We start from the raw sequence: 59,802 nt of genomic DNA, 5'->3' as shown, positions 1-59,802 counted from the left end.
CCAAACTAGCCACAGGGATCAACTTGGCAGAAAAAAATAATTTAATAAATAACATGGGAATCGTTCTATCATACAGCTTCCTGGTAATGTCTCGTAACTTATCCAAATGGTATTTTAGAGACAAAAGAGAGAAAAGGTAACAACTTACCACCCTTTACGATCGCTATTCTTTGTCCAGTTCCTATGGAAACTAGTCTCACCTGGTTTGTAAAGTCAGTTTCACTGTATGGCCAATTTGTTGGTTTTTTTTAATATTTATTTTTGGTGAAGTGAAAGCAGGGGAGGGGCAGAGAGAGGGGGACAGAGGATCTGAAGAAGGCTCTTCTCTGACAGGCTAACAGCAGTGAGCCCAAAGTGGGGCTTGAACTCATGAAACTGAGAGATCATGACCCGAGCCGAAGTCGGACGCTCAGCCGACTGAGCCACCCAGGCAGCCCTGAATGTCCAATTTGAATAAGAGTTATCCAGGGGCGCCTGGGTGGCTTAGTCGGTTAAGTGTCCGACTTTCGCTTAGGTCATGATCTCGCGGTTCGTGGGTTCGAGCCCCGCATCGGGCCCTGTGCTGACTGCCAGCTCGGAGCCTGGAGCCTGTTTCAGTCTGTGACTCCCTCTCTCTCTGACCCTCCCCTGCTTATGCTGTCTCTCTCTCTCTCTCTCCTAGAAATAAATAAAACATTTAAAAAAAATTTGAATAAGAGTTATCCAGATTGAAGAACCACAGTACTGAGTATTCAAGTCAGGCCTTGCTTTCGTGTCCAAGCTAGTGTGGGTCTGCTGGATGGAGACCAGCCCTGAGAACTTTCCATCACCCTGCCATCCATGAAGGGGCCTTTCAAATCAAGTGTGCTGGTTAATCTTAGGTGTCAGCTTGGCTAAGCCAGAGTGCCCAGTGGTTTAGTCAAGCACCTATCTAGGTGCTGCTGTGAGAGTGTTCTTTGGATGTCCTTCAGTAAAGATTGCCTGTCAACATGGGTGGGCCTTGTGCAATCAATTGAAGGCCTTAAGAGCAAAAAGCAACGTTTCCCAGAGAAGAATCCTGCCTCAAGACTTGAACATCCATCCTTGCCTGAGTTTCCAGCCTGCCAGCCCGTCTGAATTTTGGACCTACCAGCCCCCATAATGACATGAGCCAGTTCCATAACATAAACGTACTCATATATATATCCGATTGCGTTTGTTCTCTGGAGAACACTGATACATCAATCTAGCCCAATTCCCTCTGTTGGAAGTTGGGGAACGAGCAAATCTGAACGTAATTCTCATCGTTGGCTCATTCTTTTCAAGGATGGAGCTTATAAGGAGAATTTTTTTTTGAAGATGTCATTCCATAGGTTGACAATGTTGAAAGCTGATGTTTTTGAGATTAAAGCTTATTTTCAGTGTTGAGGATTTTGAAACCAAGGTGCTCTGTTTGCCCACATACTGCCCCGTATCCTCTTCGGAGGTGGTCTCCGGAGCGCGAGCAGGGCGCAGGTGTACAAGAAGGGGACTGGTGTGCCGAGACTGGCAGAGAGAGGACCTTAGGGTCAGGTGACACATCCAGTCCTTTTACCTGGGGGCGTGGGAGGGGCTGCACTGAGGGGTCCCTAACACTAACACGGCAGAGATAAGAAGCCGTCTTTGCCCAGCACCGCGCGACGGAGGGACGGTGGCGCTCACAGGGCTGCACCTGCCTGCACCCCTGGGTGTCCCTTGCCTCGTGCGCGGCAGGGTGGGAGGAGAGGGGCGCCTCGGCCCCTCGCCCCGGAAGCCAGCCTGAGCGGAAGAGAAGTGAAATAAGAGGTTCCTTCTCCAGGCCATCTCAGGCTTTCTCGGCTTCCTCGATTGTTTTTTGGGGGAATTTTCCCCTCCCCAGTCACAGTGCTACTCCTCCAGTCCTACGGCCATCTGGGGCCACGTGGCTGTGGCGCTCCGGCCCCGCGCGCCTCGCTGCGCCCTGGTGGCCCCTCAGTCCCCTCCAGACATAGCGCTTCCCCCCTGCTCAAAACCTTACTCAGGGCTGCCCATCACGCCGCCCCCGTCATTTCCAGCCATCCGCCCTCCCATTAAGTCGTTAACAAATGCTATTAAGCACCTCATCCACTTGGTGGAAGGCAGAAGGGTGCTCCTTCCTGCCAGGAAAGCACCTCCGAACGAAGGAGAGTGGAAGGGGGTCCCCTGCATCCGCTTCGGGAAGCCCTGCGTCCTGCAACACGCCACTAGCGGTCGGAGGGCGAGCGCAGGGAGCGAGAGGTGGAGCCAGCTCTGCGGGAACTGCCGCGGCCTCCAACTCCCCTGGACGACCGAGTAACAGTAATGTCATCCCTCCTTTCCCCACTAGAGGGAGCTGGAGATGGCCGTGCTGATCGCGGAAGCAGAAGCAGGTGCATTTGTGGGAAACTGATTATCAGTGAGAGGATAGGGCGGGTCATCTCCCAGGAATAGAGCCCTGCTGCTTATAACTACACTCTGCCCAACGACGAGGTTTAAATCGATTTTGAAACAATACGCGTATTTCTTTATCAGACAAAAAGCAAATGTTTCCCCTGAGCAGATCACGTTGAGCCATACCCCCTGGAATCTTTCCCCCTCGCTTTAAAATGGAAACTGTTTCCGCCAAGTTGAGTGGTGGATGCAACAAAAAGAAGAGATGGAAATGAAGAGTAAAATCAAAAGACAAGTTTTCAGGGGGCTCCGTTGGTTAAGCCTCCAACTCTTGGTTTCCACTCAGGTCATGGTTCCACAGTTGGTGGGTTCGAGCCCCGCATCAAGTTCTGTGCTGACAGTGCAGAGTCTGCTTGGGATTCTCTCTCCTCCTCTCTCTGTCCCTCCCCACTCAAAATAAATAAGTAAACTTTTTAAAAGGCAAGTTTTCAGCTCGTTTTCCAAAGGGCACCCAATGAGTTCTGGGGCAAGAGCAGGGGAGGAAGTTCAAGCCATCTACCCTCGCCCAGCAGTGGGGAGGGCACCCCACACGTGCACCCACATATGGGTGCAGCAGTGGATGTGTGTGTATGTGAAAACACTTTTGCAAAAACACAGGAAATAAGCTTGCTAGTATCACCAAAGGGCTTCTTATTGCTCTGAGCTCATTCTGTCCAAAATTTTAGATTCTGAAAAAATGTAGTATCAGTAATATTTTCAGGTTGCTCTTACTGGGGGCTTTAGGGTATATATTCCTTGACCCTAATTGTTTAAGAATAAAAATAAGTCTTAGAAAGATCAAATGTCCAGATGGACACAGATGTTACCAGTAGACCTGGAACAGGAGGGACAGAGATAGACAGATACAAAGGACAGAGATAGAGGGAGATGGAGAGAGATAGAGAGAGAGAGAGAGAGAGAGAACCCTGTTATCTGGTGGGCCTGGGGATATTTTGCACGTTCTACAAAGAGTGTCTGAGCAATCTTCCCTTCCCTCCTCTCCTGTGCACCCTCTCTCATTGGCTTCTGGTCTCTTTAAACACACACACACACACACACACACACACACACACAAGCAGTGAGGGATGAAAAAACTAGCCACCACAAATTCTCCCTGGTGGGGGGAGGTGTTAGACCATGTCCTTGGCAACAGGAAAAGAACAACAGGTGTGTTTCCTCAAAAAAACCATCTTCCGAGTGACCCAGAAGCCCTCGGAGACTTCAGAGGAGAAGAGTTTTTTGTTTTGTTTTGCTTTTAGTAACAGCTCCGTTTCTCTCTCCCCACCACAGCTTCACGATGCTTCTGTGCAAAACAAGTTCTCTACCCAAGCTAGTCAGGAGAATGGAGACCCAGAGAAGCCAATGAATCTCTGAGGCCTCCCAAACCAAGCCAGCCACTGCCTTTCACTGGACCCCAAATTTGGTGGTTCTGGAAGAAATAAAAGTTTCAAATGGACATGCACCTCCCTATCCCTGCCATGTACCTCTCTGGCATAAAGATAGTCTCTTACACATAATTCAAGATGGCAGTGAAGGCTAAGCTCAAGGCAGGCACCTCGGTGAGATGGTCTCTGGCTCTGCTCTCTCTCTGTCTCTCTCTCCTATGTCTCTGCTTACTGCTTAACTGCCCTGCCCCTGGGTTAGCGGTGCTCTGACTTAAGGGGCAAACAAGGGTTAGTAGGTTTCTTCCCCAGGTGGATTCGCTCTTGCACAAAACCAGGGAGACATCCGTCCCCACCCCACGGTGTGATTGAGTCAAAGTGACAAGCACTGAAGGGGTCAGGGGTGCTCTGGGCCCCTTGCACTGCCCTAGGCAATGCTCCACCTCTACCTGTGCCCACTGGCCATGTCATGGAGCCCCTGCATCCTGGGTGGTCGAAACTCCTTTCTGGAGACATTCTTAGGTTGAGTGTGGCAGAGTTCCACTGGCGGCTTGCACACTTGAGTTCCAGCTGCTTCTTGAAAAGCACCTTTAAGCAGAAAAATGAGATACAGGGAACTCTTAGTTCTTGGCTTAGAGAGAAGGGCAATCATGATGCAGAGAAACACAATTCACATTTTGCAGTGAAAGCCATGCTTGACTTACAAAATAGTCTCCCATATTAATATTGTAATTTTCGCTTCTCAAATGATAATGGCTAGTACACTGAATGGGGTGGAAATCTGCCCTCTTGCTATGGAAGACAGAAAGGCATGTGTCTAATACATAGAGAACATCATTTTCTTTCACCAGCTAGAAATTCCTCTGATACCTCATTTTTGCCAGGATTAAAAAAAAAAAAAAAAAAAAAAAGAGGGCCAAAGAGAAACTCCTCCAAAACAAAGAATTATTTTTAAGTGTTTATTTTTTTAGAGAGAGAGAGAGCAGGGGAAGGGAGGAGCAGAGAGAGAAGGAGACAGAGGATCCAAAGTGGTCTCCACGCTGTCAGCACAGAGCCTCATGTGGGGCTCGAACTCACAAACTGTGAGATCATGACCTGAGCCAAAGTCGGATGCTTAACCGACTGAGGCACTTAGGCTCCCCAATAATTATTTTTAATAGACCTTTATCAGCTCGAAACTGCTTTATCATGAATTTTATTTTATTTTTATGCCTGAAGCCAACTCATTTAATTGTCTCAGCATATATTTTGTAAATAGTTGATATGCAAGAAAGGGACATTGCTCAGAGGTCTCAAATGCATGATTTTCATGATTGAAGTGAACATGTAGTTTTACAAGTTGCTGTAAGCTACCCAGGCTAATACTCCTGTGTCCCCACCACAGACACCATCTCCATCAGCTGCTTTCTGTGCAGCAGAGAAAATACAAATTAATCACTGAAAAAAAATCTTGATTCTATATTTAGGCATTTCCTCAGCTACTCTGTAGACTGAAGAGGGATGGTCTTCTATTTGGGACAGTTTCCTTTTCCTCTACGCTGCCTCTTCACAGACTTGGTTGATTTTTTTTTTTCTGTTAAATTGTATGTATTTTTCTAGTTGATTCGAGAAAGGCCTTTATTTCTGATTCAAGAAAGCAAAATATCACCTGCTTTCTGTTATACTTGCTAACAATCCTTTTCTTCCCATTTCTTCTCTTTTTTTTTTTAATTTTTTTTTAAATGTTTTATTTATTTCTAGGAAAGAGAATCAGCGTGAGCAGGGGAGGGTCAGAGAGAGAGGGAGTCACAGACTGAAACAGGCTCCAGGCTCTGAGCTGGCAGTCAGCACAGAGCCCGACGCGGGGCTCGAACCCACGAACCGCGAGATCATGACCTAAGCGAAAGTCGGACGCTTAACCGACTAAGCCACCCAGGCGCCCCTGCCCATTTCTTTTCTGAACTCAGAGTTTATAGCCATTAAGTCTCCCCTTTTCTTTCAGCATTAATTCATGGAATTCCAGTGACAGCACTTTTTTTTTTTATTTATTTCTAGGAGAGAGAGAGAGAGAGACAGCGTGAGCAGGGGAGGGTCAGAGAGAGAGGGAGATACAGACTCTGAAATAGGCAATAAATAAATAAATGTCAGCAATAAAGATGGGGGAAATTGTTCCTTTTCTCCTACAGTTACAGAGAAAAACAGCAAATGTTTGGTCCTACAAAGAAGTCTGTGAGTTAGTCAGTGTTTGAAAATTGTAGCTCTGTCCTGGGTGTCATCTCCAAAAGTCTGGGGAATTATGGTTGTCCTTCTTAATAATGAGTTTCTCTATTAGTGAGATGTATACTTAAATCTAGTGATTCCTGACAGATCCAAATACTTACAAAATTTCTTGGACAGATCCAAAAGAGATCACTGATATTTCCCTCTTCTACCACAGGCACACAGGTAGTAAAATAAAACAAAATATAATAACCAAAGAGTTTGGAAATCTTCATGTGGTTTAAATCCACTGTATGCCGGGTAAAACAGAGCTGTCTTGCAAATACCACCCCCTGCTGTTTGTCATATGTTAGTTATGGTACATTTTTAACCAAGTCTGGAAATCTCAACAACTGTTTTCTTTATGGTTTCTGTAACTCTTAGAAGGCCATTCCCCACTTTCTCATGAATTTAAAAATATATTACTGGGTACCTGGGTAGCTCAGCCGGCTAAGCATCTGACTCTTGATTTTGGCTCAGGTCATGATCTCACGGTTCCTGAGATTGAGCCCCCCATTAGGCTCCTCGCTGTCAGCTTGGGATTCTCTCTCTCTCCCTTTCTCGGTGCCCTTCCTCACTCACTCATGCATTCTTTCTCTCTCTCTCAAAATAAATAAACTTTAAAAATATATATATTACTTATGTCCACATAAAAATCTACACACAAATATTTATAGCAGCTTTATTCATAAGCGCCAAAATATGGAAACAACCAAGAGATATTTCAATAAGTGAATGGATAAATAAACTACATTACATCAGATAATGGAATATTATTCTGTTTTAAATTTTTTTATTATTATTATTTCTAAGAGAGAGAGAGAGAGAGAGAGACAGCGTGAGCAGGGGAGGGTCAGAGAGAGAGAGGGAGTCACAGACTGAAACAGGCTCCAGGCTCTGAGCTGGCAGTCAGCACAGAGCCCGACACGGGGCTCAAACCCAAGAACCGCGAGATCATGACCTAAGGGAAAGTCGGATGCTTAACCGACTAAGCCACCCAGGCGCCCCAATATTATTCTGTTTTAAAAAGAAATGAGCTATCAAGCTATGAAAAGACATGGAAGAAACTTAAAACACAGATTACTAAATGAAAGAAGCCAATATGTAAAGACTACACACTGTGTGCTTCCAACTCTATGGCATTCTGGAAAAGTCAAAACTGTGGAGACAGTAAAAGATAATTTGGTTGCCATAGTTTGGGGGATTGGATTAATAAGTGGAGATAGAGGATTTTTAAGGCAGTGAAACTCCTCTGTGGGATACAGTGATGGTGGATACATGTCATCATGCATTTGTCAAAACCTGTAGAATGTACAACACTAAGAGGGAACCCTCGTGTAAACTGTGGACTCTCATTAATAATAATGTATCAATACTTGCTCATCTGTTACAACAAATGTACCACACTAGTGATAAGCATATGAATATGTGGGAACATCAGCATTCAGACCATAGCAAGCATAAATTTCCTCTATCAGAAAAGAAGAAATTTCTCAGAAAAGTAATTTTGTATGCACCTTAAGAAACTAGAGGAATAAGAACAAAGCAAACCCAAAGCAAGCAAAAAGGTCAAAAAAAAAAAAAGATAAGGATGAGAGCAGAAATCATGAAATTAAAAACAGAAGAAACAATAGAGAAAAATCAAGGAACCCAAAAGCTGATTCTTGGAAATGAGCAATAAATTAATAAAGCTCTAAAAAATATTTACCAAGGGAATAGAGGGAGAAGAAACGAACCACCAATATTTCCAGTAAAAGATGAGACATCACTACTGATCTCACCAAAATTAAACAGTCATTAGGGATATACTATAAACAACCTTATACCCATAGATATGACAGGTTAGGTGAAATAGATTTTCAACAATCTTTCACTTCTTTGAAAGACACAAGCCACCAAAACTCACTCAAGAAAAAATAGCCTAAGTAGTCCTATAGCCCTCAAGGAAATTAAATCCATACTTTGAAACAACCCAAAATAATAAACAAACAAGCAAACAAACAAATAAATAAATAGAAACTCCAGGCTCAGATTATTTCACTATGTAATTCTATCAAATATTTAAGGAAAAAATAACATCAACTCTACACAACCCTTTCTGGAAGTGGAAAAGGAAGGAGCACTCCCCAACTCGTTTAGGAGGTCAGCATTATCTTAATACCAAAATCAAAGAAAGACACTACAAGAAAAGAAAATCCTCATATATATCTCTCATAGCATAGATGCAAAAATCCTAAACAAAATGACAGCAGATGAAACCCAGCAATATTTAGAAAGGATGAAAATGCTTTTCATCACAGAAACGCCAGGCTGAATTAGCATTCAAAAATCAATCAATGCAATTCCCCATGTGTGTAGACTGATGAAGGAAAGCCATGTAATCATCTCATTGATGCAGAAAAGAATCTGACAAAATGCAAGAAACATATTAAACTCTGTTACACTAAGAAAAGAACTCTATATTCTGATAAAGAGCATCTACAAAAAATATTATATTATAGTGCCAATGTTAATATATTAATGTATTATAATGTATGTATTATGTTACATTACATTATATATAATGGTGAAACACTGAATGATTTTGTCCTGAAATGGGAAACTTAGCAATCTTGAAACTGTAGAATACTATGGTCCAACCAATAACAAATATACTGTAGCTGACAAGAGACAAGTTTCTCAGTGTCAAAGAAAGAAATTACAAATGAACAAAGGAAGAATGCTAACATAAACCCTCATGCTGGACTGGAGTCAGAAATACCAATATGAATTTATGACTGTTATTTTTTAATAGCGACATAAGTGTGTGTGTGTGTGTGTATCAGTAATACATACATCCCAGCAGCAACAAGAACAGTCAGCACACAGATCTTGGTTTTCAAAACCATTCTCCAATAAAAAGGAACCAGGATTTCTTAGAGAGGAAACTGATTTTAGGGTTGGGACAGGGAAAATACAAGATGGGCCTGGAGTGTCTTATAGTGTCAAAAAATTAAGGAAGTGCACTATTTTCAGAAAGAGTTGTGCTGTGTAGAGTTGATATTTTCTCCTTAAATATTTGACAGAATTGAACAGTGAAATAAACTGGGCCTGAAGTTTCCTTTTTTGGGAATGTTTAAAGTATGCATTTAATTTCCTTGAGAGTATATCTGGGACTCTATGAGAGCATATCAAAAGGACACAAGAGGCAACCTGAAAGGGTTCCCAGGGGCCAAGGCCTTCTTTTTATAGAAATATGATAGCGAATAAACACAGGGGAATGATAGAGTATTATTATTTTGCATCACCTATAAATAAATTAATGGATCTAGACAGCGATCATCAATGATTACAAGGTACTGTAAAAGAGATACAGATGGACATCATATGTCTCCAGAAGGAAGTATACAATCACTCATAAGTTGCAATGTATGGACCTTTTGTGGATCTATATTCAAATAAAATGCAAAAAAAAAATCATGACAATGGGGAAGACTAAACACTGCCTAGATATTTAATATTACATATTCATTTCTTAGATGTGATATTAATAAAAGGGAGAGTTCTTCTGCTTTAGAGTTATGTGCTGAAATGTTCACAGATGAAATGATAATACCTAGGATTGGTTTTCAAGTTATCAGGAGAGGAAGGGATAGGGTTTAGATGAACCAGGCCTGCCACGTATGGTTGCGGTGGACATCTAATGACGGATACTTTGAGGTCAGTACACTATTTTTTTAACTTCTCTTTACATAGAATTTTCCACTCAGAATATATTGACAAAGCTTTGTCAAAGCTCACAATATTTCCATTTACCTAAACATTTTAGATATATTGGGTTAAACAAGATACCTTCCAGCCTCTCAGCGAGAAAGTAAGAGATAGTACAGTCATTTGATAGGTCGTGGTAAAACCTTTTTGATACACTTTCCAGAGACTGCAAAATCTCATGTCTCCAATGACTGGCTGATAAATGCTTTTGCAAGTCAAGCAGTTAACACTACTTTGTGTTCAACAAAAAGGAAGACAGATGTATCCATTAACAGACAATTAAAAATTAATGGCAGATCGCTATTGTAGTTTTGGCATTTATCTTGGCAGGAGTACTAAGAATTGAGTGGCATTGCCGTAACAAAAGTGCTTCCGCTCCTATTTATTTATTTATTTATGTGAGTGAGGCTTCTCAATGCCTGCATTGGTTAAAACAAAATACTGGAATAGGATTAATCTGAACATTGCCCCATTCTAGCAAGGAATAATAGTCATGCACATATATGGAAGAAATGGGGAAAAAATCTCATTCATCCCATTGAGAAATGCATTTCCAAAATAAAATTCTGGGTTTTTTCTATAAATATACATGTGTATTGCTTTGATCAGTTGGATACCAGTAACAGCTAAGTAATAACCAAATACAGAAGAGCTACTTCTGTATTTGTTGCTACCTAAGCGATTCAAACTTAAAGCTTTATAGTCACATAATTTTCTTCATTTTTCATATATTTTTATAGCAGAAATGTAGGTGACTAGAGTGATCAGAATTTCCCAGCATAAAAATCTATTATAATAAAACACAATTCAGTGGGGCAGGTAAGTGGACAGCGAAGGAGAAAAAGGAACAGTGCAAAGTTTCCAACTATTAAAAGACTTTGCACATGTATTTTTAATTTTTTATTTATTTTTTAAATGCTTCTTTATTTTGAGAGACAATGTGTCTATGTGTGTGTGCACGCATGTGCATGCACACACGCGAGCATGAGCCGGGGAGGGGCAGAGAGAAGGGGGAGAGAGAATCCCAAGCAGGCTCTGTAGTGTCAGCACAGAACCTGATGCAGGGCTTGAACTCACAAGCCATGAGATCATGACCTGAACCAAAATCAAGAGCTGGTCACTTAACCAACTGAGCCACCCAGGTGCTCTTCATATATTTTTAAATAGCTTTTAGATATTCAATTTCTATGTTTTTACATTATTTTTTTAAAGAAGTAGCAATATTATTTTAAAATGTTGGTATCTACAATGTGCTAGAAATTGCATTCTTGGGAAGCATTCAGGATGAAAAAGTTTTAGAAGTTCAGTTTAAAATGCTCAAGAGAACACTTAGAGTTTTAAAATCCTTTCAGTGAAGGGGCATCTGGGTGACTCAGTGGATTAAGCATCTGATTCTTGATTTTGGCTCAGGTCATGATCTTGCAGTCTGTGAGACCCAACCCCACATCAAGCTCTGTGCTGACTGTGTGGACCCTGCTTGGAATTCTCTCTCTCTCCCTCTCTCTGTGTCCCTTCGCAATTTATCCTGTCTCAGTCTCTCTCAGAAACTTAAATAAATAAATAAATAAATAAATAAATTCCTTCAGTGACTAGAAAAGCAAAAATGTTGGAAGACTATTGCCCTAGATAAACTCTTACATAAACACGTGATGGTATATTTTTATAAGAAAGCTCATTAAGGTTAAAACCCAAGTAACAACCCAAGTAGCCATCAACAGTAGACTGGATGAACAAACTGCAGAATACTCATATGATGGAAAAATATACAGCAGTAAAAAGGAACAAAGTACAGGTATCAGCATCAACCTGAGAAAATCTCATAGACATTACGTTGAACAGAAGAAGCACTTCCCAGGAGAATATGGAGCGTGATTCCATTTTTGTCAAGGTTAAAAACGGACAACCCTAAAACTATGTATTAGTTAAAGCAACAGACATAAATTTTACAGTAAAACTCTAAAGAAAATCAAGGAATGATCGTCACAAAAGACAGGGTAGTGATTACACTGGGTGAGAGGAAGAGCAATGTGACCAAGAAGGAAGAAATAGGGATAGAGAACCTCAAGGTCAAGACTCTGTTTCTTAAACAGGACATTGGCTTGATTGATATTCCGTACATTGTACATACACTCATATACATGACATACTTAACTATAAAAAAAAATTCATCCACATTAAAAAGCATGAAACAAGATCTAAACTAATAGAAAAACTTGCTATCTTCTTGAATTAAAATACTATATTATGAAAGTATGCATTCTTCCAAAATTGATAGGTGTTTAATTCCAATTGAAATTCCAACTTCTCATGTGCAGAATTACATAATACTTTAAGGGCCCCATGGGATGAAAAAATGCCTGAGTGTAAAGAAATCAGTCTGATATTGACATAAGACCAAATAAATCAGTATAATAACATACACAGTACATAGTGAACCCCAGTTAATAATGGAATTTCATATATGACAAAGGCAGGGAAATAACAGTTTATGTAGTCAGGGTTGCTGACCTAAATGGTTTTCTAACTGGAAGACAACGAAACTGAGCTCCTACCTCACACTATATACAAATCTAAGAAGGATTAAATTCTTATGTGTAAAAAATAAAACAAAAATATTAAAATAAAGTACAGGAAACTATACAATCCAAGTTGGGCATACTTTCTTAACCAAGACATGTAGACAGAAGTTATCAAAAAAAAACTAAAAGATAGCTTTAAATATTTTAATATGAATAGATGCCATAAATACAGTTAAAGGAAGAAAAAAACCATCAAATTTGAAAAAAGATGAAAATTCGGCCTCTGTGCTGACAGCGCAGAGCCTGGAGCCTGTTTTGGATTCTGTGTCCCCTCTCTGCCCTTCCCCTGCTTGCACTCTGTCTCTTTCTGTCTCAAAAAATAAATAAACATTTTTTAAAAGATGAATATTTAAACTCTGTTTTAAAAAGAGATTGCAAAAATCCAGGAAATGTGCACCATATGCGTGGACTGTTCCAAGGCACACAATAAACAGCCAATCCACAGATGAAAACATACTCCGCTTTATAAACAGTAAAGGAGGTGAAAGTTAAAATAACAACTTGCAAACACTGGAAAGGGTAATAATATCCATGCCGGGCACAAATAATGGTGAGTTTCGGGAGAAGTACAAAGGAGACTTTAATGGGCTGCCTGGGGAATGTAAATTATTGCAGTCTTTTTGGAAAGCTCTCCGATGGCATTGATCGCATTTTGAAATATTTATGCCCTTCAATGAGCAATCCTATCCAAAGACTTCCTCTCAGAGCAATAGAAGCTCTGGTCAGGGCCGTCTAGCCCTTGCAGTGTTTCCAGAGACAAAAATACAGGAAGCAGAGTCAAAGCTCACCAGCGGGGAGATGAGGGGTCTATTACGCAGCCATTAAAAAGGGTGCTACGTATGCTATTTGGATGTTCTTCATTTCCTTTATGCTTCTCTTAGAGCCTGCCTTTCTCTCAGCTCATTTAGCCTCTCCTTTTCTCACGTACCTGGCCATCCCTGGCTTTTTCTCTGCAGGAGCTCCTCCTCATGCGGGCAGTCCAGCCAGGGACTCCCAACCCCCACGACAGCCCAAGAAAGGGGACCACTCGAAATCACAGCTCCCCCAAGAGACCCAATCATTCTGCAGAAGGGCTCTTTCCGGTTTATGAGTTTTTGTACTCTTGCCTGCCCTCTGGGTCCTTCTCTGTGCACGCTGGGTCATCTCACGGATTGTAGGATGTCATGCTGTTGTCTCGCTGAAGAAGTAAAATGACAAAGGCAGATGGGTTTAGTGATAAAGCCAGATGGCTCAGAGAGCAGAAACAGGATGTAGGGGAAGACTTCCTTCAGTTTTTAGAAGTTTTTAGAATGCTTAATTCAAATTACTTTTTTGATTCGGGAATGTCCAGAACTTAGGGATGGGTATATAATAAAAATCTCCCTCCTACCTCATCTCCTACATGCTCAGTTTCTCCCGCTTGAGGCAGCCAAAGTTGCCAGTTTTGGTGTTTCCTCCCCTGAGCGTTTATAAATAAATATCCATACATTTACATATATATGTGTGTATATTTGCATACATTGCAAAGAGTATATACAATCTGTTATGCTACACATATGGTTTTGTAACCCAAATTTGCTCATCAGGGAGCGGTAATTTAGGGGAATGGTGTCAGTGTAATGTGACAGTCACGTTGATGCATATGTGATTTTCTCCCCAGTGTTACATAATGTTTTATTCCACCAAGTAACGACAGTCAAGCATGTGCCCGGTTCATTCCCAGAAATGGCACCCGGCTCAGGACGCTTTGAGGACACCACCCCAGCATCTATCTGGGAGCTAGAGATTTCTGGGCACCAACTTAAACATCAGTTACTTATCTCTGTCTCTCTCTATTTTTTTTTTTTTTAGTTTATTTATTTATTTTTGAGAGAGAAACAGAGTGCAAGCGGGGAAGGGGCAGAGAAAGAGAGAGACACAGTGTCCCAAGCTGACTCGGCATCATTAGCGCAGAGCCTGACAAAGTGGGGCTTGAACTCACAAACCATGAATTGATGACCTGAGCTGAAATCAAGAGTTGGGCGCTTAACTGACTGAGCCACCCAGGTGCCCCTATCCATCTGTTGATTAGATCTGTTTCAACAGCAAGCGGCTTCTAAGGAAAAGATTACTTACTTGGTCACATTCTAAAATGGTGAAGAGTCACTCTGACTTCAGGCACTGCTGAATTCTGGCCCAAGCAGTATCATCTGGAGTGGGTTTTTTTCCCACCTCAGCTCAGACTCCACAGCTTGTCTTCATCCTTAAGTTCCTAGGGTCAACTGCTCATGGTGGCAGTATGGCTGCCACAGTGCCAACTCTACATCCTTCCAGGTTCAAGTTCAGCGTTAAGAGCAGAAGCCTTTTCTGGTAGCCCTAAGACTTCCCCTGACGTGACCAGCTTAGGTGTGACCACTTGAGAAACAATCACCATGGTCTCAGGGAAATGATTTGAGGCTTGATGGAAGTTTGGGTCACATACTTTATCCCTGGAACTGAAGATAAAGCCCCACCATGAACATATAGCCAGACAAAAAAGAGAAGGGTCCCCAAATTGAAATCCAAGCCCATCCTTAGGAAAAGGGGGAATGAATGCCAAAGCCACATGATTATGAGATTTGCTACTAACACTCACCCAGTGATTCTCAAAGAATACTTTCCCCACCTCAATGTTTCAACCAAGAAAATGTGGACAACTTGAGAAAGCCTCCACATGGTTCTGATGTATCTCCTCGTGGGAATGTTCTTCTAAATCCCACACTGGAAACCGAAGCTCTACTCAATTACCCTCCAAACATGTCCCATTAATCCCAATGTAAACTGAATGTAAATGGCTCAAACAAACTCAATGCACAGCTAGAAAAAATAATTCATTCCATTTATTGATCCATCCAACAAATCTTTAGAAGCTGTGGTCCCAACTCTCTCTAATATCACTCTTGTATATATAAGACAGGAAAGCTTGTTTACCATTACAATTCACTGCTGACTTCCAAATTTACATTTACAAACCAAACTGTCCATCCACAGGAGAGTGGCTGAACTAAATGTGTTATGTGCATATAGTGGAATATTATTCATGCTTAAACAGGAAGGGAAATCTGACACATGTTACAACATAGGTGAACCTTGAAACAAGCCAGTCACAAAAGAACAAATATTATATGATTCCACTTATATAAGGCACCTAGAGCATAAAATTCATAGAGGCAGAAAGTAGAATCCCGGTTTCCAGGGGCTGGAAGCCAGGAGGCAGGGTGTACATGTGGGCAGGGGTGGGTCGGGGGGAGCTAGTGTTTCTTGGGGACAGAGTTTCCTTTGGGGAAGATGAGATGTTCCAGAGACAGAGGATGGGAATGGTCACACAACAATGTGAATGTACTTAATGCCACCGAACTGTACACTTGGTACTGATTAAAATGATTTTAAAAAGTTGTAAATAAAAATAAATTAGATATTGGTGGTGAGAGTAGGTTAAGAGAAAACAACAAAAACTTCAAACCTTCAAACGTTGGTATTATTTCCTACAGAAAATAAAACAAATAAAGCAGTAAGCTTTTAAAGAAATAGAAGAGGGGCGCCTGGGTGGCTTAGTCGGTTAAGCGTCCGACTTTCGCTTAGGTCATGATCTCACGGTTCATGGGTTCGAGCCCCGCGTCGGGCTCTGTGCTGACTGCCAGCTCAGAGCCTGGAGCCTGTTTCAGTCTGTGACTCCCTCTCTCTCTGACCCTCCCCTGCTCATGCTGTCTCTCTCTCTCTCCTAGAAATAAATAAAACATTAACAAAAAAATAAAGAAATAGAAGAGATCCTCAGTGGCATGGCTGAAGGACAAGACAGCCAGAAGATTTGGGTCCCCTGCGTGGTCCAGTCAGTAGACTTGACTCAGGTCATGATCTCATGGTTCATGAGTTCGAGCCCTGCATCGGGCTCTCTGCTGTCAGTGCAGAGCCCGCTTCAGATCCTCTGCCCTTCCCCTCTCTCTGCCCCTCCCCACCTCATGTTCTGTCTCTCTCTCTCTCTGTCTCTGTCTCTCTCTCTCTGTCTCTCTCAAAAATAAACATTAAAAAAAGAGAAAAGAGGAAGATTTGAAAAAGAAGTGAATGTAATGTCTAGAGATGTTTAATAAGAATGTTAAATGTAATAGAATAGTTAAAAGCCCATTGTTATAGGGATGCTTGGGTGGCTCAGTAGGTTGAGTATCCGACCCTTGATTTCTGCTCAGGCCATGATCTCGTGGTTCATGAGATCGAGCTCCCCTCCGTGCTGTCAGAGCAGAGCCTCCTTGGGATTCTCTCTCTCTCTCTCTCTCTCACTCTCAAAAGTAAAGCAGATTGTTATAACTTAGGCAGTAATGAGTGAACTTGGCAAATAATTATGAAGCATGTATCCGGAATGCAACAAGTAGAAACAAAGAGATAAAAAATGGAAATCAAGAAGGGAACAGGAGATCCCTTCGCACACTGGGGTGAGAAGGTTGAACGCATGTCTCATTTTGATTTCAGAAGCAGTTACAGGGGAGAATCCAGGAAAGAGATTGATCAAAAATGTAATTCAGTCTGTTGTGTTTCTTAAATTCCATATAGGAATGAAATCATATGATATATATCTTTCTTTGACTGACTTATTTCACTTAGCATATTTCACTCTCGTTTCATCCACATAGTTGCAAATGGCAAGATTTCGTACTTCTTGATTACCGAGTAATAGTCCATTGTATGTATATACCATGTCTTCTTAATCCATTCACCAGTCAATGGACATTTGGGCTCTCTCCATACTTTGGCTATTGTTGATAGCACTGCTATAAACATTGGTGTGTATGTGCCCCTACGGATCAGCATTTTTGTACCCTTAGGATAAATACCTAGTAGTGCAATTGCTGGGTCATAGGGTAGTTCTATCTTTTAAAAAATTTTTAATGTTTATTTATTTTTGAGAGAGAGACAGAGTGCAAGCGGGGAAGGGCAGAGAGAGAGGGAGACACAGAATCCGAAGCAGGCTCCAGTCTTCCAGCTGTCAGCACAGAGCCCAACGCTGGGCTCGAACTCACGAACCGTGAGATGATGACCTGAACCGAAATCAGAAGCTCAACTGACTGAGCCACCCAGGCACCCCCAGGTGCCTCTATTTTAAACTTTTTAAAAATGTTTTATTTATTTCTAGGAGACAGAGAGAGAGACAGCGCGAGCAGGGGAAGGTCAGAGAGAGGGAGTCACAGACGCTGAAACAGGCTCCAGGCTCTGAGCCGGCAGTCAGCACAGAGCCCGACACAGGGCTTAAACCCACGAACTGCGAGATCATGACCTAAGCGAAAGTCGGACACTTAACCGACTAAACCACCCAGGCGCCCCTCTATTTTTAACTTTTTGAAGAAACTCCATACTGTTCTCCAGAGTGGCTGCACCAGTTTACATCCCCATCAGCAGTGAAAAAGTGTTCCCCTTTCGCATCCTCGCCAACATCTGTTGTTGCCTGCGTTCTTCATTTTAGCCATTCTGACAGATGTGAGGTGAGACCTTTACTTTTGAAGAAACTTAGAAAGGATGTAGCTCAAGAAGAAAACCAATATCAGGAAGAAGGCCAGAATTACAAGAAGAAAAAGAGAGCATTCTGTTCTTAGTAAAAACATAAGCAAATCTGAACAAACATTGAGCACACCAAAAAAAAAAAAAAAAAAAAGATATCCAACGTATGAGATTAAAATAAATCAGGATAGAACTTAAAATTCAAGACAAGAACTTCATGTAGCCGGGAACACTCAAAAGGTATTGTATTTTTCAGACAGAAGATAGGATATTGATCACCTTCTGGTCAAGTGCTCAAGTGTTTTGTTTCGTTTCGTTCCGTTTTGTTTTGTTTTGAGATGTCAAGGGAATCTACACACACACACACACACACACACACACACACACACACAAAACAAAAAACAAACGAACAAGAAATCATGCATGAGGAGGGGGCGCCTCAAGAGGGGAGAAGCAGAAATGAACTCAGCCAGAAAATACGGAAGACGGTCATAGCGGCCCCTAGCGGTGAAAACTAACAGTTGTCCTGTCTCCTTCCTACTTTTCAGGAGGAATTTTTAAAATAAAATCAGTTTTTCCTAAACGTTCATTGCACATTTTGTGTGCGTGAGAGAGAGAGACAGAGACAGAGACAGAGAGAGACAGAGAGAGCGCAGTTCTTTGGATCCGAGGCTCCAGGGCTTTCTTTGTGCGGTTTGAGTTAACAGGGTTTGACCCCATTCCCGGAAATGTATCTGAAGAGACTGTGCTTTGCAGGGGCGAGAAATAGTTAAGGAAGATGGCCACTGCCTGAAAGCCTTCCCCTTCCCGCCCTCTCAGCGCTCTGTCCTTTGGACATTACTTTTCCAGGAAGTTTTCCCATTTACAGCTAATGGAGCAGAGGGCGGGGTGAATTGCCTGGTGCCTCCCAGATTGAGCAAGAAGACACCACCCACCACACGGGGTTCCGCTGGACCTCGCTGAGCATACGAAGTCCCAGCACCCTCCCCCTCCTGAGGAGGCTTTGCTCTTAGTGCCTCTTCCCTGTCCCAGGCGGGAGTGGGGTGCACTTCCTTCCAGCCCCTCCCAGTCTAGCATCCTGGTCTACACTGGAGCAGGCAAGTCAAGCTCTGACGAGGGAAGTTTTTAAAAATGTGTAGTGGGGTGCCTGGGCGGCTCAGTGGGTTAAGCATCCAACTTCGGTTCAGATCATGGTGCCCTCGTTCATGGGTTCGAGGCCCCATATCCGGCTCTGTGCTGACAGTGTGGAGACTCCTTGGGATTCTTTCTCTTTCCCTCACTCTCTCTCAAAATAAATAAACATTTTTTAAAAATAATAATAAATAGGGGCGCCTGGGTGGCTTAGTCGGTTAAGCGTCCGACTTTCGCTTAGGTCATGATCTCGCGGTTCGTGGNAATAATAATAAATAATGAAAATGAACAAGACTGGGTCTTGAACATCAAATATGTTAGGTTTGTGCAGGTTAGGGAATCTGGGACCTGGTCCTGATGCTGAAGGACCTCATATCCAAAGGGGAAATGAGGAGTTGACAAAACACAGTTAAAAGCAGCGATTAGAAAATAAAAATAGAACTATTTCCTGTTTATACTCTGGTTTTAAATCCTTCAACAAATATAAATAAAGCCTGGGATTACTTGCCTGACCCCATGTCAGGGTCATGAGGTCATTTCCGTCTATCAATACAGTTTCACCACCAAGACCAAGCTGTGCAAATAGACCAATAGCTGTTGGTTTTTCTAAGTAAACAAAAGCAAGAGGAGAGGGATTTCACATCTGATTTCCTACAGAAAAGAAAAAGATTCAGAAACACCCAGGGCTAGTCACAGAGTGAGGAGAGGGAGGGGAGGGGAGACAGGAATAGAGGAAATGGGGAAGGGGAGAGGGATGAGATAGAGTGAGCACCACCCTCAGAGATTTGGCAACTTCGGGGGGGTGGGGAGAAGAAGTTGCCAGACTCCGACATTAAGAGACCATTTTGTGCAACAACATCCAAAAAAAACCACCACAACCCTCATCAGGTTGACATTTATTTACCAGAATGAAAAATGAAAAACACCTCTATCTGATCTGGCCATAAATGGACTGGTTTAGAAACACTGACACACAGAAGTTAATAGCATCTGACAAGCTCATACAAAGAATTAGAACAAAAAGATTAAATTCAAGAGGCCGTGTTCCACATCTAAGTTCTCCCTGGCAAGATGTCATTATCTATCCCCACGCTTCTCAAAATGTGTTCAACACATGAAACACCACCGGCACACCTTGTGAAAATATGAATTTTGACTCAGCAGATCTGGGGTGGGGCAGGGTTTGTATCTCTAGCAAGTTCCCTGAGTCGCTTACACCACAGGGCAATAAATCTGGAGGCAGATTAACACTTGAGGCAGCAAGAATATAGGCTGCCAGGGCGCCTGGATGGCTCAGTCAGTTAAGTGTTTGATTTTGGCTTAGGACATGATCTCACAGTTCATGAGTTCGAGCCCCTCATTGGGCTCTGTGCTGACAGCTCAGAGCCTGGAGCCTGCTTCTGATTCTGTGTGTCCCTCTCTCCCTGGCCCTCCCTGGCTGTGCTCGGTCTCTGTCTCTGCCTCTCTCAAAAATAAATAAAAACATTATGAAAAAAAAGAAGAAGAAGAAGAATATAGGCTCCCATTAATCACCCAGTAGAACTAGCCACTCTCCCCACTGTGGTCCCTACACCAGGGGATGGCAAGCTTTCTCTGTTAGAGGCCTGCTAGTAAATACATTGGGCTTTGTGGGCCATTCAGTCTCTGTTGAGGCCATTCCACTCTGCCTGTGAAGCAATGTGTAAACAAATGGGTGTGGTTGTGTTTCAATAAAACTTTATTGACAAAAATAGGTACAGACAAGACTTGAGCCTCAGGGTGAAACTTGCCAACCCCTGTTTAGTACTCTGAACATATTTCTGCCTCATCTCTGTGACTTCTTCTTACACAAGCTTATTTACAGACCTCTATCTAAGTACTAGGTGGCAAGGGGCCCCGGGGAGACAGACACCAGTCCTCCATTCTGAACCCCCATGCACAGGACCATGCCTCACCTGTTTTAGCAGCTCTGCATCTGTTCAGCACAGCCCAGTGAGGCAGCACTGTGTAGTGGGTGCAGGGGAGCCAGTCTGCCTGTTGTTGAAGACCAGTTCTTTCCCTGTGGTCTGCTAAGGAGTGATAAACCCTATGTCACAGAGATTTCATAAAGCCACATGGAGGTACAAGGCCACTCACTACGTTGGGAATCAGAAAAAAGCCAGCATTACTGTCACTTGTTAACTCTACAGACCATAACCTGCTTTCTTACCCTTCAGAAATGCTTGCATCTATATATTTACAATATATTCTTATAGGTGTATAAAGAAAATAAAAAATTTTTTAACTATTTTCCCTCCTTTTTATTTTAGAGAGAGAAAGGAAAAAATGCACAAGGGGAGAGAGAGGCAGAGGGAGAGAGAGAGAAAGAATCTTGAGCACGCTCCACACTCAGCGAGGAGCCCGATGCGGAGTTTGATCCCACAACCCTTAGATCATGACCTGAGCCAAAATCAAGAGTCAGACACTCAACCGACTGAGTCACTCAGGTGCCCTGAAAATGGAAGGAGGGAGGAAGGGAGGGGGAAAGAGGAAAAAGCCTTGTTCCAGGGGCGCCTGGGTAGCTCAGTCAGTGAAGCGTCCAACTTCGGCTCAGGTCATGATCTCATGGTCTGTGGGTTCAAGCCCCGTGTCAGGCTCTGTGCTGACAGCTCAGAGCCTGAAGCCTGCTTTGGATTCTGTGTCTCCTCTCTCTAACCCTCTCTCTCTCTCTCTCTCAGCTAAATAATAAAAACATTAAAAAAAAAAACAACCCTTGCTTCAAGCCTGACATAGTCCTATAAATCCCACAGAAAGTTATAGTCAAAATTATAGGTGCTTAAAGACAAATTCAGTAGGTAAAAACATTCTAAGTACCGTATATGAGAATTATTTTCACTTTACACTGAATAGAAGGAAAGTGTAAAAAGGAAGTTTGCCACTTAGGATATAGAGCAAAACATAATTAAATTTAGTCTCAGTGGGACTTTGTTTCCATGTCACAAACTGGCCCTCACTTAATTCCATATGTATCAACACAGAGAAAGGTGCTTCACGGTGCACCGTGTACATAAACAAAGGGAGACCACATCCTTTCTGGGCAAAATGAGTTTTCCTGTTGTTTATGTTTAATTAGCTCTGGAGAAAATGCGACGACACCCGTTCAGTGACTTGAGGCCACTGCGATGTAACAGTGGGGAGAGAAGGAGGGCTGGGACAGCAACCAAAAGAGATGCAAGTGTGAGGGGCAGGTCAGTGACGGGCCCTGGGGAGTGGGGGCTGTCCTCCCCAGTGGCCCTGGGCTACTCCCGTCAGGGACATGCAGGGGCCCAGGCAGGGTCTTCGGTGGCTCACAGGATGATGGCTTCCATGGTCTTCTCCTTGGAAGGGGAGGGAGGCACTGAATTCTCCCCCAGTAACTTCTTCTCTGACCCTTCCTCATCCTGAAAAAACCAGGGAGACGTCAATAATTGTGGGAGAAAGACGGGGCCTAGTTAGCTTCATAGAACTTGAAATTGGGAAAGGAAAGAGGAAGGGAAGGAAAAGGTACAGAAGAGGGTGAGCTAGTCAGGGATCTGGGACAAAAAGGGTAAAAGGGGGGCCTGGAGAGGCAGAGGGCAGAAGCTATTCAGACACGGTGCTGGCACACTCTCCCTGCACAGCGAAGGGCCCAGCTGTGTGCTGGAAAGCAGGTGAGCCGTGCTCCCGGCCCTGATGATGCTTCCTGTTCCCAGAGCTTCACCACACAGACCCATTCTTTCCCCAGGGCCTCCCTGACAACTCACCAGGGGCCGAGAGCTCTGGCCACACAAGTTTCGAAGACCCATGCTCAGAGAAGCCAAGGATATGATGGCCTGCAGGACACAGACAGCCAGGAGCAGAGCACGGATTCCTAGGAACAAGTTCTAGAGATGAAAGAAGAAAAAGATATAGTCAGGAGGCTGTTCCCCTGATTCTGCTCTTACAACCACCTTATCAACCCAGCCAGGTATCAGACTCTGTCCAACCAACTACTTCCCACCAAAGCAGAGTGCATTTTCCAACTACAGCTCCACCCCAGAGTTGTCTGCAATGTGACCTTACCACATCTTACGAAGAGGCGGGTCTATTTCTCCACCCCTAGAATCTGGAACAGCCTAGAATCGTTTTGAACAATAAAATACAGTGGAGGTGACGCTATGCCTGGCAGCTTCCATTTCCTACCTCTTGAAATATGCACAGTGGGATACTCCCTGTTGGAACCTAGTTGTCGTGCCATGAGAAGCCCAAGCCACAAGGAGGAGCCATTGTAGGCTCCCTAGCTGATGACCTCAGCTGGGCTCCCAGCCACGTGAGAGCCATGTTGGAGATCCAACCCAAACGAGCTCTCAGATGACTTCATCCCCAACTGACATCCAACTGCAACTGCATGATAAACCCAAGTGAAAACTGGCTATCTGAGCCCAGCCAACCCACAGAATGTGAGAAGTAATAATAAGTAATAGTTTTAAGCCACAACATGTTGGGTGTGGTGTTATACAACAATAGATGATGGGACAGGGGCACACCAGAAAAGCTAGAAGGGTGTTTCTTGATGTCCTCTCTTCAGTGTCTCCTCTTTGCTTCTCATTCCCTTTGATTCAGGGAATGCTTATCCATGAGGGTCTGAAATACATCTCCAGCTAAGTTAAAACCTCCTGTACCACAGACCTACGTCCACGCTCAAAGAGCCTACATCCTTGCCCTCCAGTGCCCTAGCTCCTTGGGAACAGAGTCTTGTGATGGGTCCCTGGAAGAATGGACTCTTCTCACCATCAGTATATGCATGTAGGTTCTACATCTATCCTTTCTCCAGTGTGACTCCTGACTTCTTGGCCACGACTTTTGGTACCCAGTGGTTGTGACAGCAGGTTCTGGGTAATCACACGCAGAGTCGATGTCATAGAAGCCATCACTTTGCCAGGTTAAGCTATTCACACAGAGGGCAACAGCAGCCGTGGCTGTGGTGACACCAGCCAGCAGGAGCAGACCTGAAACATAGCCCTAAAAGGGAGAAGTGCAGGGCTCAGACACTCTTCATTAAGGATAGAGCCATCAGGTCCTGGCTCTAAACTTGTCTCTTCTTCCTCACTTCCTGGCCCAGGAATCCCACTCCATCCCTACAGTAGCAAAGATCCCGAAGTATCAGGAGCCAAAGGGAAGAAAACAGAAAACTAGGGCAAAAAAACAAAACAAAACAAAACAACAACAACAAAAAAAAAACAGACAAAGGAGAGGGCAGAGGACACCCAAGACTCACTGAAAGTTTGCCCCGGTGCTTCTCATAGACAATGGCCCCAGCTCCTGCTGCAATAGCCTGGAATGACAAGACAGTGAAAAAGGCCTCCAGTTTACTCTCCTGAGGTGACTCTTCACTCATTCCCAGGACAGCTGATTCAAAGCACAATCCGAGGGACCAGCAAAGAAAGCAGGCATATGGACAGGACTCCATTACTGCTGCCCTGTCCTTCCCAGCCTGCCCTTAGGGAGGAAAGTGGAGAGTAAAAGAATTTCGCTTGCCCCTTGAGGCAGCTTCCTCATGGCAAAGGGCATTTGTATCTGAGTCTTTGGTTTCTTCCCCCAATCCCTGACCCAGATCCAAAGGAACTTTCTCCTTGCGCATAACCACTTGCCTCCCACCGAGCTTCCAGCCCCTTCCTTACTCACCACAGTCCCTGCCCAGAAGGCGCAGCCTGAGGTGCACAGCTCTGTCTGGGGTCCTAAGCAGAGTAACACTCCAAGGGCACAGCTCAGAGCCCCTAACAATATCTGTGTCACCTGCAAGACAAGGTGAAAAGTCAGCTTCCTTTCCACCAGCCCACATGCCCCAGGAGCAGCCACCCAGCTCTTACTGAGATGCCTACCTCTCCTTTTCCTATCTTGACCTCTCTGCAGCTCTGATTCTAGAGGATTCTGGCTCCTTCACATCCATGAACCAGCATGTTGTGGCTCCCCACCATCCCTCTGACGTGAATTCCCATCATTACTTTTTCCTAAATATTATACTTTGTCATCCCACCTTATGATTCTCACTTTTTTCCTCCTCATTCTCCCTTGGGAATCCAATCATCCTGTCCCAGATGGGACAAAAGAGTGTTTTGACTGACAGCCATCAGTGGTCAAAGGTTCCCTCACCTTTAAAGCCATGGGCACATTCTCTGGGGATGCCCACCCAGCCATTGGTGAAGCAAGGTGGTGGTACAAGGGCCACTTTTATCCAATACAGCATCCCATAATGGGCAGTTCTTTCTCCTGAGCCCTGTACTGGCCTGGCAGACACCTTGTCGGGCCTGCGTCATGATCTAGTGTCTCCCCTTACCCCATCTTTCTCCTTCCTTTTTCATTTCATAGCTGTCACACTGTGACATTGCACATTGAACTCTGTTTCAGTGCCTGCTTCCTGGAGAATGCAGCCATCACAGCCTCTTGGACATCAGCATCTACATATCCCTGCAGCATTTCAGATCCATCATGTCCAAGTTCCACACCCCACCTGCACCCCCAGTGTCTAATTCTCCTGAATTCCAGGGCCTCAGTCTCCTGGTCACCCACACTCCAAACCTCAGCATGTTCTTGGATTCCTCTACTCCTTTGTACCCCGAGGCCACCCACTCCCAAGTCATGAGACGTCATCTACAGAGGATGTAGACTCCTCTCTTTCCTTGTCATTTCTACTGTGGCCCAGGCAGGTGTAGACCCTCCACACTTCTTATGTGGACATCTCTTGGCTGTGAGGCAGGCCCAGGTTCCTGCTCAGAAACCACCGAGAGCCTTCCCACCACTGACGCTGATTCAGGTCAGCTTCTCACCCTGTCACTCAAGGCTCTCAGCAATTGGACCCTAGGCTGCATTTCCAGTCTGATCTGCCAGGAGTCTCATTCTCTTTACTGACAGGACTTGCCCAATGCATACTGGCTTCTCCCTCCTTGTTCTTGCTGTTCTCTTGATGTGGGATTTTTTTTTCTTCCATCTTTCACCTCTATCTGTCTACACCTGCTCTTCCTCCATGCAAGGTCTGGCTCAGATGTCAACTCCTGCAGGTCAGTTCCCAAGGATCTCACCTGCTCTACCTTTAATTCTAGCTATGAGTATAGTGATCTGATACCTTCTGACTGATGTTGAGCACTTTTAGGTTACAGCCTAGGGATTCTCTCTGTAGTTCTCCTTGAAGTGTCTATCATATTGCCTCATATCTGCAGGCCCTCAGTTCACATGGGTTCCATTCAACTGAGCTAACAGCCCCCAGGGATTCTCCCACATATCCCCTCCAGCTGGGATGGCCCCTGCTGTACCAAAGAAGCCCATCACTCTTTTCCATCTAAATGTGTGGGGAGCCTACCAAAACTTTCTTTTCCCAAAAAAGATGGGATACCAATAGTAAGTTCTCCGAAGGAATCAACCCACATTTTTTCCATCCTATGGAAGGAGAGTTACCATCCTCTGTAGTACCTGCCATTCTTACCCCCAATGCCAGCTGCCCATAGCTCATCCTGGCCTTGGAAAGGCCAGTAAGACCAGTGTCCCGAGGATGAGAAAAGAGTTCCTTCAGGGAAGCCCCAGCTTTGAGCAATTGTCCCAAAGCTGATTCCTGATAGATGTGGATGTTGATGTGAGTGGGCTGGGACAGTGTAGAGGCCACATCGATGCCATTCACAGTCACCATGTTTTGGGTCATCCTTCTGGCTGGGAAGAAGACATACAGAAGTGAGGTCTGGGAACCAAGTAAGATAAAAAGGAATATGTCATATGAGTGAAAGGAGAGAAAACAGTCCTTTGTCAATATCCAAAGGGTCTTCCCAGAGCAAGTATCAGTGTCACTGTGGCCTTAATCTGGGATGCAAATCCATATCACCTCTAGAATTCTTCACTACATATATTCTTGGGTCATTTCCCAGAATTGCCTGACACAGTTTGTCTAGGTCTTGGGTTGGACAAAGAAAGGAATCTGAATTATTTCAGGAACTTAATATACATATTTACACATGATACTTCCGTATGGTGAAAAAATTTGAAAGATACAAAAGGGTATACCTTTAAAACCCTCCCTCTCATCTTTCTCTCCCAATCACCTACTTGCCTTCTAGTCAGAGACTAATATTATCATTTTCTTATATATCCTACAATGACATTTTTTGCACACAAAAGCGTATAAAAATATTCTCCTCCTCCTTTGCCCACAAACGTCAGGATACTACATACACTGCACAATGATTTGTTCACAGAACCGTGTTTGAAAATGATCCTTTCTCACTCATTTGTCCAGCTGCAAAGTATTTCGTTGTAGGAATACATCATGATTTTTAAACAGTCTCCTATTGATAGGCATTTATTTTCTCTTACAAACAATGAATAATTGTCTCTTACAAACCAGTGAATAATTGATTACAAACAATTGGCAGGTAAATGTGAATATGCATGTGTCACTTGAATAGATATTGCCTTCTACCCCATGAGCTACCCCATGAAATTCACATTCAGGAGCAAGATCAAAGAAGGTTCACTGCCCCTCTCCATGACCAGAGGAAGATGTCCGCAAATCTTTAAATCTTTTTCAAATGTATATCAGGAAAATTACATTCCAGTATAGATTTTAATCAGTTTTATGTAACCTACTGCCCCCTTTCCGGTGTATCTCAATGATGTTTGACAAATTCATACATTTGTACAACCCCAGCTACAATGAAGATAGAGAACATTTCTATGTTACAAAAAGTTCTGTAATGTTCCCTCCCCAGTAAGCCCCCTAACCCCTGGCCTGAGGCAACTACGGATCTGCTTTCTGTGACTATTCCAGTATCATTTCAATCCATAATTCTCTTATGATGAGTGATATTGGTCATTGTTTCCTATGTCTAAGAGCCGTTTTTTTTTTTTCTCTTCTTTTGTGAGCTCTCTGTTCATATCCTATGTCCTTTGCGTTTTTACTGTCTTGTTTTGTATAGGAATTCTTTACGTATTCAAAAAATTGCCATCTGTGACACAATTTCCAAATATTTCTTTACAATTTGTGATTTATTTTTTGATTAAAGTTTCCATCTTTATTCTGATTTCTGGGTTTATATCATACTTAAAAAGGACTTTTCCACATCAAGATCATAAAATAATTCTTCCCTGTTTTCTTCTTCATAGTTTTATGCTTTCCATTTTCACATTTAAATGTCAATTCATCTGGGATTTATCTTGTAAGTTGGAATATATGGATCCAAGTTGTTGTGGGTATTTTCCCCTCAGATGGTTAACTGCTGAAGGATAAGGTCTGTTTGAAGAATATATTACCTTTGTCCTACTGATTTAAAATGTTCCCCAGAGCAAAAATGAAATTTTCATTGGAATCCAGGGCTATTCTAGTCTTTATACTCTGCCCATTGGTGTGTCTGATGAGCCAGGCACCACTGCCACAATTTTAGTTATGAGTATGAGTTTATGGGGCAGCTGGGTGGCTCAGTCGGTTGAGTGTCCAGCTCTTGATTTAAGCTCAGCTCATGATCGCAGGGTCATGGGACTGAGTCTTGTGGGCTCCGTGCTGAGCATGGAGGCTGCTTGAGATTCTTTCTCCCTCTTTCTCTGTCCCCTCCCCTGCTCCCTCCCTCTCTCTCTCTTTAAAAGTTTTTTTAAAAATTTCTTAATGAGGGGCGCCTGGGTGGTTTAGTCGGTTAAGCGTCCGACTTTCGCTTAGGTCATGATCTCGTGGTTTGTGGGTTCGAGCCCCGCGTCGGGCTCTGTGCTGACTGCCAGCTCAGAGCCTGGAGCCTGTTTCAGAGTCTGTGACTCCCTCTCTCTCTGACCCTCCCCTGCTCACGCTCTCTCTCTCTCTCTCCTAGAAATAAATAAAAACATTAAAAAAAATTAAAAATTTCTTAATGAGTATGGAGTAAATTTATTTTAAAAAATTAAATGAGTATGGAGTAAATCTTTTAAAAATGAGTATGGAGTGAAAATGAGTATATTTAATTGAGTTATTTCATAACCCCTTCATGTTATCTTTTTCTTTCATGGCCATTTTTGCTGGGTTACTTCTCCATATGCACTTTGGAATCAACTTGCCCATTTCCAAAAGCAATCCTCCATAGTAATTCCAATGGGCATCCTACTTCACCATCACTGATGGAAATCGTAGTTATATCAATAACAATTCTAACAACAGCAATGATGGCAAGCCTAAAGTCTTCCCTTTCATTCTATGTCCTTTTCTTTTTTAAAAAAAANCCCCCATCAGTCTTCAGTTTGTTCTCAGCATTCAAGAGTCTCTTATGGTTTGCCTCCTTCCCTCTCCACCACTATTTCTCCCATTCTTCTCCCCCACGGTCCTCCGTTAAGTTCCTCCTAATTGTCCTATACGTGCAAACATATGGTATCTGTTCTTCTCTGCACTGCTGGTTGGAATGTAAACTGGTGCTGCCCCTCTGGAAAACAGTGTGGAGGTTCCTCAAAAAATTAACAATAGAACTCCCCTATGACCCAGGAATAGCACTGCTAGGAATTTACCCAAGGGATACAGGAGTGCTGATGCGTAGGGGCACATGGACCCTAATGTTCATAGCAGTACTCTCAACAATAGCCAAAACATGGAAAGAGCCTAAGTGTCCATCAACTGACAGATGGATCAAGAAGATGTGGTTTATCTATACCATGGAATACTACATGGCAATGAGAAAGAATGAAATCTGGCCATGTGTAGCAACAGGGATAGAACTTGAGGGTGTTATGCTGAGTGAATTTTAAAAATTTTTTTAATTTTTTTTTTTAATTTTTGAGAGGGAGACAGTGTGAACAAGGGAGGGTCAGAGAGAGAGGGAGACACAGAATCCAAACACAGGCCCCAGGCTCTAAGATAGCTGTCAGCACAGAGCCCAACGCAGGGCTTGAACCCACGAACCGTGAGATCATGACCTGAGCCAAAGTCGGACGCTTAACCGACTGAGCCACCCAGGCGCCCCTCTATGTCCTTTTCAAAGCAATGTCATACTTGCACCTACCTGGTCTTTTTGGAGGTATAAAGGACAGGTGTTTGACAGTTCTGCAGACACACAAGGAGGTTCAGACTTGTTCACAGACACACATAAGGAAGTCCCGCCTGATTCCAGCCAGATCTCCCCTGGGGTCCCAGGAGCCAGTGTCACAACGGCCCTCTGAGCCCCCTGGGAACCACCACTCCCCCCACCACACTCCAACCCAGCTCAGCTGAGCCCCCTGCTCTACTTCTGGACCAGCCCAGTCCTGTGAGAATTCCCCTCCCATGCCACAGGAACCCTGCTACATCGGGCCCACCACTTTCCAACTTCATTCTGAAGGACTTCTCACCACCAAGCCGCCCCACCAGGAATGAAGGTGGGGTGAGGCCTAGTGAGGTGAAAGAGAGCCAGGCTGCTGCAAGCAGCACATACCCCTCCCCTCCCCAGGTCCCATCTAGTATAGAGCATCCTGCCCACCCCCCAGCAGATCCTATAGGGACTGGGAATGGGGGAAAGCAGCATCATGTGAGATAGGATGGGGGCTTTGGGAACTGGCCTTGGAGACTCCGCAAGAGAGAAATGTCCTGTAGTGAGAGGCTCCTGGGAAGGGACCACCCAGCCTGTGGGGCCCCTGCTCACCTGCTGTCCTCTGGGAGCCCCTGCCAGCCGGTAGAAAGGAGAAGAAGAGCAGAAGCCAGGGGTGGAGGGAGGAGGGCCTGATCATCAGCACTGCAACTTCCCAGAAAACAGCCAGAGGCAAAGGGGCCCCTCTAGGGGGATTCCAGTCTTGAGTAGTTAACCAGACTAGCAAGAGGTGGGGGGAAGGAGACTGCACTCATGGGAGTGCACACACACACACACACACACACACACACACACACCACACACTCATACACATTCACAGCACTGCCAGATCTGTGTCCAGAAAGCACCTGCCCAAGTGGCCATGGGGGAGAAGAGAGCTTCCCAGGGTTTTCCTGGGCTGATCACCTCTATGGGCTCCCAGGCCACCCACCTTTCCCCCATGCTCTCCAGGCTGGAGCCCAAGGATGGACTGGTAGCTGGAAACCCCCCCCACTGGGGCCCTTCTGCCCTGGCTGTCATCCAGAGAGGCTGGGCTAAGATTCAGCCTGCCTCACCTCCACCCTGCCTTTCTGGTGTTCTATCAACCTCTTCCTCCATCGCCTGGTGCCCAGCTCCAGCCCCAGCCCTCCCTGCTGGCACACTCCCTGCAATCCCCCACCCAGGATCCCAAAGAGAGCAGGTGAGGCAAGCCCACAGCCAGGCACCCCTTCCCCAGGACCCCTCCCCACCCCTCCCCCCTCACAAGCCTGGCCCAGGACTTGCTGAAGATGGTGGGAGGGAGAGACCAACGGCCTGTGGAAAATGGACTCCAGGAAGATGGTAGGAGCAGAAGGCGGGGGTGTCCCTGTTTGATACCAAGTCAGTCTGGCCTTGACCTCCACCTCCACACGCATGCAACTTGGTCCTTCCTTGTATATGGGGGACAGAGTGGGGAGTACAGCTTCAACAGGCCGTGCAGAGCTGAGTGGCCGTTGGTAGAGAGGGAGGTGTTTAGAGGTTGAGGGGGGTCCCCAAGCCCTTTGTGGGGCAGCTGCGGCAACAGAAGCTCACCTGGCAGCCGAGGACTTGGGCTCTGCCCAGGAGCCTAAAGGCTTCAGGTGAGACCTCAATGGCACACACAGGCTGAGAAAAGAATTTGGAGAGGTGAGGAATCCAGGGCACTGCTTGCTCCAGACCTCGAGGCCGTGAGAGGATGGGGGAACAGCAGGTTGAGGGTGAAGGGGGAGGCTCCAGTGGGCTCAGCAGTTGCCACAGCACCAGGAGAGCAGGGCTGTCCCAACAGGACACCTCGCAAGAAAGGGACAGGGATGTTGCTCCATGACCAGGGACCTCCACAAACCCCGAAGGCGTGAAATCTTTGGAAACACTCTGCGAACCTGCCAAGGCTCTCCCTGACACTCCCTTCCTCCTCCCTCCCAGACAGATGTCCACAGGCATGGGGACAGTAGACAGTGGTGAGGCGGCCCCTGGAGCTCCGCAGCCCACCCACATTGATGTGCACATCCACCAGGAGTCAGCTCTGGCCAAACTCCTGATAAGTGGGTGCTCCCTGCTTCGTTCCTCCACCTCCAGCGCCCTCTCCCAGACCCGGGGCGGGAGCCGGCTGCTGGTGGCCTCCTGGGTAAGTAGGGGCCCAGAGTGTTGCCCATACTCCCCACATCAGGAAAAGAAAACCTTCCTTTTGCTGTGCACACTCTTGGCCAGCCTCTCTGAATCAGACACTGAGCCAGTTTTATCTTCTTATTAGAAATCAAGATCTCCTGTGCTCCATTTCTGATGTTTTAACATACTTACTGGTCTTCTCCATAAAAGCTGTAGGTGGGGTGGGTTTTGGGCTAAAAGGGTGCAGGAGAGACATAGCCATTTATTTATTTATTTGAATGTTTATTTATTTTTGAGAGAGAGAGAGAGACAGAGTGTGAGCAGAGGAAGGGCAGAGAGAGAGAGACATAGAATCTGAAGCAGGCTCCAGGTTCTGAGCTGTCAACACAGAGCCCAATGTGGAGCTCGAACTCACAGACCACGAGATCATGACCTAAACTGAAGTCAGTCACTTAACCAACTAAGCCACCCAGGCACCCCGAGACATGACCATTTAAAGTCCCAGCTGATGGAGCCCTGACCATCCTCTCCCCTTCTCCAGACCCAGCATGGCCTGGTTCTCCCTCCTCTCTTCTCCTTCCTCTTTTTCTCTTTCATGGGGGATTCCAACTGTGTATACCTGGAGTCCTCAAAGCTGCCTGAGACTTGGGGGCAGAGGGTTGCCCCTGGGCCTGGGCATCTGGAAGCCAGCTTCTTAGTTCTTCTTTTTCCTCCAGGTGGTACAGATCGTGCTAGGGGTGTTGAGTGGGGTCCTGGGGAGTTTCCTGTACATTTTCTACTCTTCCGCCTTGCGTGACTCAGGAGCTGCCATCTGGACAGGGGCTGTGGTGAGTGGGGCGGGGAGACGGTTGACAGGCCAAGAAGGGGCAGATTCACCTCCTATCAGACGTGATAGACCATCACCGTCACCATCAGCACCATCACCATCACCCACGGTACTATAAAGTGTCAGCAATTGAAAATCCCCTCCGTTATTCTCGGCTGAGAATACAGATAAGAAAACAGCCAAGGAAAGTAGTGGTCTGTCCAAAGTCAACAGGTCAGCTATCCTCGTTTCTGGGCCCGGGCTTCTCCCACCACGTGGGCCACTTCACCCCAATTCAGCAAACATCAACCAAGGATCTAGGTCACACTCATTTCCAGACACTTGCATTGAGATGGGGAGGAAGAACATACTAGAGAGTGTATACTCTACAAGATAATGTTGCCCCAATGCCTTGTGCGGGCTTTGCACACAGTGGGAAGCCAGTGGGGGGTCACTGAGCGACAGTGGTGAACATCAACAGATGGGTGTGTGCAACAAGGGATTGAGGGCAGGTCATGGTAACACTGAGGGGCCCTTTGGCATGCCCACACTCACAGAATGATAGCAAAACACGTGCATTTATTGAGAGAGGAGCCAAAAGTAATCATCCTCATGCAACCAATGGCAAAACAATCAGATTAGTTCTAGAATTGCCAGATAGGATTCGAATCCATCTGTCCACCATGTGGATGGTATACCAGACGTCCTGTTCTGTCAGCCCAGGTGGTGGGGTTGCTGAGGACTTGCTGGGAAAGTTGCCTGGACCAGAGGCCACCCAGAGGCTCATCGTGAACTGAGAGCTTCTCCAATGTCCTAGGGCATCCACCATCTGGAACTTTTGCAAAACACCGTTGCTTTAAAAGGAAGGTTTTGGAGAAAGGAGGGAGGGCTCTTCATTGTCCCTAAAACAGAGGGTCCTGCCACCTCAGGAGTTTGATGCTGGCCTAACCCTCGCCATTAGCCTACTATTGATGACAAAACTTAGCTCAAAACCTCAGGGCCACATGCAGTGTGCCAAGGAAGGGCTGGCCCATGGCTGGCTCTATCTGTGGGGGTTACTGGCAACTGGAAGGCTTGCATCTGCTGTTAGTCCTGCTCTCTTCCATCTCTCCCCAGGCCGTGCTGGCTGGAGCTCTTGCCTTCATTTACGAGAAACGGGGTGGCATCTACTGGGTGAGTTTGGGGAAGGGCAAGAGTGGACACCAGGCCCAGAAGCTGGAAGCCAACCAACCATGCCTCCTGCTGGGACACACATGGGCTACATGGGCCTGTCCCTCTCTCCCCAGCTGGGTTCCCAGGGAGACTGAGTCTCCAAGGTCTCTCTCTGCCTCCTCTGCCACCAGGCTTTGCTGAGGACCCTGCTCGCCCTGGCAGCTTTCTCCACAGCCATTGCCGCCATCACCATTGGAGCTGATAACTTCTATAGGTGCTACTTAGATTTTGAAGACTTTATCTGTGATGTCTCCCCGAGTGCCTGGTACGGGGCCACCCTGCCCCCCAGCACTCCGAGTCCAGAAGAAACCAGAAGGCTGCACCTGTGCCTCTCTTATCTGAACATGGTGAAGGTAGGGGGGCAGGAGGTAGGAGTGCGGGTGGGCAGTGGGCAGGGAAGGCCAGGATGGCAGACGAGAGTAGGGCTGTGTTACTTGTTCTATACCCAGCTTGACTACTGTCACCACAGACGTGGCATTAAACAAACTAGAAGTAGTTCCTGGGGTGGTGGGTGTTATAGACTCATGGGAAATACAAACACGGAAATAATAAATGAACTAACCTTGTGAGTGCGCAAAGACGTTAAATGCAATTCTCCCTTGATCTTCTCAAGCCTTGGGGCTGCTGAGGCACCAAATTGTAGCCCAAGCCCGTCACTGTCAGAACAAGGACACCGAGGCCTGATGCGATGTTTCTGTCTGCTCTCTGCATGCTGGACTCGTTTACCCCTCCCCTCCACGCACAGGTTCTTCCTCAGCACCGCCCCCCACCCAGAAGCTACAGACTTGAGGATGAAGGGATAGAGAGAGACCCTAGGTTGGAAATGAATGAGAACACGGAGCACAGATGGCAACACTTTGGTGGTGACAGATTTGGTCCTCTGTCCCCAGGTCCTGTTCATAAGCTTTTACGTCATGCTCTTGGCGGTTTGGGCTCTGCTGCTTCTGGCATCTCTGGTCCCCGTGTGTCTGTACTGCTGGAGAAGGCTCCAGTGTAAGGTGAGTCCCTAAAGTATGCCTCTGTGTTTGAGCGGTGGGACTGTCCAGAAGAGGCAGAGATGGCGAGCTCATGGCTTGGGGAGGAGAAAAGGGCCCTTACCGTGAGTCCCAAGGGGCATCGTGCCTGTCTTCCTACTCCAGTGGTGGCCCAGTCCAGAGAACCCCGGTCCCTGATCTAGTGGCCCCCACAACAAAGACCCCAGGAAGGCAGGGAAGTCCACACCCATGGTGGGATGCTGGGACTCTTTGCATCAGGTACCATGAGGCTGGCGTTGGATCTGGTTGACTCCAGAACTAAGTTGCCCTGGAGGAAAGAATTCACACCTTCTCTCCCTGGGCTATCTTACCCCTCTGCCTCCCTTAGGAAACAGAAGAAACTGCTGCAAGTGAGTGAAATCTAGCCCCGCTTCTCCTGAGTGCTCACGCCTGGACTCTTTCTGGACTGCATGTCCCTGCTTCTGGCTCCGGGAGAAGGACCAGGCTGGGAAGGTCCAGTTATCCTGCCCCCACTGCTGTGCCCACTGCCCTGCCCCAGCGATCAGGACGGCAGCTCTCGCGGCTGGCTCACCTTCACTGTCCCGCGCTGCTTCACCTCCCCTCCTGAGCAGTGATGATAATAAATGACTTGTTGTTGCTCCGAGCTTCTTGCATAGCTCTCCCGGGGAATTTCTCTGGGCTGGGAGAGGCGGAGGAGAATGAGCTGATGCAAACCTATGATGCTCCTCCCTCTCCCAACCTCCCTTCTGGGCCATGAAAGTAGCCTCTCTTTGAGGATGGTTCTGGGACTGTATGTCCAAGTGCCTGTGTACAAAGGATGAACCAAGTGGGGACTCTGAGCCCTGCTCCCTACGATTCAAATTTAAGAGAGTGAATGCTGGGCAAACTGAGAATTAGATTTGTTTTTTGCCTGTTTGGAAAAAGTAAGGAATAAATGCACCAAGATGCCATCATTTTGGAAATCATTTTTTAAAGATAGACGATGATGTAGAAACCCTGAATAGTTGTCCCATGAAAAAATACCTAGAATTGCTGGAAACGATATGAATCATGTATTTTTAAATTCATGCCTAACTTGGATAGGCTACAATAAAAGTAGGAGCATGGATTCAGAGAGCTGAGTCTTGAAATTATCATCCACCTGTCTGGGACTTCCATGAGCACTCGCGCATCCCGCGCTGCCTTGGAAGGATCCGTAGGACTCAGCACAAGTTTGTATTCATGGCTATGGTTGTATTCGTGGCTACATTTTATTACAGCCAAAGGGTCCACAGCAGCATCAACCAGGGACAAAGGTGTATCAGGTGGACGTGGGAGGAATCTGGGTTCAGGCTTCTGATATCCTCCTACCAGTGAGGAAGGGACATTGACACTATTCAAAGGTGGGAGAAGGACAGTCAAGTATCCCCGAAACTGGGAAGGCACTTTGAGACTGGAAAATGAAGCAGGCCACTCCATAGTGTTTACACAGAGTTTTCTTCAGGCTAACTTACTGACTGGAGGTCCACGCAGCTGCAAAGTTACTCTCACAAAGTCCAAACCTTAGTCTACAGATTCTGTCATGAGATCAAAGGGTTCACATGCACCTCCAGTGGCTTGTATGCTCCTGATTGACAGCTACTCTTTCATTAGGTCTTGTGGCACCAGCTGGCATCAGGAGAGGGAAAGACTATGTTATCTCTAACAGATTCCTGGGGGAGGGGGGCAAAACAAGCATCCCTCATCTCGACCTTGGCTGGCATTTCTAATCTAGCAAACATGAGCAAGATGGGGGCCCAAAGATGGAGTCACTATTGTCAGCACTCCTACAAACACATATACAGTGTTTCTGCTCAGGGAAGCCCACTGAAGACTCAGTGCCCAGGGTTTTTACTGGAGGCTGGTCACATAAGCACTCTCTCCACCTGCACAATGGCCACAGTTCAAGATACTCAGAAGAAAAGCAGGTGTCCACCTCAAATATCATTGTATAGTCCAGGCAAGCTGATACAGTGCAAGTCAGTGCTGCCAGCACACAAAACAACCGTATCAGCATAGGAACATTCCAAAAATCAACTTCTGAGAAGGCAGCCCAGAGCCAGCCCTTCAAACAGGGCCTTTCAAGGAGCAACCTTTATGTTAACGTTTCCTGTTCACTGCTCTGGGGGCATCTGTCAAACTCTGTAACCCAAAACTGCACTTGATAACCATGCTGAAGACAGCCAGCAAATCCTAAAGCCTTTGAAACTGGGGAGTCAAAGTGAAGACCCCTGTATATATCTGCAATTTCAGGAAACAGTTGGGGGGGAGGGGAATCCACCCTATCAAAGGATGTGACAAGCAAACTCTTGGTGAAAGAATTGACATGGAGACCATGAATGCAAGTCGACTCTAATATAGACTTGGGGCTTGAACTTGTACTGCTTAGGTAATCTAAGACCCTGAGAAAAGAATTTAAAGTCCTTAAGATGGTAGTGACCCTAGACACTTGTCAGAAATCAATTGCAAATTCTGTCAGGAGAAATTCACTTATACCTTTGACCTCTAAGAATTCCTAAAAACACTGTTTCATGGGGAAAGAAAGAAAGAAAGAAAGAAAGAAAGGAAGGAAGAAAGATGGAAGGAAAGAGAAAAAGAAAGAAAGAGAAAGAAAGAAGGAAGGAAGGAAGGAAAGAAGGAAGGAAAAAAGGAAAGGAAAGGAAAGGAAAGGAAAGGAAAGGAAAGGAAAGGAAGGGAAGGGAAGGGAAGGGAAAGGAAAGGAAAGGAAAGGAAAGGGAAGGAAAGGAAAGGAAAGGAAAGGAAAGGAAAGGAAAGGAAAATAAAGGAAAATAAAGGAAAGGCAATGCCGGAGGCCGGCTCCGACAGGTCCGGGAATCCCTGAAGGATGGATGGTGTCGGCGAGAGAGAGAGTGAGAGAGCCCCGAGATTCTTTCTGATCACCAGGCAGGCATCTCTGTCCTGTCGGTTTTTGTGTCTTTATTTAAAGGTTAAGCAACAAGATGAAGTCAGAGAAAGGAATTGCTTACAATGGGAGGCCTTTTGTGATAACAATAGTAGAATCATTCCAGCCAAGGAAATAACAGAATGTTCTTAGTGAAAAATAGGATAACATATAGGTCAAATTGTATATAGATAAGCTAGGAGTATTTTGTCTGGCTCTCAAGAGGATGAATGTTTCTGAATTAGTTTGTTTGTGGAGACTAACATGGGGGCCCTGAATGGGTCAGTCTTTTGCCCCTGGGTTATGTTTTAGCTACTCTTATCTATCCTCATACCAGCTGCCAGTGTAAGAGAGGGTGTTTGTGGAAAGTAGGCCTTGAGGAACGGACTGTTATGTTTCACCAATTAGCAAAGATATATGTGGTAACTATGTTTTGCTCTTAACCCCAAAATAGGCCCTTGGTCTCAGGGCCAGGGTCAACTGTAATTCTTGTGTTCTTAACCCCCTAAGTCTCAGATCTGTAAGGCCCATAGGAAGAGCCTTTTGACAATCACCCATAGAACTTTCATCTAAAATCTCTTTTGTAAAGGCAGGAATATGCTTTTCCTTATGATGTATCTGCATTCAGAGTATGGGTCTGATATGGAATATTGTGAGGCTTGGTCAATACCAGCAGACTTATATCCAACATGAGCCAATAGTAGCAGAAGGAGATACCAGTTTTCATTTCTCATGGCAGGAGCTGCAAACATTGTCACTTCCTTGCTGTGATTGCCATCCAGAGAGGCCGGTGCGGCTCCCGGCAAAGCAAGGCAAGGCAAAAAATAATAATAATAATAAACTGAAATTCAGCATAAATTTACAAACATCAAATCAGGAACACAAATCCTTCAGTCATTGCTGTTTTTTTATATAAAATTATCATGCTTAATATATTTAAAGAAATTTTAAAAGGGAATTAAAGTATTGGCAAAAATAAGAGCTTAGCAAAAAATTATCAGATTTTTTAACCCCAAAGACAGCATCTAGAAATGAAAATTATAGTAATCAGAATAAAACCCCCAGTAAACAGATCAGACATAGCTGCAGAGAGAGATACTAAACTAGAAGACAGGTCTGAAGGAGTTATCTGAAATGCAGCTCAGACAGGAAAAAGAGATAGAAAACAGAGCAATTTAAGAGATATTTAGATCTGATGTAGGACAGAATTTTAAGAGGAAGAAATAGAGAGAAAGAGAGAAAAGTAAATAGAAAATCAAACATAAAGGCTGAGGAATTTTCTGAAAGAAGAAAGAAAACAGAAGAGGAATGCCTAGGTGATGCTCTCGCAGTTCATGAATTCAAACCCCATGTCAGGCTCTGTGCTGACAGCTCAGAGTCTGGAGCCTGCTTCAGATTCTTTGTTTCCCTCTCTCTCTCTGCCCCTTCCCCCCTCTCAAAAATAAAAACATTTTTAAAATTTATATTTTTTTATTTTTATTTTTCATTTTTAAAAATTTTAAACAACTACATATTTTATATATAATACAAATATTTTTGTTATATAAGAATTAAATTGCTATGGCTCTGTTAAAATCAGACTTTAAGGCAGAGAGCATTCCTACAGAAGTCGCTAGTGGTCAATTCAGCAGACCTTCTTCCTTCTCCCATTTTATCCATACTCTCCTGGAAGCAGGAATCTGTACTTCCAGATGGAAGAGCCATCTTATAACCAGGAGGCTACCGTCCACAGGCTGGAGATGGTGCAAACAAAGACCCAAGGAGCCTGTGCGGCCCACAGCTTGACTGCACGTGCCAAACCCGCCTTGGATTGCTTACCTTTTAATATCTGTCTATGAGAAAAATTATTTCCTTACTGACTTAAAGAAAGAGATAAAGGGGCGCCTGGGTGGCTTAGTCGGTTACGCGTCCGACTTTCATTTAGGTCGTGATCTCGCGGTTCGTGGGTTCGAGCCCCGCGTCCGGCTCTGTGCTGACTTCCAGCTCAGAGCCTGGAGCCTGTTTCAGTCTGTGACTCCCTCTCTCTCTGACCCTCCCCTGCTCACGCTGTCTCTCTCTCTCTCTCCTGGAAATAAATAAAACATTAAAAAAAGAAAAAGAAAGAGATAAAATAACTTCTTAAAGAAGTCATTTACAATAACAAGGAAACTGAAAGTTACCTAGAATCAAATCTATATATTCAAGACATTACTAAAATTAATGAAACCTGTTTATGAATACCTAAATAAATAGAAATGCATACACCCTGTCAATAGAAGGGAGGACCCTGTTCTATAAAGATGGCTTCTCGCTCCAAAGTGACTCATTAATTCAATGAAATTCCAAACAAAATCTCAACAGACTTTCTTAGTACTTGCTTCACCAATTCTCAAATTGATACAGATAAAAAGACTAAGAACAGGGGCATCTGGTGGCTGTTGGTTAAGTGTCTAACTCATGGTTTCGGCGCAGGTCCTGATCTCACAGTTTATGAGATAGAGCCCCGAGTCAGGCTCTGCACTGGGCCTGGAGATTCTCTCTCTCCCGTTCTCTCTGCCCCTCCCCCCACCTCGCAAAATAAATAAATAAAATATTTTTTAAAAAGACTGACTATCTCTCAGAGCAGAATCTGGAAAGCACAATTTGATTACAGCTAATTGAAAGCTGGTTTTATATCTTTTTGTATTTAAAAAAAATATTGTTTTTTAAATTTATTTCTGAGAGAGAGAGAGAGAGAGAGAGAGACAGCGTGAGCAAGGGAGGGTCAGAGAGGGACGGAGATACATAATCTGAAGCAGGCTCCAGGCTCTGAGCTGTCACAGAGCCCAATACCGTGCTCGAACCCACAAATCATGAGATCATGACCTGAGCTGAAGTCGGAAGCTTAACCAACTGAGCCATCCAGGTGTCCCTTTTTGTATTTTTTTAAGTTTATTTATTTTGAGAGAGAGAGAGAGCAAGCATGAGTGGGGGAAGGACAGAGAGAGAGAGAGAAGGAAAGAGAGAATTCCAAGCAGGCTTCATGCCATCACTGCAGAGCTCTATGTGGGGCTTGCGCTCATGAACCATGAGATCACGACCTGAGCCAAGATCAAGAGTCTTATACTTAACTGACTGAGCCACCCAGGTGTCCCTGGTTATACATCTTTAAAGAAGCATTGTTTGGGCCTACGTGGATAAAATGAGTCATAGGAGAAAAAGTGGGATTTGAGCAACCAGCGTCAGACCAAAGACTGAGACAGTCGGGTTCTTATTTTACTTAAATTATCTGGACCCTGTGCATGCCCCCTTAGTATCCTACCACCTGGGTATGCCAAGGACAGACCTCTCAGCACCTACAGAAGGGTTCTGCTTTGCTCTGCTCGAGTCCAGTGAGTGGGAGGTCAACCATGGTAACCCACTGACCATACTCCTCCTGGCCCATAATACAGTCTTGCCAGCAACCTCAGATCTGGTGACTTCTACATTTCCCTAGACTTGCTCCTGACTCTGCACTGACTTCTGTCAGAAAGGGTTCCCATGACTTGCTGGAGGGCAACCCAGTCTCTGATCTTCATGCAGGGATGGCCGTCTTGACCATTCCTGACACACCTAGCTTCGTACTTGCCCCTCAGTACTTCAAAATAAAAGAATGTGTTATTTATACCTACATATCTCAAAACCAAAAAGAAAAACAGAAAGGTGGATAACAGGAAAATCAGGATAGGGGAATGAGGAACGGGGAGGGGGAAAGTGTGCCTACAGAGAATTGCATAGAGGTCTACAGTAGTGGTCACAGTTTCTTCTTAACCTAGATGGTAGATGCATTATGATTGTTATTATTATGAAAATTGCACATATACATTTTCTACCTTCTTCTCTATGAATGATATAATCGCAATGAAAAGTACACATCAGGACTTCATTTGTTTGAGTTAATTTCAAAGCAATATGAAACAATGACTAGCACAAAAGCCATTCAACAAATTTATTGGTGTAAAACCTATCAGCAAAAATTGAACGGACCTTTGTTCTTCAGGATGCCCAACTCAGAAAAGTATCAAAAGCCTGTGGGACGGGGCGCCCGGGTGGCTTAGTCGGTTAAGCGTCCGACTTTCTCCCAGGTCATGATCTCGCGGTTCGTGGGTTCGAGCCCTGCGTCGGGCTCTGTGCTGACAGCCAGCTCAGAGCCTGGAGCCTGATTCGGAGTCTGTGTCTCCCTCTCTCTCTGACCCTCCCCTGCTCATGCTGTCTCTCTCTCTCTCTCCTAGAAATAAATAAAACATTAAAAAAAAAAAGCCTGTGGGAACAATGAGAGACAGCTGCCTGCTCAGGGGTGAGGAGTACATAGGAATGATGGGGATGACAGAGTAAGGCTGACCATGGTCCCAAAAACCACCTTATCTGTCAAGATCCATGCAGAAAACAGACGGCAGACTCGAAGTGGATTGTTTGAGAACCGTTTGATAAAGGGGCTATGTACAAGTGTGCCAGCAAAATGTAGGGAACTATATGAGACCATTCCCTACTGGGGTCGGTAACCGAGGGGGATCAGGGAGAGTATCATTATCTCTCGGCCCAAAAGATAAGGAAAGGAAGCAATGACTGTATTTTAGCCAGAGACTGAGAAAGCGGATGGAGATGGTGCTTGATTTGAGCTGTCGCCTTCACAGAGAGGCACAGCCAGCCTGAGATGAACTTTCAGGGAAGAATCCTGGCAAGTAAATACCCAAAGTGCCCCCCTCTGATTTCTCGCTAGTGTTTCCTATTGGCCAAACTCAGCCGGAGGTCATAGAACATGAGAGCTTATTGGTGTGATCAATACAAGACTCTTCTTTGGGGCACAGGGAAGACTAGAGGAAGGTGGAAAGACTATCTGGAGAGGCAAATTAAAGCTATCCAGAAGAATGACTTTCGCTTGTGTGAAGAAATACTGTTGAAACCTTCCCAGATTTGGTGAAAGCCATAAACTTCAAGACTTGGGGAGCTCAGAGAACCCTACGCAGAACAAACTACAAGAAGTACAAAAACAGACATATCAGGATCAAACTGCTAAAAACTAAAGACAAAGAAAAAATATTGAAAATGACCTAACAAAAATGACCCATTACCTACAGAAAAGAGTGATCCAAATTTCTGTGGTTTCTCATCAGAAACCGTGATGGCCAGAGGAAGTGGTATGACATTTTTTGTAATTGTTGAGTACAGGCACACTGTGCAACAGAAACATCTTACTGTGACTGAATAACGTGCGGTGCAAGGGAGCTTTGGGGGTGATGGTCGTATTCTTTATCCTGATCATGGTGCTAATTACATGAATCTCTGCATGCATTAAAATTCACAGAACTGTTCATAGGAAAAAGAAAAAGGTCACTTTTACTATAATAATAAAGAGATAAATTTGAGATTATTTACCTATCTCTATCTCAAAGTCTCAGAGTCATTTCCAGAGGTATATCTTCATTTTCTCCATCAAAACAAACACTTCAAGGGGCACCTGGGTGGCTCAGTTGGTTAAGCGTCCAACCCTTGATTTCAGCTCATGTCATGATCTCACAGTTCATGAGTTCGACCCTGCACTGGGCTCTGCACTGACAGTGAGGAGCCTGCTTGGGATTCTCTTTCTTTCCCTCTCTTCCCCTCCCCTGCTTGTGCATGCTCTCTCTCTCTCTCTCAAAATTACAATACAATACAATACAGTACAAACCAGATACCTCAAAACTGACCTTAGCTGTATTTTCAAATAAACAAATTGCTTTTGGGTTTTGTTTTGTTTTGTTCTAAACAAAAGGCAGAGATGACATGACGTCTGATTTCCAGCAGAAGAGAAATCCAAAGATCCAGGACTCTGTGAGGCTGCTGGGCAGAAGAGGGGGGCATGGTGGGTGGGGTGAGGAAGAGCTGTGGAGGTGGCTTGTAAAGGGGCCAGGTTTTTCTCAGAGACTCAGATCTGCCAGATGCTATAAACAAAGGAGGTTGCCAGGTTCTGACAGTAAAAGACCACTTCTGTGCAGAAGGGCAAACTGAGTTAACATTCGTTTATCTGATTAAAGAATGGAAAGAATTTACATCCAGTAGAGCCATAAAAGGACTGGTTTAGAAACACTATGGAAGAGAAATTCATACCATCTTTAGCTTGAGGAAGAAAGCAACTCATCAGGGCCTTTATTTCAACTTTGCAAATAGTTCTTATGACAGCATGCTTTTCAAATTTAATGGTTGAGTTCAAAAACAAAATTAAAACAAGATTCAATTTAAATTCAAATCCCTGAAACGGAATTCCCCCTGACAAGCCACATAGATGTGATTAATCTCGCCACCTAGTGGCTACTAAAAATTTTGTTCAGAAGAAACTAGAAGAGGGGCACCTGAGTGGCTTAGTCCGTTAAGCGTCCGACTTTCGCTTAGGTCATGATCTTGCGGTTCATGGGTTCGAGCCCCGCGTCGGGCCCTGTGCTGACTGCCAGCTCAGAGCCTGGAGCCTATTTCAGAGTCTGTGTCTCCCTCTCTCTCTGACCCTCCCCTGCTCACGCTGTCTCTCTCTCTCTCTCTCTCTCTCCTAGAAATAAATAAAAAAATAAAATTAAAAAAAAGAAGAAGAAACTAGAAGAGAAAAAAATAACTTTTTTCCCACACAGTTCTTTGAAAACTATGAATGCATTTTTGAACAAATATCTACTAATACCTCCATGGGGCAGGCACTGTGGGTAGTGGAAGTGAAACTGAACAGGTTGGGTTGGGCAGTCCCCTGCCTTGTGTCACCCTGGTAACACTGAGGAATAAGAGCTAATATATCATGATGTTTTCCTCCTTTATCAGGCATGTCCTCACGCCACCTGCTCCTCGTGAGCCAATTGGTCAGATCATGTTATTGCACTCCCGGCACTCCAGAAATAGAGGGGGATGGGTGCTTCTGACTGCTCCACTGTCTCCAGCCAGTTCTTGTCTTGTCCTACGTCAAATGCTCCAGGGACACGATTCAGGAACCAGATATCACAGCTCTGAGCTGAACTCACCCTGTCACAGCCCACCCCACGGGAGCACCCACAGAGATGTTAGCTCAGTCCTGCCCCAAGTGACACACAGGTCTGCCGGCTCACTGAGAAGCCCTTCCACTCTCAGAAGAAAGATGGGGAAGCAGCCTTCGGGAAAGCTCTTCTTGGAAAATTGGGATCCATGGTAGAAGAACCTCAGGAGTGGCCTCTCACCCCCACCCAACCCAGCCAGGTCTTGGGTGTCAAAGGAATCTGCCCTCCCGACAGTGGAACCACCAGGTCCCAGAACAGAACGTCCTGAGAACACAGCTCCAAGCCCCCACAGTCTGGCCACCTGCACCATGAAAGACAAGAAGTGTTTTTCAAACAGGACATAAAAAGCACTAGCTGTGTAGGGGGGAAACTGATAAACCCAACTACATTAAAATTAGAAACTTCTGACCCTCAAAAAATAAATGAAGAAAACAAAAAGAGAAGCCATATAGCATGATAAAATATTTATCAATACATATAATTCACAAAGGTCCAGTATCCAGAATGTGCTCATAGGAAACTGCCTGTTTTGTAGGTAGAAAATAGTCAAATGCTAGAGATTCCATACAATTCAACCTAACATAAAGAATTCTTCCTTCTCTCTCTCTTTCTGCCTTTCTCTCTAAATAAATAAATAAATTCAAAATGGGGGGGGGCGGAACCTGAGTGGCTCAATAGGTTAAGTGTCCAACTCTGGATTTTGGCTCAGGTCATGATCTCCCAGTTCATGAGTTCAAGTCTCACACAGGACTCTGCCCTGACAGTGAGGAGTCTGCTTGGGATTCTCTCTCTCTTTCTCTCTACCCCTTCCCCCTGCCCCCAAAATTAATAAACTTAAAAAAACAATTCTTACACATCATAAGGCAGACAACCCAATTTGAAAAATGGTCAAAGATTTGAGCAGACACACTACATAAGAGGAAATCCAAATGGTGAGTAGGCTTACAAAACGTGCTCAACTTCATTAACATTCAGGGAGAGGTAAATTAAAGTCACAATAAGATACCTTAAAGTACTCAGCCATATTGCGTAAAATGTAAAAGCCTGACAATATTGGTGAAGATGTGAGCAAATAAAGTCTCCCACACCACTGGCAGAAAAGTAAACTGCACTGACTACTTTGAAAAACATACGTGAGCTAGAAAAATTGAGATATATGGCTTATGGCTCCACCACCGTATTCCAAGGTATACACTCGGGTAGACATATCCACCAGCACAGATGTGCAAAGACCCTTATGGAAACATTGTTCATAACATTCCCAAACCGGAGACAAGCCTAATACCTATCGTATCTATCGCCTATCATAACTATTGTCGGCAAAATGGAAATATAAATTGTTGCAAACTCCCAAAGTAGAATATGAGATAGCAGTGAGCAACCCAAAACTATATGAAAATGAGCGAAATGTGCAAGATACAAAAATATGCCTTCTGGAAGATTCTACTTATACAAAATTGAAACCAGGCAAAACCAATCTATAACCTCTAGGGACACACACATAGATAGCAAAACACTAGTCTGGAGAAAAGAAGTGGTTTGATAAGAATCATCACACAGGTCTCATGTGGAGTGAGGGAGAGAGGGACGCCATCATTATAAAAGTATTGGAGATGCTTCCGGGGCAGTGAGCTATGACATGATTTAGAGGTATGTAAGTTTGCTTTAAAATGAATCACACAACCATATTTATATGTTTAATGTGTATTTTTATATGCTAGATTGTACAATTAAAAAGAAAGATAAAGGGTGCCTGGGTGGCTCAGTTGGTCAAGCATCCGACTTTTGCTCAGGTCATGATCTCAAGGTTCGTGAGTTCCAGCCCCTCATTGAGATCTGTGCTGACAGCTCAGAGCCTGGAGCCTGCTTCAGATTCTGTGTCTCCCTCTCTCTCTACCCTCCCCTGCTCGCTCTCTGTCTGTCTCTCTCTCTCTCAAAAATAAACATTAAAAAATATTTAAAGAAAGATAAAGAAGTCACAATTCTGCCAAACTCAAAGCTCTTTCAACAAATCTTAACAGGAATGCACATTTCATTGAAGTAGTAAAGTGACCTGGCTAGGAATTTATAGATTATAATCTGACTTGAAAATTAGAAATATGACCCGAATCCAAGAGGGAATGCTAATCAACCACCTCCTTGAAGTTATAAAATCCATATTTTGGATGATAAATAGGGTTCAAGGTGTCCCTATACTGTGACAGATATGCATGCAGACACATCTAAATCAGGTAGTCTAGTTGTTTAGAAGTCTCAACAAACTGAACACATTCCCCAAAATTGAGAACCACAATCTTAGATACGAATTCACACGTGGAGCAGCACTCTCATGGAGAAAAAAATAAAATCAACATCAGGGATGCCTCTACTTCCCAAAACGTTTGAAGCCAGAAAAGTAGGAACGCAGTGAAAAGAAGCTAGAGCTAGATGTAAAAGACTGAATGAAATGATATGCCACAGTAGCAAGAAACTCCTCATTCCATTGCTGAATTCCTAAAGAGTCGCGTGGTTTGGATGAAACGAGAGGAATTTAGAAGGGTGGTGGTACACCCAGTGGCATACAAGCCTATCCCTGCCATGCAGGGGAAGTCAGCCCCTGGCATAGTGCCTGCCCACGGTGGGCATGCATTCAACATTCGCTGAGTGCATCCAAAACCAGAACAGAAGCATTTCCAAACTCCGCGAGGCCGCGCTACCCGGGCACGAGGTGGCGCTGTTCACAATCACAAGGTGGGAAGGCGGGGCTTAGAGCGCGGATGTGGCCATGTCCTCGTAGCCAATGGACAACCTGCCTGCTGCTCACTTTCTAACAGCCAATGAGCAGGGAGCTGAGGCCGCCAGAGAGGAAACGCCCCGACGCGCGGTGGGCTTTAATCAGACCCCGGAAGCGCGGGAGCCTCCGCACCATGGGACGCAGGCGCGACGTGATGTGGCCTTGGAGGAAGCCTCCACCCCCGTGGCCGTACCCAGACCACGAGCCTCATCCCCCGCCACCGGGCCTGACCCGCAGCACCCTGCAGGACAGAACTTTCAACGGCTGCCCCGGCAGCACCCACCCCTCCCGGAGGGCCTGGGGTCAGGCGGGAAAAGGGAAGACCTGGCTGCGCGCCCAGCTCGTGTTTGCAGTCACGCTGACTTCACCTCGACAGACTTGCCCCCATCTACGTCTACAACCCTTTCTCAAATAGGCGACCTTCCCTAGCTCAGGAAGCCCCCACCCGACGCTTGCCCCCTGCGTCTTCTCTGTAGCCGCCCTACGTCCCCAACTAGAACGTAAACCTTGAGGTCGGGACTGGCTCAGGTGTGTTTGCATCTCCCTGCAGTCCTTACCAGAGAGTGTCCCAGGGAACGGGGCTCTTTACACGTTACCCAGCTCGGTAACTCCTGGGACAATGCTGGTTCCCTGGGCCAGATCAGAATAGAATGAGGCTGTCCCTGCCACCCCCATTACCCAGGAACGAAAACTGGGATCTCAGGTGGTGCAGAATGACTCTAAATACTTCTGATTCTTGTCCATGATTCCGAGTATGACGTTTTCTGCCTGAAGGCGCATGAACTGAGTCCGCCTGAGGCACATGGGCTGAATTTGGGTGCTCAGAATAGAAGAAGTGGAAACCAATTAGGTTCTGCCCTCGAGACTTGGTTTAGGAGCCTTCTTCCTAACAGAGGATGTGGCCAGACCTGAAGACAAAAATAAAACCGGGGTACTTAAAGTTTATGCTGAGTGAGCAGTAGAAAATGGACTCACTCATGACTACTGTGAACAACAGAAACTAGCCCCAGGTTTCTTATGGCTTCAGAAGAGAACCCAGCTCACCAGAGGAAGGCCTCTGTGGAATTAGCTGGGAATATCCAGGAGAGCCTGAATATCAAGTGTCTGTCTCTCACATGCCTGGTGAGTGCCATGCCGGGACCAAGAATGGCTCCAGACATCCTTAATTGCCACTGTGGTTTTTCTGGTTGAAAAAGGTGAAGCCAGAAGAAGAAAGGAAGTGCCGTGTTCTTATGGATGTGAACGCCTTCCATCCTCCATGCTCTGTCTCAGGGACCTAGACCCAGTCTATGGACAGGAAACCAGGATTCCTAAGTGCCTATTTTCTTGATCCTCCAGATGTACTTCCCACCCTTTCCCCCCTGCCCTGTGCCCTGGCAGGGCTGCATTCATGGGCTCCCTCGTGCCATGGATCCAGTCTACAGGTGGCCCTTGGAGGTAAATGAGATCAAGGTATTTGGTCCCTGACTTCCTCCGTACAAGATCCTGGATTGACATGGCAGTGTCCTTCTACCAAAGGCCACGGATCTTGTCAGGTGGCTCTGTCCTACAAGTCTCCCTCTTTCTAATAACCCTCCTTCAGGCCTAGAGGTGAAAATGGCTTCCAAATGGGGCATCTGGGTGGCTCAGTTGGTTAAGCATCTGACTCTGGATTTCAGCTCAGGCCATGATCTCACAGTTGGTGGAATCAAGCCTCGCACTGGGATCTGCTCTGACAGCACAGAGCCTGCTTAGGATTCTGTCTCTCCCTCTCTGTCCCTCCCCTGCTCACGTTCTCTCTCCCTCTCTCTCAAAATAAATAAATAAACGTGTTTTTTTTTTTTTTTAAATGGCTTCCAACTGCAGCTGGCCTCAGGGTGCTTCACTGTCCCTTGATGATTTCCCTTAACCCGCCTCACCTTTGAAAATAGTCCCTTCTTTAAAGTCTCTTCATTCCCCCTGGGAGAATACCATCTGTTTCCTAACAGGCCCCTAGTTGACATGCTGAGTTTTCTTTTATTTCACCTTTACTCTCCTCTGATCCTGGAGTCAACCTCATTCACTAGACAAATATATCTACAATATGCCAGGGATACAAAGCAACACCCTGGGGTTGCAATGATGAAAGATGGGAGTTACAGACAGTCAATGTCAGGGATAATGACGGCTGCGTTGGAGGTCAGTGTCAGGCAGGGGCATAGCCTGGGATGGAAATGGTCAAGGGGGGCACCACAGAGTCACAGGCAGCCAGGCAAAGATAGGGGACAGACTGGAATGGTTCCAAGCAGAGGCAGCATGAAGATATGTGGTGCAGAGGGGAGCTGCAGGCAGCAGGACATTTCAAGAGCGATCAGGAGGTCCCAGGCGGCAGTCACTGCAGAGGTCACAGAAGCCAACCTGTGGAAGCCCTTGGATCTCAGTGGGGGCCTCTGGAGGACTTGGACAGGACAGTGAATGATCAGATCTCCATTGTGGCAGAGACCAACAGATTGGAGGAGGCAATTTTGGGAGCAGGGAGGCCAGGGAGGGTCTCCTGCAGGAATGGAGGTGACCCGTAATGCCCGCACCAGGGGGACTGGAGTGCAGATGAGTGCTCAGGTGGCTGCTTGCTGCTCACAAGGCACACAGGGGCGGGGTCTGCCAGAGAAAGAGGTCCCAGTCTGGTAGGAATGTCAGTTGCCTGGCCGGGCCATTTGGGTGGACAGGGGGTGTCATTCCTATGATCAAGAAGGCAAGAAACCTGTGTGGATGATGTGTTCATCTTGGACTTTGTTGAGTTTGGGGAACCAATGGGATAAGCCAATGAAGACGCCTATGAGGAATCAGGATATAGATCTAAAGCTCTGAATAGCCTGGACTACAGTCAGACACTTATTAATCATTTTAAAGACATTGTATAGGTGCCTGGGTGGCTCAGCGTCCGACTTTGGCTCAGCTCATGATCTCACAGCTCATGAGTTCGAGCCCTGCGTTGGGTTCTGTGCTGACAGCTCAGAGCCGGGAGCCTCCTTCAGATTGTGTCTCCCTCTGTTTCTGCCCCTCCCCTACTCATGCTCTGTCTCTGTCTGTCTGTCTCTCTCTCTCTCTGTCTCTCAAAAATAAACATTAAAAAAATTTAAAGACATTGGAGACATAGTATAGGCCATGAGTACAGATAACTTTCCTACTGTGATGCTATTTGTTGAGAAGTGGATCAGTGAACAGTAAGTACAACAATGAATGTCTCTCCCACACTGGCTACACACCAGGCATTATACCAACTACTTCCTGGCGAAAACCTTTCCCTCACTTACGGTAACCCTCACAGCAACCCTATGAGGTGCTGACTGGTGTTGTCCCCATTTCACAAATGAGAAACTAACCTCAGAGAAGTTAGGTGACTTGCCCAAGGCCACACAGCTAGGAAATGCCATAACTGATGGTTGAATCCAGAGAGTTTGACCCCTGATCCTGGGCTTTTTCTCCATCATTTTCCTGAACGGACGCCTCTGTTATTCAGTGCATACCAGGATTTTATTTTTATTTCTTCATGCTGTTTACCTCCAAGAACAAGTAAGCCATAAAGATAAGGCTAGAATTGCCTGCCCTTTCTCTACAGACTGTGAGCTCTCAAATCTGTATCTGTTTTAGTTTTGCCACCCCGAGCAACTGAGGCAGACACAGCGGGAGGCAGCCCTTGGACTAATACTAACTTCTCTTCTAACTGCACTCCAGATGGTTTGTAAGTTCAAGTCAAGTAAACAGCTGTTCAGAAAACTCGGGCAGGGTGTGACTTGTGCAGAGAGAGGTAAAAAGGCAAACCTGCTCCTGTTACTCCCTGTTTAAAGCATCCCGTTGGCTCCTCATTGCCTGCAGGATGAAGTCCACGTCTGGCCCTCATCTGCCTCTCCAGCTGCACCAACTAATCCCACCACAAATCCAACAACCTGGCTGTGCACACCTACTCACCGTTCCTGAACATTCCAGTGAGGGTCAAGCATCTACCTTTCCACCCAGTCTTTTACTGTGAAAACTGTCAAACAGCAGAAAGTTGGAGGGGAATTTACAGCGCATACTCACATATCTGCCACTAAGACTCTACAATTAACGTTTTATGAGCTCTGCCTTATCACATAGCTCTCTTTGTTTTTTATGCATTTTAAGGTAAGGTGTAGATATCTATACACAACCCCTAAGTACTTCGGCATGCATCTTATTAACTAGAGTTTCATATTTGTTTTTGTTTTTTTTTTCCCCTTCGAGGTAGAATTAACATACAGCAAAAGGTACAAAACCAAGAAGCATGTATCGGTTTTCTTGTTGCTGTGACAAATCCTCACACATTTAGTGTCTTAAAACAACACAAATTTATTCTCCTGCACAGAATTCTGTGAGTTAGAAGTCCAAAATGAGGGGTGCCTGGGTGGCTTGTCGGTTAAGCCTCCGACTTTGGCTCAGGTCATAATCTCACGGTTCGTGGGTTCGAGCCCCGTGTCGGGCTCTGTGCTGACTGCCAGCTCGGAGCCTGGAGCCTGTTTCGGATTCTGTATCTCCCTCTCTCTGTGGCCTTCCCCAGCTCGTTCGCTCTCTCTCTCTCTCTCTCAGAAATAAATAAAGCATTTTTTAAAAATTAAAAAAAAAAAGAAGTCCAAAATGAGACTGGACTGAAGTCCAAGTGTAAGCGGCTTTCTCCTTCTGTAGGCTGTGAATAGACAATCTATTTCCTTGCCTTCTTCATCTTCTAGAACATTCCTTGGCTCGGAACTGCTGTGAATAGCTCCAGCCTCTTACTTTCACAGTCCTGCCTCCTCTGACCTCTCACCTTCCTCTTACGAGGACTCTGGTCACACCTGGGTAATCCAAGATTACCCCCACACACACCTCAGTGTCATTACTTTAATCACACCTGTACTGTTCCTTTTGCTACAAAGTTATTTATTCACAGCTTCTGGGGATTAGGATGTTGTCATTTAGGGGAGCCATTTTTCAGCCTGGCACATGCACCATTTAATGAGTTCTTACAAACGCATGTACCTGTGTAACCCAACCCCCTGTCAAGCCCTGGAACATCCCCATCTGCCCCAGAAAGTTCCCGAATACCCCCTCCTCACCAGTCCCCTCTCCCACTCCCACTGCCCAAAGGCAACCACTGTTCAGATCTTTTGGCCTCTTTTAGAACCTCCTATAAATGGAGGTGTTTGGTCTTTTGTTTCCAGGTGCTTTCACTAGAACAGTGTCACTGAGACTGACCCGTGTCGCGGGTATCAGTATCAGTCTGTTCCTTTGTATTACTAAGCAGTATTCTGTCATATGAATCAGCCACGGCTGGTTTATCCATTCACCTGCTGGTGGACTTCGAGCTGTTTCCACTTTTTGTCTGCCTGTACTTTTGGACCAGCTGCTGACAGTGCTCCTTCGGCCCCGTGGTAACCGCCCGCCCCTGCATTGGCTCCTGTCACACGCAATCAGCGCATTTGCTGGCCTCCCAAAGACTGTCCTCTTTCAAGACAAGTACAGAAGGCTAGCCCCCTTGAGAGCCTTAGGTAAACCACTGCTTCCCCTCACCTCCCCCCCAGACAAGTGGTCCGTCTCTCTTCTATACCCCGGGAGTGCTTCGGTCTCCACATCTGACCACATGTGACCCTTACTTGTCTACAGGCCCGTCTCTCCCCACTCAGGACCACATCCCCAAGAGCAGGAGTCAAGGCTTTCATAGCTGCACGTGGAACCATGCCTTTGGGTCTGCGTGATATCCTTCGGCCACTGTTTTCCCAGTGAGTGACATCTAGAGAGGGGCGTCCAGGCTGTGGCTGCCCTGCTTGGAAACCACATCCCTAAAGAACGCGACTGCCGGAAAGGATTTTCAAGGACAAGGCAGGTGGGACCGTCTCTTGTGAGACCTGGGGGCGCCGTGGAGCTCACACCACTGGAGCAGGAAGACACTGGACAGCCTGTGCCCTTGGCCATGACAGCCCCAGGGCAAACCCAGGAAAAAGCCGAATGGTGGCCCATTCCTGAGCAACAGAAAAACCCAGAGATTAGAGAAACTCAGGGAAAATGGGGACCAGGAGCTTGAAAAGGAGGCCTACCGTGTATGCAATCTGAATTTATCCAGGACAGATTCCGATGGCTTAAAATCAGAGATTAAGCATCTACTTGGGTGTATGACTGTCTAACCCTTCCCCAAAAGAGCTATTTTTTCAGACTTGGGGTCTGCCTTCTAGGAAAAATTATCATGCCATTGAGATGGTAAGAGATATACTTGAATAAATGATATACTCAAATATTTGGAGGATTTTTTAAGTATACATAAACAATAGCATCAACATACTTGCCCGCGCAGTGGGTCTTTTTGCTCACACTCACCCCAACACAGGCACAAAAGCTTCTTTCCAGAAACCAACTCGGAAGGGCTCCCCATGCTGTTGAAGTGAGCTCGAGGCAGGACTCGTGTACAGGACAGTGCCCATTGGTCCCTGATGGGGCTTGACACCACTCTGTCATAAGGAAGAACTGTCCCTGCAGGGGTGGGTCCCAGTCAGGAGACAGAGAGGCCCGAGTGAAAATCCTGGTTCTGCCACTGACCGGCTGTCCCTCAGGATGACGCCGATTTCCAGGATCATCTCCAGGATTAAGTAAGGCCAGGGCACGTGGGGTCCCCGGCACAGTGGAGCCCGGGCCGCCATGAGCGGTGGGCGTGATAGTAGGTATTCACGCATTAGTAAGACACAGGCCTTCCCACACTAATGCGAAAGGGATCCTGGTCACTATGGAGAGGAGCTGACCAGTGGTCTCTGTGTCTCCCATGTCATCTCCTGACTGCACTGCTCGCGGGCTCTGTGCTGACAGCTCGGAGCCGGGAGTCTGCTTTGGATTCTGTGTCTTCCTCTCTCTCTCTCTGCCCCTCCCCCACTCCTGCTCTGTCTCTGTCTCTATCTCTCAAGAATAAATAAATAAACATTAGGGGCGCCTGATGGCTCAGTCGGTTAAACGTCCGACTTCAGCTCAGGTCATGATCACGGTTCGTGGGTTCAAGCCCCGCGTCGGGCTCTGTGCTGACAGCTAGCTCAGAGCCTGGAGCCTGTCTTCAGATTCTGTGTCTCCCTCTCTCTCTGACCCTCCCCTGCTCACGCTGTCTCTCTCTCTCTCTCTCAGAAATAAATAAAATATTAAAAAATACTAAAAAAAAAGAATAAAAAAGACATTAAAAATTTTTAAATAAATAAATAAATAAGTCTTGGGGCACCTGGGTGGCTCAGTCAGTTAAGCATCCAACTTTGTCTCAGGTCATGATCTCACGGTTCATGGGTTCAAGTCCCTCATCAGGCTCTGTGCTGACAACTTGGAGCTTGGAGCCTGGAGCCTGCATCAAATTCTGTGTCTCCCTCTCTCTGCCCCTTCCCCACTTGTGCTTGTGTGCGCATTCTCTCTCTCTTTCAAAAATAAATAAACATTTAAAAAGTTTTTTAAATAAGAAGTTTCTAAGCTGGGGCACCTGGGTGGCTCAGTCAATTAAGAATCTGACTCTTGGTTTCAGGTTGTGATCTCATAGTTCATGAGTTTGAGCACGGCATCGGCTCTGCACTGACAGCTCAGAGCCTGCTTGGGATTCTCTCTCCCTCTCCCTTTCTGCCTCTCCCCAGCTCATTCTCTCCCCCTATCTCTCTCAAAATAAATAAATAAAAATTTTTAAGTCTCTAAGCTGGAGAGGAAGGACCCAGGGCACAAGTTCAGTGGGGGAGGAGCCTGACACGATCTCCTGCCTTTCCTGGTGCTGCTTACGGGCTGGAGCGTGGGTTCTCAAGCAGCCCAGGAGCTTCCAGATCCACATACTGTAACTCTGCAAGTGGCTGTTTGCTGCCCAGCACTCCTTGCTTCAGCAAATGGGGAGCTATATAGGAGGAATGGGGCAAAAAGTGCAAAGCAGTAAAAGTAATGAATTGGAGCCAGCAAGGGTCAGGCTCGGAAGCAGGCATCTGAGACTTTGGCCTCAATTACCTATTACAATTCTGCTGCTGCCACCCATCTGCCTGGAGCCTCTCTTCCTGACCCCTGACCTGGGTCCCTCTGCAATTTGGCCTCACCCCTTAATCTTATCAACCCTGTTCATCTACCTTCATTCCTGCACTGCGCTACTCTGGCTGCCCTCTACCCCTGTTTCCCTGCCCTACCCCTCTTTGGCCTTCTAAATGCAGATTTAACCCTTGACCCTCTAAAGCTAGGACCAGCTGTATAAATTGCACAACCCAGTATCAAATTAAATCATGGGGACCTTGTTCAAGGGTTAAAAATTTCAAGACACCGGGAGTAAAGCATAAGTTAAGAAGTGTGGGGCTCTTCTGAGTGTGGGACCCTAGAAGACTACACAGGTCATATGTCCTTGAAGCTGAGCTGACTCACATCTCTCTCAGGTGTGGTCAACCTAAGGGGCCTATGACATCATATAAAGATTCCCCCTCCAGTTGATCACCCCACACTCCATTTGTGTGCTCACCTTAACAGTAACCTGGTTGAGGGACTGTATCAAACTAAATAGCATTTCCACAGCAAAGGAAACCATCAACAAAATGAAAAGGCAACTTAAGGAACAAGAGAAGTTATTTGCAAATCATATATCTGACAAGGGGTTAATATCCCAAATACATAAAGAACACATACAACAACAAGAACAAAATCTGATTAAAAACTGAGCAGACTAACCTGAATAGAAATTTTTCTAAAGCGCTCAACATTAGGGAAATGCAAACTGAAACCACAATGAGATACCACCTCATACCTGTTTGAATGGCTATCATCAAGAAGACAAGAGATGACAAGTGTTAGGGAAGATATGAAGGGAAAGGAAGTCTTATGCACTGTTTGGTAGGAATGTAAGTTGATGAAACCACTATGGAGAATAGTATAGAGGTTCCTCAAAAAACTAAAACTACAGGAGCACCGGGGGGGGTGGGGGGTCAGTTGGTTGAGTGTCCGACTCTTCATTTCAACTCAGGTCATGATCGCAGGGTCATGGATCAAGCCCTACATCAGGCTCTGCACTGAGCATCAAGTTTGCTTGGGATTCTCTCTTTCTCTCTCTCTCTCCTTTTCCCTCTCCCTCTCCACCACTCGCACCTGTTTTCTCTCTTTCTCTCTCTCCCTAAATAAAAAAAAAGATTAAAAAAGATAAACGTAAGAGGCACAACACCTCTTACACAGTAAAAGTAGCCAAGTTGTGGAAACAACCCAGATATCCATCACCAGATGAATAGATAAAGATGTAGGGTGTGTGTGTGTGTGTGTGTGTGTGTGTGTAGACATGAAGTATTTTTCAGCCACATGAAAGAAGGAAATCCTGCCCTTTGTGACAACATGGATGGACCTTGAAGGCATTATGCTCAGTGAAAGAAATCAGACAAAGAAAGACGAATACTGTATGATCTCATTTATATGCAGAATCTAAAAAATCCAGTCATAGAAATAGAAAGTAAAATGGTGGTTGTCGGGGGTGGGGAGCAGAGGGAGATGTTGGTCAGGAGGTAAAGACTTCCAGTTTTTAGCCAGAACAAATAAGTTCTGGGCATCCAAAGCACAGTATTGGGATGATAGATAACAATACTGTACTATAGACTTGAAAGTTGATAAGAGAAGAGCTCTTAAATGTTCTCACCACAAAAAAAGCAGTGGTAGCTATATGATGCAATGTGGGTGTTACCTAAGGATAGAGCAGTAATCACATTGCAAGATTTGAGTGTATCAAATCAAAGGTGTTGTGCCTCTTGAGCTTACACCATGTTATATGTTAATTATATTTCAATAAAGCTGGGAACAAATAGTATCCTGGCTGGAACCTCACCACAGAATAGGGTTTATTTCTTAGATTGCCAACAGCAATTAATCAAAATTCTTCTGCCCTCTGGACTTCTAACATGCCTTCCATTCCCCCTTATCCATATGATGTTTATCCATTCACTATGAAAACAAAACAGAAGAACCCACCGTATGTATGCCAGGCACTGTACTGGGTTCTGTAGATCTGAAGAAATGAAGATGCTTACTTGAGTCCCTGCCCTCAAGGAGCTGGCAGAGGAGGCCAACTTGTGACCAGAGACCTGCCAGATGACAGGAGAATGCACTAAGAAAGCCAGACACGTGCCCAGGACGCAAGGGGAAACCACAGCTGCCTGGAGGGTGTAAAACAGGTCAAGGGAAGGTCGTGGTGTTGAGCCGGACTGCAGGAGCTGGGGAGAACAAAGGGGCGAAGGAACAAAGAGGCAGCGGCCAGGACCAGCCCCCCTGTGCCAGGCTGGACTGCGGGTGCGGGGGTGGGGGGTGCTTTGGAGGTAAGGGGTGTACTGAGAACAAGAGGAAGAATGAGCTGGGCGGTGGGGGGGTGTTTCATGCCAATTAAATCGTTTACATGTTACCCAGTAGGCAGCAGGATCCCCCCTCTCCCCAAAGCAGGGAAAGGACCACAGTCAGAGTTGTGTTCTCACAAAAGCACGGAGGACAGGTTGGGAGATCCAAGTGAGAGGTGGGGGGTTTGGAGGCTGTCCCCACTTCCAGGCACAGATCAGGAGGGTTTAACAGACCAATGGCTCTCTGCAGGAGGGCCTTTTTACTCCCCGGGAGATAGAGGGGTACCTCGGAGATATTGCTGATGCAGTTCCAAACCACTGCAGAAAAAGCTAACACCACGACATGGCGAGCGGAAGGGCCGCGCGGGTTTCCGGCGCGTGGGAGGTGCGTGCGCACGCGCAGGGGGTGGGAGGTGCGCGCCCAGAGACTCGGCTGCTGAAACACGCGGCGCAGCGGCTGAGTCCCGGCCCTCCTGCTGGCGAGGGTCCTCCCCGGGGGTGGGGTGACGGCTGCCCACCGGGCAGCGGGACGTCGGCCACGCCACGCGGATCGGCTCCTCCCGCCNGAGCGGTTTCCCTGCGGCGGGCGGGGCTGTTGGTAGCACTTTCCCCGGAGGAGAACTTCTTCCAGAACCCGCGTGTCCTCTCAGGCCTGCCGCCGCTTGGGCGACCAGGCCGATGGAACGTTCCGGATCCTCGGTGAGCCGCTCAGGCGTCTTCACAGCGGCTCCGCCGGGAGGAGACGCCGTCTCAGGAACCCGCGCTCCTTGCCCCTCCTCGTCCGTCTGTCCGGGCTTCGTCCTGAGGTGCCGGCACCTGCGTCCCCTCGTCAGGCTCCACTTCCGGGCCGGGTCTCGTGCTGTTTCCGCCGCGTCCGGCCGCGGTGACCGCCTCCCCCGCGGCCCCGAGCCCTCCCGGCCGCCCAGGAGGGCCGGGGTCCCCTTCCTCCCGACTCCCGACTGTGTGGTCATTCCGGCCCCTCCCCGTGACCACGGACGTCCTGGCGGCACCCAGGACGGTGAGCCCTCGCCGGGGTTCTGTCGCCCTTGCCCAGACCCATCCGAGGAGCCACCAGGCGCGGCCGCCGTCGCCCGTGGAACGCACGCCGACCCCCCAGACCTGACGGTCGGCAGGCGGCCTGGTCCGTGGGCCGCGGGACGGTGCGGTGGCCGCAGGCGTGAACGGGCCTCGATCCCGCCCGCCTCCGGCCGCGCGCTTGCCTGTGACCCGGGGCGCTGGCCGCCAGCAGCCTGTGTGGAAAGGAGTCCCTTTCGCTGAGCCGTGGAACTCGGCAGCCGACCTGCACGCTTCGGGAGGCCGTGGTGTGGACGGGCGCCCGTACGGAGCGCGGGCAGGGCGGACTTCGCACGGGCCTCGGGGGCCCTCGGATTTGCAGGACGGTCGCCGAGCACCAGCCTCCGCCCCAGGTCACCGGCCGCGGTGGCCCCTGCAGGGGAGGCAGCCCGGCCGTTGCAGCGTTGAGGCCAGGCCCGGACGTCTGCTCTCTGGCTGTGACGGTCCCGGCCCGCCCCTCCCACGGGAGGCTGCCGTGTCCACGCGGTGCGGGCCCGTCGTCGGTGCCCCCGCTGCACCTTCCGGAGAACTTGCCGCTTGGCCGGCACCTCTGTGCTGTGGAGACGCCTCCTTTCCCCCGAGCCGACCTCCGCCCGCTTCAGGCTTCCCCTCTGCAGCCCCCTCCCCCCGCCACCTTCACGGAGTGGGAGAGCGTTGGGGCCC

The 59,802-nt window shown here is 46.2% G+C and overlaps 3 protein-coding genes across 6 annotated transcripts in view; 1 reads left to right on the top strand and 2 right to left on the bottom strand.

Moving 5' to 3' along the window:
- Positions 1-2,034, bottom strand: part of LOC144228897 (GTPase IMAP family member 5-like) — a 4,381-nt gene extending 2,347 nt beyond the window's left edge. The window contains 2 exon segments of the mRNA XM_077760796.1: positions 1,424-1,503; positions 1,994-2,034. Of these exon segments, the coding sequence (XP_077616922.1) occupies positions 1,424-1,503; positions 1,994-2,034 (121 nt within the window).
- A 19,981-nt stretch (positions 2,035-22,015) lies between these two features.
- Positions 22,016-30,606, bottom strand: TMEM176B (transmembrane protein 176B). 2 transcript variants are annotated; one of them, XM_077760802.1, is made up of 7 exons: positions 30,532-30,606; positions 26,403-26,623; positions 24,608-24,718; positions 24,201-24,257; positions 23,714-23,944; positions 22,708-22,827; positions 22,016-22,365 (listed from the first exon to the last, which is right to left on the bottom strand). In XM_077760802.1, exons 2-7 carry the CDS (start codon positions 26,613-26,615, stop codon positions 22,273-22,275), a joined length of 825 nt encoding a protein of 274 aa, XP_077616928.1. In that variant the 5' UTR covers positions 26,616-26,623; positions 30,532-30,606; the 3' UTR covers positions 22,016-22,272. The 2 variants fall into 2 exon arrangements, with proteins under 2 accessions (XP_077616928.1, XP_077616929.1); XM_077760803.1 differs by having other exon boundaries at positions 26,403-26,619; positions 30,532-30,584.
- A 438-nt stretch (positions 30,607-31,044) lies between these two features.
- Positions 31,045-35,734, top strand: TMEM176A (transmembrane protein 176A). Of its 3 annotated transcripts, none has more exons than XM_077760798.1 (7): positions 31,045-31,156; positions 31,901-32,098; positions 32,796-32,906; positions 34,001-34,057; positions 34,228-34,449; positions 34,987-35,094; positions 35,459-35,734. In XM_077760798.1, exons 2-7 carry the CDS (start codon positions 31,901-31,903, stop codon positions 35,486-35,488), a joined length of 726 nt encoding a protein of 241 aa, XP_077616924.1. In that variant the 5' UTR covers positions 31,045-31,156; the 3' UTR covers positions 35,489-35,734. The 3 variants fall into 3 exon arrangements, with proteins under 3 accessions (XP_077616924.1, XP_077616923.1, XP_077616927.1); XM_077760797.1 differs by having other exon boundaries at positions 31,897-32,098; XM_077760801.1 differs by lacking the exon at positions 31,045-31,156 and adding an exon at positions 31,239-31,296 and having other exon boundaries at positions 31,897-32,098.
- The last annotated feature ends 24,068 nt before the right edge of the window (positions 35,735-59,802 follow it).

This window comes from Crocuta crocuta, unplaced genomic scaffold, assembly GCF_008692635.1.
Source record: "Crocuta crocuta isolate KB4526 unplaced genomic scaffold, BGI_CrCroc_1.0 scaffold3722, whole genome shotgun sequence".
In the NCBI taxonomy this organism is placed as follows: Eukaryota; Metazoa; Chordata; class Mammalia; order Carnivora; family Hyaenidae; genus Crocuta; species Crocuta crocuta.
The sequence above is the reverse complement of the archived record's forward strand: the minus strand, read 5'-3'. Positions and strand labels throughout refer to the sequence as shown.

What these genes read in the sequence shown, in the direction of transcription:
- TMEM176B (XM_077760802.1), bottom strand. Translation starts at nt 26,615, where the DNA reads ATGACCCAAAACATGGTGACTGTGAATGGCATCGATGTGGCCTCTACA. An exon ending in ATGGGCAGCTGGCATTGGGG is followed by an intron (nt 24,719 to 26,402) that starts GTAAGAATGGCA and finishes CTTGTCTTGCAG; the next exon opens with GTGACACAGATATTGTTAGG. An exon ending in GCCAGAGCTCTCGGCCCCTG is followed by an intron (nt 22,366 to 22,707) that starts GTGAGTTGTCAG and finishes TGGTTTTTTCAG; the next exon opens with GATGAGGAAGGGTCAGAGAA.
- TMEM176A (XM_077760798.1), top strand. Translation starts at nt 31,901, where the DNA reads ATGTCCACAGGCATGGGGACAGTAGACAGTGGTGAGGCGGCCCCTGGA. An exon ending in AACGGGGTGGCATCTACTGG is followed by an intron (nt 34,058 to 34,227) that starts GTGAGTTTGGGG and finishes CTCTGCCACCAG; the next exon opens with GCTTTGCTGAGGACCCTGCT. An exon ending in CTTATCTGAACATGGTGAAG is followed by an intron (nt 34,450 to 34,986) that starts GTAGGGGGGCAG and finishes CTCTGTCCCCAG; the next exon opens with GTCCTGTTCATAAGCTTTTA.